The sequence below is a fragment of the Copadichromis virginalis genome, linkage group LG9, assembly GCF_057382275.1.
Source record: "Copadichromis virginalis isolate Kocher_CV1m ecotype Utaka linkage group LG9, C_Virginalis_male_GT1.1, whole genome shotgun sequence".
In the NCBI taxonomy this organism is placed as follows: domain Eukaryota; kingdom Metazoa; phylum Chordata; class Actinopteri; order Cichliformes; family Cichlidae; genus Copadichromis; species Copadichromis virginalis.
Genome location: NC_140626.1, coordinates 34862011 through 34933332, shown reverse-complemented (window position 1 = coordinate 34933332; position 71322 = coordinate 34862011). Strand labels below are relative to the sequence as shown.

The 71322-nt window shown below is 44.3% G+C and overlaps 3 protein-coding genes and 1 pseudogene across 7 annotated transcripts in view; 3 read left to right on the top strand and 1 right to left on the bottom strand.

Moving 5' to 3' along the window:
• dnah5l (dynein, axonemal, heavy chain 5 like) overlaps positions 1-3225 on the top strand; it is a 47600-nt gene extending 44375 nt beyond the window's left edge. The window contains exons 78-85 of the mRNA XM_085469158.1: positions 1-78; positions 196-346; positions 474-673; positions 756-944; positions 1534-1666; positions 1748-1956; positions 2032-2253; positions 2533-3225. The exon at positions 1-78 is cut by the window's left edge and continues 44 nt beyond it. Coding sequence (XP_085325284.1) covers positions 1-78; positions 196-346; positions 474-673; positions 756-944; positions 1534-1666; positions 1748-1956; positions 2032-2253; positions 2533-2766 — 1416 coding nt within the window. The 3' untranslated portion in view covers positions 2767-3225. The remainder of the gene's footprint in view (positions 79-195; positions 347-473; positions 674-755; positions 945-1533; positions 1667-1747; positions 1957-2031; positions 2254-2532) is intronic.
• A 9686-nt stretch (positions 3226-12911) lies between these two features.
• LOC146702396 (NACHT, LRR and PYD domains-containing protein 12-like) lies at positions 12912-51665 on the top strand. Of its 4 annotated transcripts, none has more exons than XM_085469045.1 (14): positions 12912-12972; positions 14283-14418; positions 14743-14844; positions 15541-15642; positions 17480-17581; positions 17907-18038; positions 18443-18678; positions 18782-20699; positions 31623-31796; positions 36820-36990; positions 46125-46298; positions 48223-48396; positions 50678-50724; positions 50873-51665. In XM_085469045.1, the coding sequence occupies exons 2-14, from the start codon at positions 14309-14311 to the stop codon at positions 51403-51405; spliced, it is 3975 nt and encodes a 1324-aa protein (XP_085325171.1). In that variant the 5' UTR covers positions 12912-12972; positions 14283-14308; the 3' UTR covers positions 51406-51665. The 4 variants fall into 4 exon arrangements, with proteins under 4 accessions (XP_085325171.1, XP_085325170.1, XP_085325172.1 ...); XM_085469044.1 differs by having other exon boundaries at positions 18779-20699; XM_085469046.1 differs by lacking the exon at positions 46125-46298 and having other exon boundaries at positions 18779-20699.
• An 8282-nt stretch (positions 51666-59947) lies between these two features.
• On the top strand, positions 59948-69701 carry LOC146702395 (dynein axonemal heavy chain 5-like; annotated as a pseudogene). The gene is made up of 22 exons (XR_014922335.1): positions 59948-60234; positions 60324-60428; positions 60915-61028; positions 61110-61286; positions 61512-61706; positions 61782-61937; positions 62013-62195; positions 62495-62665; positions 63983-64234; positions 64326-64452; positions 64532-64769; positions 64838-65002; positions 65305-65522; positions 65662-65717; positions 65812-65933; positions 66051-66201; positions 66329-66528; positions 66611-66799; positions 67389-67521; positions 67603-67811; positions 67887-68108; positions 68388-69701. The product of XR_014922335.1 is annotated as a dynein axonemal heavy chain 5-like (transcript).
• The window catches only part of cavin4b (caveolae associated protein 4b), an 8864-nt gene continuing 6797 nt past the window's right edge, over positions 69256-71322 (bottom strand). Inside the window, exon 2 of the mRNA XM_085469129.1 lies at positions 69256-71322. This exon is cut by the window's right edge and continues 2566 nt beyond it. The gene's annotated coding sequence lies outside the window, so the exon portion shown is untranslated.

Here is a 71322-nt window from a genome sequence, read left to right as displayed (position 1 = left end):
GACCAGCTAGAGATCAGCAACCTGCCTCAGTGGAAGCCTCTGCTGTACGCTGTGGCCTTCCTCCACACCACCGTGCAGGTATCTGCCAACACCCACACGATCAGATTCATAAATCCACCATTTCTTTGTGGAAAACAGCTCCTGTAAGATCATTCTGATGTTATCATTTCTCCTTCTTCTTCTTTATCCCATCAGGAGCGTCGTAAGTTCGGCCCGCTCGGCTGGAACATCCCCTACGAGTTCAACCAGGCAGATTTTACCTCCAGCATCCAGTTTGTGCAGAACCACCTGGACAACCTGGACGTGAAGAGAGGCGTGAACTGGAGCTGTCTGCGCTACATGCTCGGTCAGTCTCTTTAAACCTGCTCTGTTCTTTCCACTGTAACGTTTCATCCATCAGATTATGAGAGAAACCTCAAACCCTCCAGGTATCCAGAAATCTTCCTGACTCTTTCTTCACGTCTGCTCTCCAGGTGAAGTCCAGTATGGCGGTCGGGTGACGGATGACTTGGACAAACGGCTCCTCAACACGTTCACGAGTGTCTGGTTCAGTGAGAGCACCTTCAGTGAAGCTTTCTGCTTCTTTAAGGGCTACAGCATCCCTGCCAAGGTCAAGAGCATCCAGGAGGTCCTGCAGCACATCGAGGGGCTGCCGCTGGTCGACTCACCGGAGGTCCGAGCACGCTCAGAGACGGGACGCGTCCACACTGAGGCAGTACTAGCCCAGTCACATGTCACATTTCTCCTGTTTACAGGTGTTTGGACTCCACCCCAACGCTGACATCACCTACCAGACCAACCTGGCGAATGACACGCTGAGCACCATAATCAACATCCAACCGAAGGACACCGGAGGCGGGGCCGGGGAGACCAGGGAGGCCAGCGTGCAGAGACTAGCCAATGAGATGCTGGAGAAACTGCCACCCGACTACATCCCACATGAGGTGCTTGTTTAGCACCGAACGGCCGACCCAAAACTCGACGAAGAACACAATCCCACCAGCTAGCTTAGCTTAGCATGAATACTGGAAACAGCTGAGCTGCTGTGTAAGCAACAAGCTGCCAAGTTAAAAACAAAAATGTGCTCATGTTCAAAGCAGCTTTGTTAGGCTCAAGAAACACACGCAGCTCTGTGCAGCTCAAACAAACAGTGTACTAATACACGAGTGTCAGAGATGCAGGTGAGCAGCTTTGTGTACGTTTGGACCGAGCCAGGGTAGCTGTTTCCTGTTTCTAATGTTTATGCTAAGCTAATATTATTGAACTTTGACAGGAAGTGAAAAAGAATGCAGAGATAAATATGACAAAGCACAGTGTGGTTGTACTCTAGAGCCCGGCTGCTAACCCCGACCGTCGCCCAGTGAATGATGGAAACGAGTGAATAGATTTCAGACAGCAGATTTGTCAGCGTCTGATTCTTTTAGATGAATTCAGACTTTAAATCATCAGCAGAATCTGGCATCTCTGAACCATCAAACACGAACACGTTCATGAGTCCTCTGGAGAAACATGACGTCTCTGTGTGTTTTGAAGGTCAAAGGTCAACTCCAGAAGATGGGTCCTCTTCAGCCAATGAACATCTTCCTCCGACAGGAGTTGGACCGAATGCAGCGTGTCATCAGCAGCGTACGGAGCACGCTCACTGACCTCAGACTGGCCATCGATGGTCAGTCACACGCACACACACACACACACACACACACACGTTCACTGACGCTCGATGTGACTCGTGCTTCCGCCGTTGCAGGGACCATCATCATGTCTGAAGACCTGCGCGACGCCCTCGACAGCATGTTCGATGCTCGGATCCCGCGCCTGTGGCTGAGGCTCAGCTGGCCGTCGGCCACGCTCGGCTTCTGGTTCAGCGAGCTGCTGGAGAGGAACCAGCAGCTCAGCGCGTGGATCAGCGCCGGCCGGCCCAACCAGTTCTGGCTCACCGGCTTCTTCAACCCGCAGGTTGGTTCGTTGTTCCGGAAATCTGGAGTTTTGGAATTCTTCAGTTTTCTTTCCGAATGTTTTTTGTTTCTTTAGGGTTTCCTGACCGCCATGCGCCAGGAGACGACACGCTCCAACCTGTCCAGGGGCTGGGCCTTGGACACGGTCACCCTTAGCAACGATGTCACCAAGATGATGAGGGAGGACGTCTCAGCTCCGCCCCCTGAAGATGTGGGTGGAGTCTATATCTATGGCCTCTTTCTGGATGGAGCGGGATGGGACAGACGTGGCGCCAAACTCGTTGAGGCTCCGCCCAAAGTTTGTCTTTTTAAAATCAGTGTTTTTTTACTTAAATTAAAATAATAAACTGAAGCTTTAAAAAACTTCAGCGTTCAAAAGTCCAACGTTTTACTGTTTCTGTATTTTTTTGTAAATTAACATAAAAACATTTTAAGAGTTTTTAAAGATTCATCTAATGAAAAATTATGAATTATTAAATGATTCAGAAACTAAATCTAAACTAAAATTTAGGAACTAAATGAAATCAAAGTATTTTTGTTTTTGCTCAGTAATAATAAGTTTGTCTCTGCCCCTCAGGTCCTCTTCACCCCCCTCCCTGTGGTCCACGTCTTCGCCGTCAGCTCAGCCAACATGGCCGACAGTAAGCGTCCCCCTGGCGGCGGGGGGGCGGTCAGCCTGTACTCGTGTCCCGTCTACAAGAAGCCTCGACGCACCGACCTGAACTTCATCTTCTCCCTGCAGCTGAGGAGCCTGCAGCCGCCCGAGCACTGGACGCTGCGAGGCGCCGCGCTGCTCTGCGACTGCAAGTGATCCAAACGTTGTTGTTCCACAGACACGGACAGACACTGACCGTGGGGCTCTGCTGCGTCTCACTCAGACCTCCCCACAGTTTCAGTTTGAGCTTTTTTATTCTGATGTTCTGATAGTTTCCATTTTTCTTCAGCACCAAACATGTTTGTAGGTTTTCAGTCTGTTAAATTTATGAAAATCAAAATGTTTCCACCTCTTCTCTCTGCAAGTCTCTAATAATAATAATAATAATAATAATAATAATAATAATAATAATAATAATAATGATAATAATAATAATAATAGTAACATTAATGATTTTGTATGTGACCTCACACAGTAAAGCTGATGTGAGGATCATCACAGTTTTGGTGGTTGTCGAACTTAGTGCATAAAATAATAATTTTTTTAATTAAAAAACTTTCCATCTGTCATTTCCTGAGTGTTTCAAAATAAAAGTCCTGTCTTTCATGTTTTGAATGTGAGGCTGTTCCTGTGATGCCTTCAAATCTGGTTCAGTCTGCAGTTTTTTACAGTTCAGAGCCAAAGTGACTCAAACATTTACTTAAAAGAGGTTTTTGTTCGTCTGGGTTTTCCTGCTCAGCAGCGCTAAACAGGCAAAACGCACAAACAGAAAGAAACAGGAAAATATGTGTTTCTGTGAACAACGCAGCAGCAAAATGAAAGACCAGGATTTATTTTTTAATGATTGACAAAAACATTAAATGATCATTTTTATTTTCACATAAATGTTCCATCGGTCCTTCTTTTAGAAGAAGTTTAGAAATTAAAAATACTAATAACACAGCAGGAAAAAGCCGACAGCACGAGTCCTGAAAGGCTTAAAGAGAAAATAAACGCACAAAGAATGAAACGAAAAGGCACAAAACCTCAAAACAAGAGTGAATTAAATCTGACCGACACACAAAGATGCTAAAAGCCCCAAACATAAACCTGTGAGGTCACTAATGTCTATGTGTGTGTGGGTGTACACGTTTACATGTCTTTGTGGGGACCAAAATGCCCGTCCCCACAAGTTTGAAGACATTTTTGGGACTCAGGATGTGGTTTTAGTGTCAGGGACAGTCGGGTCAGGGTTAGGCATTCAGTCTTAATGGTTAGAGTAAAAGGCTGAGGAGAGCATGATGTCAAATAGATGTCCCCACAAGGATATGAAAACACAACCGTGTGTGTGTGTTACTGTGAATTTGTGAGACAAGTGAAGATTTCAGAATCAGTGAATCACCAATCACTTCCTGTTGGTGAAGAAGAGCAGACTCTTCTTCAGCCACAGAAATGAAGAAGCTTTTATTTTGACGAGCTCAGCCACGAGCAGAGGCGACCCTGCAGAGGTGAAGGTCACAGTCAGAATCAGCGCCAGAGAACCGCACGAGGACGGCCTCACTGGTCACGGCTGAGTTCACTATGTGATGGTAACAAGCTGATTATTACAGAACAGGAAACACACGTCTGCTCATCAAACACCAGCTGCTGCTGCTTTCATCAGTCTGCCAACAAAACCTCACAAGAAAGAAGTTTGTGTGAGTTTGCAGCGTTCCTCTAAACTGAGAACTAAAACAGACTGAAAATGGGAGCATGCAGCCGCACTCGAGAGTCAGGCAGCTTAAATGTGTTTGTCTTCATCTGTAGTTACTGTTGTGATATTTTGATACCATGGTAGCATTTACAGGATATTGTTTTGTAGTGATTTAATGATTTGAAAACTGTTACTCAATAAGGCCCATTTACTAGTTGTTTTTCTCTTTCTCTCTGACCCATGTATTGATGTGTAAGAATCACAGGCTGGTACCCCAAGGTCGAAAATACCACAGAGACGAGACCACTTCCTTACTCCCATCCTCCCTTCCTTATCTTTTAGAAAAGAGCTTGTTAAAAAGCCAGGTGGTTTGTTTCAGAATTCACTAATGAAAGAACTCTGTATTCTATGTCTAGGAGTGTATTTTGCTGGGATGACCATAAATTGTAGCTGAGCTGATAAACTACACAAAGGATACTTCTTTGCTCAGAAGGCAGGAAGACGCTTCCTTATTTGGTCTGTACCGGTTTGAACTGAGAACCTGCTGACACACGAACCTTTTTTCCTCTATATAAGCTGTTTTGTACTGAATAAACCTTTGAGTTGATTGTGGGAGAGCAATCTGAACAGTCTATGTGTCACTTTGTTCTCCTAACTGCTCCCGGCGCTGTAACTAACCCGCTGAACAGCATACTTGAGTGTTACTTTGAATAATTAGGGATCTTATAAGGAAAGGGAAAAACTCTGCTTATCGCTCACGCCACGGAGGAAACCCGGGACGGCAATTTCCTTCAATTTGGTGTCAGAAGTGGGATGCTGACGAAGGTAGGCACTCGTCTTTTATTTTATAAGACTGTGTTATGCCTTTCTCAGTGATCCATAAAAAAAACGGGATATGCTGATGCAAGTTTCACTTAGTGATCCAGAGAGATACACTGACGACTTCTTTAGTCCCCGAATAAGGTAAATTAAAAGCAGAAAGACACAGGAAGTTGCCTGTTGTATTGCGAGAAGTTGCTCGTTAAGTGAGAAGTTGCTCACCCAAACAAAAATTGCTAGCAATAAATTTAAAGTAACCTCAGCTGTGCCACAGCAAAATACTAACATAAATCCTTCAAAGCGTGTAAACCCCTCTGGAAATCACTGAACATGGTGCAGAATAATTCAAAGACCACAGACAGGTCCGATAAAAAAATCGAAATTATCTGTAAAACCAAAAAATAATAAAATAAAAAATATAAAGTTTCAAATAACGGCTCAGTACGCCTCCCACTTCCGGTCACGTGCAACGTGTCCGCGAATCGGTGAAGACTTCCATGATTACGTAACCAGAACATGCAGAAGTACTTACGTGACTGACTTTGTTTACAACTTAAAAACTGTAAGTTCAATGCATTCTAATTTATTTCCGGAGCCCTATCCCGAACGATTATCGCCAGAAAACAGGTCAGTAAAACCGAAGGCCAGTGCAGATACTACCACGAAAGCTAAAAGTGTTAAGATAATGTTGAATTTTGATGTTGAAGGCTCAGAGGAAAGTGAAAAATGATGTATGCAGGACCCGCTCCAGCACAGCAAGGAGATTTCAGAGGAAGGAAAGATAAGAGTAGAGATGTGTGTTTTTATTGTGGAAAAATAGGACACTGGTTTCGTGAGTATCGATTTGCAGTCTCCGACAAAGCACGCCCGCCTCGACCACAGAACGCAGTACAAGTTCCGGCCACTAGGCGTCAGCGGAGCTCTTCCAGTCAAGGTAACTGGCAACAACGGGAGCACGCAATAATGGCTCCACATCTAAGCAGCCTTACAATCCACAAGGTAGACAAGCTAGAGGTGCAAATTTAGCTCAGTTTTCCAGCAGCCGCAGACACCCAGAGCAAAAATGAATTTGTGTATTTAATTTAACACAAAGTGTGAAATGTTTGCTGACACTGATAACAGCTATGTTTTCTCTGCCCTATGCATCATGGAGAAGGAACAGCCTCTGTGTCAGCTGGACGCCTCAGCAGAGAATGAACTCAACACCTTTTTTCTGGTATTCCACGTCACACACTGTGCCAAAAAAACAAACAAACGTGTACAAATACAACAAGCCACACTTTTGTTTCTCTCACACTGTTCAACAACATGATAACTGCTCACACAAGTGAAGGTCAAACAGTGATTTTGTCACATAACTCAGACATAGGTTATGACATAACTACACCATGTCGACACATAGATCTACCTTATACCTTATATTGACTTTATGCCTTATATGCAACAAGCCAGTATATGTCAAGCAATATCCCATTTCCACCGAAAAAAACCTCAGCTCTAGATGTCATCATAGGAGATTTATTGACTACAGGAGTAACAAAGCCCACACTCCTGTCAATCCTGTGCCAAAGCCTAACAAACCTGGCGTATGGCGTTTTACACAAGACTTAAGGCAAATTAATGCAGTCATTATGCCTCTGTCACCTTTTGTTCCAGACGTTCGCAGCATATTGACATTTATTCCGTCAACAGCCACACATTTTACTGTGGTGGATTTATGCTCTGCCTTTTCTTAGTGCCTGTGCATGAAGACACACAGCCGTTATTTGCATTTACACATAGAAATAAGCAGTACACTTGGACTCGTTTGCCCCAAGGCATGGTAGACAGCTCTGCTGCTTTCTCAATGGTGGTCCGTGCTACCCTGGACAGCTTCACTCCTCCAGGACTGTACCCTGATCCACACGTGGATGACCTCCTCCTCTGTGCTTCAGTGAGGAACTATGTCAAACTGCTACACACATGCTTCTCCAGCACCTCCAACAGACTGGCCACAAAGCATCGGCAAAGAAAATGCAGTACTGTCAGACTTCTGTTCAATATTTGGGATTCACACTGTCTCACGGAAAACGTTCCATGACTCCAGACAGGGTCAAAGCTGTGACCTCCTTCCCTCGGCCCACTACACAGAAGGAAATGTTGTCCTTCCTAGGCATGGTGAACTATTGCAGACAATGGATACCAGACTGTTCTTTTCATGACCACATTCTGCATGACTGTTGTGAACCTGCACAGGTGTACTGGCCCAAGAGCATGGCAGTGGCTACCGTCCAGTAGCCTTCTATTCAAGGTGCTGTCCGTGGTTGTTCAGGAATGCCGACCTGCCTGAGGGCAGTAGCAGCTTGCTCTATCATGATAAGGGACTGCGAGAAGCTCACACTCTCACATGACACTATTCTACACACCAATCACCAGGTCATGACCATTCTAGCAAACATAACTACACAACATATGCAAATCTCACTATAAAAGCGAGCAGCACACCCAATTCGCCAGCACATTTATTGATCCTATGCTGTGTTCTTCTGACCGACAGGATGGCTCAGACAGGCTTGACGATCATGACTGCATGACACGTATACAGGAATCCACAGCTATTCAGTGGTGACATTGCCTGACATCATACTAGAGGCTCACTCATTACCATTTCACTCAGCACAAAAAGCAGAGCTCATGGCTTTAATACGCGCTTGTGAGTTACAGGTGGAGACAGCCGCTATGCGTTTGGCGTTGTAAATGACTTTGGCACATTGTGGAGACAAGGAGGATTTAGATCTGCTGATGGAAAACCGATTGCTAATTCTGATCTTGTGCAAAGACTTTTGCAGGCTATACAGTTACCATCGGCCGTTGCAGTTGTAAAAAACGAAAGGACACAGTACAGCTGACACAGACGAAGCAGCAGGTAATGCCCTAGCAGACGTGACAGCCAAGGCTACAGCTGCATCACAGCCACAGCACCTCCACAGGAAGTATTATCTGTGCCCCTACAGCTGTCACTTGTTAAACTCCCAGACTATTTAGGAACAAATGTTGATTTAAAATTCATACAAGAGCAAGCCTCTGCATAGAATAATGACTGTACCTTAGATGACAGGGATGGCCTATACAAAAATGTTGAGGGTTTGATTGCCCTCCCATGTTCCCTACTGCCAGTCCTTGTCCGACATTTTCACGTGTGAGTCATGTCGGACAAAGAGAGGGGTAATAGGGGCAATAAAATCAAGATTTGTAATTGAGAAAACATCACATGCAGTAAAAAGCATATTAGCAACTTGTTTAACATGTGCACGAACTAATGTAGGAAAATCAAAAGCAAAACATCAGCATTTACCACAACCAGATTTTCCATTTCATACATTACAAATTGATTTTACACACATGCCAGTACAAGGAAGCATCAAGTACTACCAGGATCAATTTAGTAAATGAGTAGAAGCTTATCCAACCTCAAAAGAAACTGCAGAAGTAGTCTGTCAAAAGTTGAGCAATGAAATAATACCCAGATTCGGAATACCTCACCAGATTAACAGTGATAGAGGATCTTCATTCACATTAGAAGTAATTCAAAAGTGTGCTAAAACTTTAATGACCTGGGTCAAATTACTTCCTCAAGTCCTCTGTGAGATTAGAATGACTCCATCTGCAGTAACCAAATTATTTCCATTTGAAATAAGATTATTTCCAACACCATGGTCAGCTTCCAGAGGGGCACCGCTATTAGAAGGTGATGTAGATATTGCATTGTCCGACTATGTCTACAATTTGGTAGAAACACTGAATAATAACTATCAGAAAGTTTGTCTCTCTCAGGCTCTCCCCTCCACAGTTCCACCAGTGGAGACCAGGAGATGCGTGTTGGTGAAGTCGCTAAAACCAAGGACACTCTGGGAGGCCGCGTTTTCCAGCCCCCAGGCTTTACTGGCAGTGACGAAGAACCAGCATCCTTACGGACGGACAACCTCAGTGGATTCATGCCAGCAGGGTTAAGACCAGCCCAATCGGACCATCTCAGGCGTCGGATCAAGCAGACGACATCTCAGGCGGGCCAGCGCCAGGAACAAGAACAAATAAACACACACGGGTAGATGACATCTCAGGCGAGCCAGCGCCCGGATCCAATTCACCTACACACACGCAACTACTGATTAACACACAACACCTGAAAGAGCCAAGGCTCAGAGCTCTTTGATCCTTCACGTGAACAAGAACAAGGTACTCAACATTCAGCAGGAACAGAAAGCTGAGAGTACCACATGATGTCTAATCTGATAAAGCCAGACTCATTCCATCCTGATAATGGAGAAAATGAAATGCCCATTGTCATCATACGACCCTTATTCAATGTCTCTCGAACCTGGGACCAGGCCAGGAGACGACTGAAGAACTGTTTTTCTTATATATTTTCTTATATATTTAGGTTATTTATCATATCTATCGCATTAACTTTAGGATTTTTCTTTGCTATTTTGTATTGTAGACTCCAACCATGTTCACATTTCTGCAGGTCATATTTTGCTGACGATACCTCATGCTCTATTTTACAAGACACCTACTTAATGCACTCCTCACGTTCCCTAAAATCAGTAAATGACAACATAGACGCCACTAATAAACCATTTTATGCACCCCCTAGAGCAGGAGTCAACTCCTGGTATGAAAATGCCAGAACAGCCGCTCGTGATTTAGGAAACAGTAACTGTTATGTCTGTTCAAAGGCTAATCCAGAACAGGTAATAGTAGGATACCCCATATCCGGTTTCCCCCTCACTGAGGGACTAGAGAAAATCGGCGGAGATAATGCTCTCTTTAAAGACACTTTACAGTTGACTCTGAGCCCCCTCGACTGCCTACTTAGACACACACACACACACACCAACTAACCCTGAGACTCCATTAGGCGAATTATTGAAGTTATCTAATGACACCGCAGGGACCTGCGCCCCAATGAAACGCCCCAAGAATAGGTTAAAGCCCTCACTACCCCTAGGACAGATCCCTTTCCATTTTAATACTAGTATGATATGTCTGCGCAGACTAAAGTTAACTGGCCCAGACACACACATAGATTATACAAAGGATAACTACACATTTTTCTCTGACTCCCCAGGTGCACGCTGTAATGAGACATGGCTAGCTGTCTCTGTGGCTGAAGTTGTATCATATCTGGAGGAACACACACACAGTTCAAGTTCGAGCGGAGAATCGATCATTGTTCCCCCAGAAGGTGTATTAAATGACACTGACTGGGGGGAGTTAGTTAAATCACACATGGTCACGCGCCTGACCAGACCAATCCCACATGCTTATTGGTTGTGCAATAATACCCTTAGATTAGCTTTACCTGTTAATTGGACCGGTACCTGTGGTCTAGTAACCGTTGATGTTTGCTGTACTTTCATTCCCAATAACACCGCCCCTAACGGTTCATTCACACAAGCTATGAATAGACTTGAAGCATTGAAGATAGAACTAATTGCCAATACAGGCCACGGTCAGTGGCTAGATAGGTGGCTACAGGACACGTTTGGAAAATGGAGGGAACTAATTGTAGCCTTTGTAACCGTTGCAGTATGTTTTCAATGATTATTGTCTGTTGTGTGATACCATGTATACGCTCTCAGAATTTTTGATATTAAGCTTGCTCAAAGGACCAGATTCATGATCTGTTTTACGTTTATGATTTGTCTTTAGATTATGTTATTACATTCTGTCTTTATACTATGTTATCATTTTATGATAAAAGGAGAGAACTGTTGTGATATTTTGATACCATGGTAGCATTTACAGGATATTGTTTTGTAGTGATTTAATGATTTGAAAACTGTTACTCAATAAGGCCCATTTACTAGTTGTTTTTCTCTTTCTCTCTGACCCATGTATTGATGTGTAAGAATCACAGGCTGGTACCCCAAGGTCGAAAATACCACAGAGACGAGACCACTTCTTTACTCCCATCCTCCCTTCCTTATCTTTTAGAAAAGAGCTTGTTAAAAGCCAGGTGGTTTGTTTCAGAATTCACTAATGAAAGAACTCTGTATTCTATGTCTAGGAGTGTATTTTGCTGGGATGACCATAAATTGTAGCTGAGCTGATAAACTACACAAAGGATACTTCTTTGCTCAGAAGGCAGGAAGACGCTTCCTTATTTGGTCTGTACCGGTTTGAACTGAGAACCTGCTGACACACGAACCTTTTTTCCTCTATATAAGCTGTTTTGTACTGAATAAACCTTTGAGTTGATTGTGGGAGAGCAATCTGAACAGTCTATGTGTCACTTTGTTCTCCTAACTGCTCCCGGCGCTGTAACTAACCCGCTGAACGGCATACTTGAGTGTTACTTTGAATAATTAGGAATCTTATAAGGAAAGGGAAAAACTCTGCTTATCGCTCACGCCACGGAGGAAACCCGGGACGGCAATTTCCTTCAGTTACGTTTCATTGGCTGGAAATGTGCTAACTGGAATCCTTCATGAGTCCAGATGAACAAAAACAAGTGTTTACTGCTCCACGCTGCACGAGTCAAAATCACTCGGACGCGCCCACGTAGGCATTCCGCTAAAACCATGTGACCACCTTTAAACCTGTCGTGAATATGATTTTAGACTCTTCACTTTATTTTGAAAGAACAGATTTGCAGGAAGTGCGGCTGCTGCAGAAACTCTTCACTTTTCACTGGCTTTAATCTTGAAGGTTTCTCCAGATGTGGAACATTCATGCTAAACATTCAACATCTGACGAGCGTCTCCGTGTAAAACACTGACAAACTCAAACTTTATACGGTAACTGACAGATTTATTCCTCCATTTTCAGGCTTTTCACAATGAACTTGGATTAGTTTGATGCTTTTCTTCACGTTGGTGAATAAAACCAGCCAAGAGGCTGATTCCTGCAGAGGAGGAGGCAGAGTGGAGGAATCTGCAGGTCTCTAACACACAACCAGAGCTTCAATCATAACGAGCACATAATAAAACCAGGATCCCCCCGATCGACTCTTTCAGCCTGTTTCCTCTGGATCCAACAGGATCTAACAAACCCCAGCTTCTGCTGGGACACTGGTCATCATGGGAGGAAAAAGATGGCTGCCGTGTTGCTGTTTCCTGTCTTACACCAGCATTATACTTCCTGTATCTGTTTTCAATCAGAGGATGAACTTAAAGCTTTCAGTCTGCTCTACAACCCACCACCTATCCACACGTCTGCTAAGTGACTGGAAATCAGTAAAACTTCTACCAGACTTTAGTAAATGTTGCATTAAGATGAGCAGACAGATTTTAATCTCAGCATCGCAGATTTTTCAGGACACTGGAAGAGTTCCTGCCGTGGATTTAGATGTTAGTGTTGTGTGGATGATCCCATTCTGTGATCTTTGTGTTACTAACACTGATGCTTTTACACTTTAGGACCCTCGAGACCTCTGCTGCTCAGCTGTCCTGATCGCTGCCTCCACTTTAACCAGAGGCTGTAACCTCTGATCATTTCACCTGCACCGACAGCAAAACTCTTCTCCAGAACCAAACGTGCCATAAACCCATCACAGCTTCATCATCAGCTCAGTGTCAGCAACATGCAGACGACCGAGCAGCAGAAACTCTGCAGGGAACGTCTGAAGTCTGTTCTTCAGTTTTCCCAGCTCACTGTTTATTGAACACGAGACAGAAAAATAACTTCACCTTTAATGTGAAACTTTTATCGCCTGTGACATGTTTGCAGGTAGTCTTCGTGCTGTGATTTAGTGTCACATCCATAAATATCACACAAGGTAAAAACTACAAGTCCCAGCATCCTCTGTGTTTAGGGAGCAGCAGTGAAAGTGAAAGTGTTGATCCTCCGTTCAGAGCAGCAGGAGGAGGAAGGTGGAGCTGAGGCAGGCGAGTGTCAACGTGAATATGTTTCTTCTTATGACATAAAATAATTCCACGCTGTTCGTGTCTGTGGGTGAAACGTGAGGCCGGTCGGCTCCTCTGAGCGCTGGTTTCCTGTAAGTAGAGAGGAAGTGAGTTTAGCTGAGAGAGCAGGAGGAGAGTGAGAGCTGTGCTGAGGCAGCTGAGTGTAAACACCGCTCTGACATTACTGTGTCTCTGTGGCGGGAACAACAGGCTCCGTCAGTGGAGGCAAAAATAATCAGACTTTGGTTTTTCAAAGGAAACAACTTTATGTCGGAAGAGGCCGCGCGCTCATTGGATAACGACTTTTCAATCTCAAGTTATTAGCCAATGAGCGCGCAGGTTCACAGTAAGACCCGCCCCTATGACGGCATTTTTAAAAACTAAAATGGCGACAGAAACTCCGTCAGAGGAGTTCAGGCTGATTTTATGAAAGTGCGACGTTTGAGCCACTTCCTGTTCTCAGTCCCGGCGTCCTGATCACCGAGGTTTCTGTTGCTCTGATGTCTGATATTGATTATATCGGTAAACAGGCTGTAGCAGAAACATCAGGGTCTGATCTGAAACAAACTTTAAGCGTTTTATGTCCGTGTGAGGCCGCACGCTGATTGGATAACCACCTGTCAGTCTCAGGGTATTAGCCAATGAGCGCTTAGATTCACAGTAAGACCTTATCACGTCATTCTTTTAAACTAACACATAGACAGTAAAACTGTAACGTGTCCTGTGATCTATAAACACCCTGTGATGAATAATCTGAAGTCATTTTGAGCCTGACAGTAGTTTCCTGTCACAGAGCAGAAGCTGCAGGCAGTTTTTGGCACATTTATATTTAATTTATTCCAAAATAAATCAATAAAGGTAGAAAAGAACTCAGTGACATTAAAATCTATTTTAAAGACAGATGTGACCAAGTGCAACAAATATAAGATGACATGTTTACAGATATTTGAAGTATTGATCACATGTAGAACACAGAGCAGGTCCAATAACAGAGTCATCCTGCTCACAAACAGCACTTTGGTTTCATGAGCTCACTTCCTGCAGTGATCCTCAGCTTCTCTCCAAAGGAGCCGTAACATGTGGGCTCCTCACCATGATGATGATCCAAACACACTGAGTTCCTTCATCATCATGTACTTATTACATAATGTGATGGTTTTGGTGTTTTTAAAGACTTTGAGCCTCTAAACTAACTGGTTTGGACTTTAGGGCCAAAGCTCCAACATTAGAAAGCCGTCAGTGTGATGCTTCCAGTACAACAGCACCTCTGAGTGTGTGTGTTTACCTCTCAGACTAACTCCACCCTGACATCAAGAAGATGGAGGAAGAGGACGGAGCAGCATCTGCAGCATCCAGCTGTGTGTCTGTGAGGAGTGACGGGGTTACACAAACACCTCCACCTTACAGTCATGGACCTGCAGCAACAATGTAAGAACACTCCTAACTTTATTAGTCATTTCAACACAACCATGGCAGAATCATTGATCTGTGATTGGTTCAAACTGATCTGAGTTTGATTTTTATTGACTTGTTTTCTTGCTGAGATCTGAACTCTGTAAGTTTAAGTGAAGTCAGTGCAGCAGAATCAGAGAGAAGAGCTGAGAACAAACTGAGTTCATTCAGAGACAGAAAGACTGGCTGATGATTGGCTGACCTGTCAGCCTTATGAAGCAGCCACAATATCACAGAGGGATCAGCTGATCATATGGCTGTCAGAGAGAACTGATCAGTTATTGATGTTTGTGTTTGCAGAGGTCAGAGGTCACAGTCTCCGGCATCCAGCTGTGTGTCTGTGAGGAGTGACTGGTCCAAAGACAGACCTCCACAATTTCATAATGAACCTGCACGGACAATGTAAGAAAACTGAACTTTAAAACTGTAAATTATTTCCCAGTTACATTAGAATTTGTGCGAATCTGTTTTATGTGTTAGAATTTAGGCTACAATGTATAGATCTTTTTAAAGTGACAAACGTTATTCATTTGCCCTACTTCACTCTGAATGCGTCTGCAGCTGCAGGCCGTTCTCACTCCTGAGGCATAATATAGTGATGATTTGTCAAGACCCGAACGTGATGCTTCATGCTGGGTTATGGATGAAATCCAGCAGAATGATGCTCCCGCGGCAATACACATTCCAGCCATGTATTCCAGCCCTAACCATAACCTTATCCCTAATTTTGACCAGCACTTTAATGACGTTAGATAGTGTTTTCCAAAGCGATTTTAGTGAAACGAACGTGCATGTGTAGGTTCATTCCACACGGTTCTCATGTTTCCTCATTTTTCTGATCTCGTAATATAGGGACGTGTTGGGCGCCTGGAAGCGTAATATACTGACAACTTGTCACTTAGTGTAGAATTTTACGAGAATGGGTTGGCCTTTGATCAGTCACCTAGAAAATCTGTAATCTAATCTAAGAGAACTAGGAAACTATCACGTTATCTGTAGCAGCTGCAATGAGTGTGTTGAGAACTGCTTAAAAGAATTTCATCAGAGAATTTATGAGAGACTGATGGGATATGATCAGAAATGTATTTGTGTTTGCAGAGGTCAGAGGTCACAGTCTCCAACATCCAGCTGTATATCTATGAAGAGTGACTGGTCCAAAGACAGACCTCCACAATTCAGTAATGAACCTGGACCAACAATGTAAGAAAACTCAGTGTCAGTGTTTAAATGTTGTTTATGAATAAGGTATTCTATAACTGACATAAATTATTTGTAAACAGTCATTGCTCTTAAAATTGGAATAATTGCTTCTTTTTTTGCATAACTTCTACTATTGCACAGTTGTTAGTGAATGTCCCTGAGGATGTGGGTTTCAACGTTCTGGTTCTTAGACAATATGTGTTTACCTTCTTCTGACAGAGATGCCTTACTCAGCCGACCCCAACTCCAAGCACACCATCTTCTTGGCATGAATCCAGTTTGTAAATAGAGTGTTTGTTCATGACAGTACATCTGTTTCCATGAAACACGGCTGTAGCCCAGTTTCAACTGCATCTTAACCTCGCACATCTAAATGTGAATCCAAAGTCTTCTTCTGTGCAGAAGCAACATTGCAGCTGCAAAGGCAGAAGCTACTGCTTGCAGTAGCTTGTATAGAAGTAGCTCCACCCACCCGTCAGTGCCTGGTAGCAGGGACAAGCTTGATGGGTCTGCCTAACACAAACCCGCCGCTGGAACGAGAGAATTCAAATACAACAGCAAAAAGCTTTGAACACCAAGTAGTCAAAGTTCTTTATGCATGAGGGAGACCCGACCGGAGCCGAGTGTCGTTCAGCCCACTTGACCTCCGTCAGACTCTCGTCCGCTCCCTCGTAACACTGCTCTTTTATTGAGGTTACATGAATATGCATAGGTTCATTAACATAGGTACACATGTGAACAAAGAGTACCGTCTGTGTGTGTGTGTGGGGGGGGGGTTTCAAGATGTGACCCCATAAACGACTTCCCTAATCCTGCTGGTCTGGAAGTCCAGCAGTCCATCTAAACAGAAGGCACTTATACTAATACAGATATACGTGTGTTTGCCATTCCATGTATCAGCAAGAGAAGATATAACCTCTCTCATGACCTTAAGCTGTGTGAATGCCAGAACACTCTGGAATGCACACACAGTCTTTGCAGACTACTAAGGATCAGACCTCTATCAATATGACATTGATTATAAACTCTAAGCATATATGAGTAAATATTTCTAAGCATAAATGACAATCAACCATATAAACCTGACAAAGCTTGGTTCTGTGCACCTGCCTCCTAAAACCATTTAATGCGAAGCTGGAAATCAGTTGCTCTGCCATCTGATGTTTTCTATTCCTCCTTTCACAAAGTGCACAAGTAAGTTTGCACTGGGATGCCAGGTTCTTCTCTATCTGTCATTCGCAAATGCAGCAGCAAATTTCCTGATACAAGGATGCCCGGTTCTCATTTGCTAATGCAGAAGCAAGTTCTTTTACCACTGGGATGCCAGTTTCTCCCCATCTAATCTCCATATCCTAAGCTGCAGCCATTCTTTACGGCAGTGAGACATCAGGGTTTCTGGCTCTATCCCTTATTTGCAAATGCAGCAGAAAGCCTTTTTGCATCTGCACCAAGTTGCCAGTTATCACCCTACTATCCTTCCAGTGCCAGGTTCTGTCCTTTATCGCTCTTTTTAAAACATCCAAACTCTGCCATGTGCATAATTTCTCAAGGCATCCTTTCACTTCTCACGTGCTTTTACTAGCATCGCCTAAACCCGGGGTGGGCAACTCCAGGCCTCGAGGGCCAGTGTCCTGCAGGATATAGATATCATTATCAGATATCTATATCCTTTAGATATAGATTATTTTTGTTTAGAAATTAGCTGCCCAAGTATCTAAGAGGACTATTATTGATGGGAAACTATCACATGATCTGCAGCACCTGCAAGCATGTGTGCTGCTTAAAAGAATTTCATCAGAGAATTTATCAGACTGATGCGATATGTTTGTGTTTGCAGAGGTCAGAGGTCACAGTCTCCAGTATTAGGCTGTCTGTCTATGAGGAGTGACTGGTCCAAAGACAGACCTCCACAATTCAGTAATGAACCTGGACCAACAACGTAAGAAAAAGTGAATGTATTGAATATAAACTGTAAATAATTCTGTCAAATTTTAATTTGTGAAAATCAGTTTTGTGTATCAGAATTTTAACTACAATTTATTTCCTGGCATTGAAAATCTTTTTATGACACATTTATTTGCCCCGTTTTCCTCTGATCATCTCTGCAGTTGTCTGATACCTAGAAAAGCTGTAATATAATCTAAGAGCACTGTTACTGACAACAAAACATTTTCTGCAGTAGCTGCAGTTTGTGTGTTTAGAGCTAGACATTCATCAGAAAAGAGACTGATAGCCTACGATCACAAATATGTTTGTGTTAGCAGAAGTCAGAAGTTGCAGTCTACATTATCCAGCTGTCTATCTGTGAGCAGTGACTGGTCGAAAGACAGACCTCCACAATTCAGTCTTGGGCCTGGACCAGCAATGCTCTTCAATTATGGACCTGAACTGGCCTCGTAAGAGAACTGCTATTAACTCATTTATTGTGGTTTGGGATAGTTTGTGACTACTCTGCAATTTCAATGATTTTGGATGAATATGGTGTAAAACATGAGCTTTAAACCAAAATCAGATAAAAGGTTTTTAACTGTGATGTCTCTACAGGAAATGTTCTATTTTCTCTCATAGCAAACTGCAGACAGATCAGTTGCAGTTTAATAAGACAAGCAGACAAGAAAAAAGTTCATGGTGTTAATGAAATGAAAGGAATTATTTTTTTGATTCCAGAATTTAAACAGATAAGTAGCTAGACGTTTACTTTGTTCTGTGACCTTTAACGATTCTCCAATGTCATGAAATCTGGATCTTTTTTTACCAACAGTTTTCAAATGATTTTAGTGATAAAGAAATGTGTTCACAGAGGGAGGAAGAGGAGCGGTGTTCGTGTGGAGGAGCAGCTGTCCTGCTGTGCTTTGTGTCAGGACGTCCTGAAGGATCCAGTCTCTACCAGCTGTGGACACTGGTTCTGCAGACAGTGCATCTCCTCATACTGGGACCAGTCTGCTTCATCGGGAGACTCGTCCTGTCCCCAGTGTGGAAAAAGATCCAGAAGCAGAGCTGGACTGCAGACAGCCAGTCAGAGCAGCTGTGTACAAAGTAAGACTGAACATCTGTCTGCTGATGGACTCATTTCTGAAAACTGGACTTCTGGTTGTTGTTCAGACATTGAAGAGTTTTCTTTCTGTTTTTCTTTCAGCAGATGTTGGTCTGCAGGAGGTTTTAGATGAACATAAGATCAGTCTGAGGAGGAGATGTGAACGTGTGACTGAAGGAAGTGATGAAACAGGAAGTAGAACTCTCCTCAACACCATCTACACTGAGCTCTACATCACAGAGGGACAGAGTGAAGAGGTTCATACCCAACATGAGGTGAGGCAGCTGGAGACTGCTTCCAAGATGGACGCCCTCCATGACGCTCCAATCAGGTGCCAGGACATCTTTAAAGCCTTACCTGACCAACAGAGACCCATCAGAGTGGTTCTGACCAACGGCGTGGCTGGTGTTGGAAAAACCTTCTCAGTGCAGAAGTTCACTCTGGACTGGGCAGAGGGCTTGGAGAACCAACATGTCAGTGTGGTGGTTCTGCTTTCATTCAGGGAGCTGAACCTGATCAGAGATGAGCAGTACAGTCTTCTGGAGCTGCTCCATGTTTTCCATCCAACATTACAGAAGGTCTCAGCAGAGAAGCTGGCTGTCTCTCAGCTTCTGTTCATCTTTGACGGCCTGGATGAAAGCAGACTTTCATTGGATTTCACCAACAGGAAGCTGCTGTCTGATGTCACACAGAAGTCATCAGTCAGCCAGCTGCTGACAAACCTCATCCAGGGGAATCTGCTTCCCTCGGCTCTCGTCTGGATAACTTCCCGACCCGCAGCAGCCAATCAGATCCCTCCTACATGTGTTGACAGGCTAACAGAAGTACGAGGCTTCACCGACGCCCAGAAGGAGGAGTACTTCAGGAGGAGATTCAGTGATGAAGAGCTGTCCAGCAGAATCATCTCCCACATGAAGACATCCAGGAGCCTCCACATCATGTGTAGAATCCCAGTCTTCTGCTGGATCACTGCTACAGTTCTGGAGCACATGTTGACTACAGAGAAGAGAGGAGAGCTGCCCAAGACCCTGACTGACATGTACTCACACTTCCTGCTGGTTCAGACAAAGAGGAAGAAGAACAAGTACCACGAGGGACGTGAGACGAGTCCACAGGAGCTGACGGAGGTTGACAGGGAAGTTCTTCTGAAGCTGGGGAGGCTGGCGTTTGAACATCTGGAGAAAGGAAACATCATGTTCTACCAAGAAGACCTGGAGCAGTGTGGTCTGGATGTGACAGAGGCCTCGGTGTACTCAGGAGTTTGTACAGAGATCTTCAAAAGAGAGTGTGTGATCTTCCAGAAACCAGTCTACTGCTTTGTTCATCTGAGCATTCAGGAGTTTCTGGCTGCAGTCTACATGTTCCACTGTCACATCAACAAGAAGACAGATGTGCTGAAGTATTTTCTTGGTGAAACCTGGGAGGATGATCATCATAATGATTATGATTATGATCTGTTTGATGATCCAGAAATGATTCTCCAGAGGAAATTATCTCTGAATGATTTGTGGGTGTCTCAGAAGCCTTATTCTACTCAGGCGCTTGCACAGAGATCTTCATCTCTGGATGATTTCCTGTGGAAAGTCATGGAGAAATCCTTCCAAAGTAGTAGTGGTCAGCTGGACCTGTTTGTCCGCTTCCTTCATGGCCTCTGTCTGGAGTCTAACCAGACACTCTTAGGAGGTCTGCTGGGTCAGACAGAGAACAGTCCAGAAAACCTCCAAAGTGTTATTGACAACCTGAAGTGGAAGAACGATAATGAAATCTCTCCTGAAAGAAGCATCAACATCTTCCACTGTCTGATGGAGATGAACGACCTCACAGTACATCAGGAGATCCAAGAGTTCCTGAAGTCAGAGAACAGATCAGAGAAGGAACTCTCTGAGATCCACTGCTCAGCTCTGGCCTACATGTTGCAGATGTCCGAGTTGGTTCTGGATGAGTTGGACCTGCAGAAGTACAACACATCATACCAGGGAAGACTGAGACTGATTCCAGCTGTGAAGAACTGCAGAAAGGCTCGGTGAGTGCAGATTAACATCAATAATCTGTGTAAATTATTACTTTTGTTCTTCAGATATATCCATCCATCTATTCATTCATTCAGCCATTCATTCTCTTCCAATTATCCGAGTCCAGCAGCAGTGAAGCCCATACCTCTTTCTCCCTAAGCACCTCCTCTAGCTTGTCTAGGGGAACACCAAGGCATTATCTCAAGGCAGATTGTATCGATACCAATTTGGCATCAGTATCGGATCGATACTAGCCTGGTGAGAGAGATTCTTTACTTTAAGTTCGGCTCTTGTTTGCAATACTGTGCTTTCGGCAAAGACAAAACGGCCAGGTTGCTGGACTCGCTGCTCCCGTGTCAGTGCAGAGCAGACACATTTTACTGCCCCTCCCCCCTCTTGTGCTTAGGTGTTGCGCTGTCATGTGACCTGACTTAGATGCTTTGGGGGTTGTTACATTCTTTACATATTAATTATATTTTCACCAGTTGTTTTTGTTGTTGAGAATTTTAATTGTAATTTTTTTTGTTATAGTTTCTCAACAGTACTTGTTTGTTTTAATTTGTTCATTGGTTTGCGTGCACTTTAAGATTTTTCTAAAATAACAAAAACAAAAAACAACTTGATAACTAAATCACCACCGCAGACCCAAAGACATATTCATGCTTCGCAGCATCATTTATTTTTCTAATAATCTCACAGTTGCTGTAACACTACATTCAACGGCTGCAGCTCTCCCGCTGCCAGCTGTACACATCACCACCAAAAACAACAACAACACAAGCAGAGCACAAGCCAGCAAGGCGTGATTGCAGATGCCGTGCGGGTGAGTCCATCTCACCTGAAGCAGCATCGCAGACCACACCCCACCACAATCATAAAGCATTTTGTATTTAATTATAAACTTTGTCCTAATTATGTCCTGGGTTTTAACTATTTAATAATAAAAAATGAAACATCACAAAAAACACTTAAGATCATGACGCATCCACCTTATTTATTGAAAGGTATTGGTATTGGCCATACTGGCCCGTATTTACTTGGTATTGGATCATACCAAATAAGCAGTATTACACACCACTAATATCGAAGAGAGAGCCCAGCCACCCTTTAGAGAAAGCTCATTTGTGCCACTTGTTTCTATGATCTTGCTCAGGTTTCTTTTCACCACGATGGACCGGTGCAGCATCTGCATCACTCCAGCCGCAACATCAACCCGTCATGACAGTGGGAACGAAAAACTCCCTTTTAACAGGAAGCAATCCCCAGTAAAACCAAGCTCAAGGAGCGACAGCCATTTGCTGCAACTGGTTGGGGTGAGAGGAGGAAGACACAAAAGGGAGTCTCGTGCTCCCCTCTCTCCTCACTCATGAAAATGACCCTGAGATAATTAAACCGCTCTACACAGGGTCAGGGACAAGTTGCTGTCCTAAGTGGGCATTCCACCTTTTTCCATCTGAGGACCATGGCCTCAGACTTGGAGGTATTCATTCTCATTCCCACCACATGACACGCGGCTGCAAACTGCTCCAGTGTAAGCTGGAGTCCACCTGTCATGTATTTATGGAGCAGATCCAAAAGCAGACACGGGATAAATGAACTAAGGTATAACAAAAAGCAAGCCTTTATTGTAGCTGATTACATAAACAGAAAACACAGCAAAATGAGGGAAAAACTGAACTAAACCTACACTGGGAGCAGCTAAGCAAATAGGATAATTAGAACATGAAACTGAACAGGAATATGTGAAACGTGAACGTGAAGAAAACTAAACCTGACCTGCACATGAACATGAACTTGAACAGTAGAAAACAAGACTCTGTGACCTGACCTGGCTTGGCATGACATAAACAGATGACCCGACAAAGAACAGAAGGAGACAGAGGACTTAAATACACAGGAGGCTAATGGGGAGACACACTTGACACAAATGAACATGATGCCACGGGGGAAGTAAAACAAAACACACTGAACATGGAAACACCAGACTCTTCAAAATAAAACAGAAAAAATGGAGAGATGTAGAATTGACACACAAGCTTGACAATGTGGACACAACAAATGTCATGGTCCTGGGTCATTTTGACCCAGTGTTCTTAGTTTTCCTGTGGTTTTGTATTTTGTTCTTTATGTTCATAGGATTGTTTGGTTTGGTATTTGGATTCCCCCTGTGTCCGTGCTTATATTGTGGTGTTTGTTCTGTTACCGTGTTCTGTGTTCTCCTCATCCCCTCGTGTATTCCTTCTTGTTCTCTGCTTCTCTCTCTCTGCCTCTCTCTGTGCTCCTCTCTGTGTACTCTGTGTTGTGTTTAAGGTCCACATCTTGGTGTCAGTATTTTCAATTTCGTGTCCTCCCCGCTCTGTCATGAGTAATTGTCCTCAGCTGTGCTCCCCATGTGTTCCCACTTCCCTCATTACCTTCTGTGTATTTATGTCACAGTATCCCTTTGTTCCATGTTTCGTCGTCCCTCTAGGTTGTGTGCATTCCCTCGTGTCTTCCCAGCCTCCCCCAGCCTCAGCTTTAGTTTCTCCCAGTATAGTTTTGTATGACTTCTTATGTTCCTATTAATAAAGACCTGCCTTTCGAGTTTATCCCCGCATGTCTTGAGCCGTGCGTTTGGGTCCTCTCTTGCCTTCACAAGGCCGCCGCATGACAGAACGACGCAACCACGAAATGGACCCAGCAGGCTCTACCCGTGAGGAAGAAATTCTCCGTGTACAGAGTCTGGTTAGGCAAATAACCCACACCTCGGACTCATGGACAATTTCTGTCGGACTTAATGCCATGAGGGCAATAGTCGAGGGGAAACCCTTTCCTTCGCCAGCTCAGCTGGTATGAGGGCTTTATTGATGAACTGAGCCGAGCCAAGGAGGCGTCACAAGCTCGTGAGCTGGCAGACCGCGTCTTTTCCCGGGATTCCACGCCACAGTGATAGCAGACGGAGATCTCCGCCAGGCAGCCGCCGCAGCAGCAGCGAACAAAGCTCGCCGCGACAGTATTGCAGCAGCAGACGGGGCTTTCAGTAGCGCAACAGCAGCTGCTCCAACGAGAGAGTTTTTCGACGCCGCTGCCGCGGAGCCCTTCTCCATTCCCTCTCACTCTGTGACTCTTGCCTCAGGCCCTAAAGGCTCACAATCTGTAAATGTTGAATCTGAAGCTGAACTTCTTATGAACTGTTGTACTGCCCAGAGGGTCAACTCAGAGACCGTTTCTCCTACGTTTGGACTCATATTTGAGAAACATTATCCTTCGCTTGTGTTTCCTAAGTCTGAAAACTTGAAGTCAGCATTTTCTGAGTTAGAGATACCTCTTTCTGTGCCTTTTACCTGTGTGTCTGCTGAGGATGATTGTTTTGCAGTTAAGCTCACAACTGCGGCTTTAAAACCTGCCTCCTTAGATGTTAAAGCAGTAAAGTTAGAGACTATAAATGTTCCTGTGATAGCTCGACCCCAGCTTGTTACTTCTGAGCCATCACCCCAGGGGAAAGTCCATTCTGACGTGTCTATAATTCGAATGTTCTTAAGTCAGGGGACTCTATACCCACCACTGTTTTCCCTGGGTTTACTATTTCCAGCGATCCGGAGGCAAAAGACTTTGTTTCATCTGCCTTTCCAGTGCACGGGACTATGTTTACATCGGCTATTAACCCCTCCTCTGACAGTATAAGCATGGTTAGTTCCGAAGAAGGCAAGGCAAGGCATATTTATTTATAAAGAAAGAAGCTCAAAGACTGTTGGTGCATCAGCTGATCACACTTCTCTAGAGTTTGTAAACCCTGAAGGTGGTGCTCTAGTGCCTGTAAGCTACAGCTTTAGCACACTTAAATCTGCGAGGTCAGAGCACTGTTTCTCATCCGCTCACTCAGGGCAGGGAATTAATCTCTTGCAGACTGTTCTTTCTAGGGCCGCCTCCCAGGCCCCTTGTGCTCTAGGGATAGCTGCGGCCCAGCACTCCCCTGCACCTGCCTCAGTTCCCCAGGTGAGGAGGGCTGACACGCAGCTGGTCCCTGTTCCGGTTTCCGGGTCGGCTGAGGCTCTGTTGGTCCCTGCACTCGTATCAGCTCCTCGGGCGGGGACAGCAGCCGCCCAGTCCCTGCCGAAACCTGTGCCAACCCCTGAGGTGAGGCCTGCCAGGACCCAGCCGATATCTGCACCTGTACCTACTCCTCAGGTGGGAGCGACTGGTGTCCAGCAGGTGCCTGCACCCTTCATCCGCATTGCAGGCTCAGAGGAACCTACACCACCACCTGTCCTACATCCGGTCCCACAACCATCACTACACTCAGCTGCTCAGGATGCTCCTCAGTCAGTCATTCAGCCTTCTCCCCAGTGCACAGTCCAGCCTTCTCCCCAACCGCCATTACTACCACTAGTTCAGTTTGCTACCCAGTCTCCCTCAGTTCAATCTGTAGTTCCGTCTCCTGTGTCCCCCGCACCTCAGTCATCTACCCCACCACAAGCTCCATTTTCACCTCCACCATCACTTCAGTCATCAGTTCAAGTTCAAGTTCAAATTTTATTCGCCACAAGCAGGTTGCCCTGCAGTGGAATGAACCCGCCCCCGACCTTACACACACAACACAGACATCACATGGGGATACAAGTCAGAGAACGGTTGCATTACAGAAAAACCACTGAAATGTACACTACAATGGGAAAAGTACAAGAGGAAAAAAAGAGACCTCTACTCATGCTGGGCTACAGGAGGACAGCATAAGAACAGGAAACAAAGTCAAAGGAGCTTGCAAAGAAAAGCGTCTGGACTTCTTTAAGTTACTTGAAGACGTTTCACCTCTCATCCGAGAAGCTTCTTCAGTTCTAAGGTCAAATGGTGGAGAGTCCCAGATATAAACCTAGTGGGAGTAACCCCCCACAGAGGGACAAAAGGACCCCCTGATGATCCTCTAATCGCCTGAGCCAAGGTGTGAAACTGGGTGTGGGCCCCAATCAGCCAGAGTTTCGGGTTTGTGATTGGGACCCACACCCAGTTTCACACCTTGGCTCAGAATAGGTTCGGTCTGTCACTCAGTTGCCCTTAGCTCCATCATCCACACTACCACCTGCTTCTCTTCCACCACAACCATCACTACACTCAGCCATTCAGGCTGCTGCTCAGTCAGGCATTCAACCTGTAGTCCTGCCATTAATGCACTCTTTAGCTGACCCATTAGCTCAGTCACCATTAACTCAGTCGTCCACTCCACCACCTACTCCACTGTCACCACAACCGTTACTACAGCCATCAGTTCAGTCCCGTGTGCCAGTTCAGACTTTAGTGCAGTCCCCTGTAGCACTTCAGTTCCCTGGTCAGCTACACACTCACCCACCTAGTCAGCCTAATGTTCAGTCAGGGGTCCCCACACCCTCTAGCCCTACATCAGCTCCTGCTGGAAGCTCGGGTGAGCCCATCCAGGACTCTGCGGCTCCCACGCCGCCACCTTCCTCATCTGCTGGGCGTTCTGGAGAGCCAGGCCAGCCCTTCCTCCTGTCCGCTGGGGGTTCTGGAGAGCCCGGCCAGCACTTCCTCAACTCCACTGGGGGTTCTGGAGAGCCTGGCCAACACTTCCTTGTCTCCGCTGGGGGTTCTGGTGAGCCCGGCCAGCAACCTGTCTCCGCTGGAGGGTCCGTGGTCCAGCCTCTGCTTCTGCCTCGCCTGGTCCTGCGGTTGTTACACCGCCGTGCAAGGTACATCCAGCACCTCAGCGTTGCTGGCCACTTTCTGGGCCCCTAGCCGGATGTCATCGTTGTCGTGGGCGGCCTATGGATCAGCACTGTCGTCTCCTTCTCCTGCGTCGCCGCCGCTGCCTTCCCCACGGCCGACCTTCAGCTCTGTCGTCAGCTGTTTCCCCGCCACCGCCGTTGGCGTCCGCACGGTTGGCCCCCTGAACTGTTTTCACGTCGCCGCCGTTGGCGTCCGCACGGTTGGCCCCCTGAACTGTTTTCATGTCGCCGCCGTTGCCGTCCACACGGTCGGCCTCCTGAACTGAACTGTTTCACACTATTGTGATGCCATCCTCCGGGTCGGCCTCCCGAACTGATTTTGATTTGCTGCCTGTGCTCCAGTTTTTGTGGTTATTTTGTTTTCGGACTCGAAAAACAAAATCACAAAATCAGAATATCCCTTTGTTCCATGTTGCGTCATCCCTCTAGGGCAGGGGTCGGCAGCCTGCGGCTCCGCGTGGTTTGGGAAAATAAATTAGAAGTATTTAGCTGAAGTGTATTTTATTTATATTAGTTCTTTTTTAACTTGTAGTTCTAAATTGGAAGATTAGTGTGATATTGAAATATAAAATAAAATTATATTCTATTATTTTTTCATCGCTCAAAATAAGTATCACACTCGCGGAAGCCCGTGTACCCGCCGAAATGCCATGCATTTATCGAGACTTTCAACCCCAGGTAGGCCAATTATGGATCTTCGGATCCACATTATGTCAGCAGCTGTTCTCCACCGTGAACTATGTTAAAAACAAACACCGCTCATGCCTCACAGACGACAGCTTACAGTCCTGCGTAAAGATGCAAGTGACTTCGTACAGCCCCGATTTGCAGACGCTGTGCGCAGAGGTTCAGGAGCAAAAGTCCCATTGTAAACATATCACGGCAGATCCAATGATGTTTCCATGATGATGTTTCTTTATAGGCCACTTTTCACACACGGTTGCTGTACACATACAGCCAGCTGTAGCTTTTCAGCTCACAGCCCGACACATACCAACACAACAGCACAGATAGCACAGACTTTAAGGCGGCATTTGGGTCCTCTCTTGCCTTCACACAGCCGCTGAATGACAACAAAGACATGAAACACATGTCTGGACAGGAAACATGACACCTAAACTAAGGAAGCAAAGATGAAACAAAATCTAGAATAATCCACAATTAAATCCTAACTAATACAAGAACTTATTATCACAAACTTAACATGAGAAACTCAAAATCACAAAATAAACTCAAAACACTAGGTCACAGACCTATCCCTGATAGCCACCACCTAAGGAAGACAACAGAACCACATCATCTGTCAATAGCAGAATTCTTCTGCTACAGTTCAGCCACTCTCCAGGAGACTGATTCCAGAGCCCATGCTCTGCATTGAGGTAGCCAACTGTATCTAGCCAGTACCTCTCAGTCTCACACACTAGCTCAGGCTCCCTCCACACCAGAGGTGATTTTCAAGGTTCAATCACCAGACTTGGTAGCTGGGGATTGTCTTCCAGGGTCTCTGCCCTTGACCACTACCCAAGACACACTGCACTTGACCCCTACAGCGACTCCTGTCGGTGGTGGGCTTACAGGGGCTGGGCTAATGCCCCTTTTTCAGGCTGTGACCAACCGGGCCACATTTGCTTCTTGAGGTAGTCACCTGAAATTGTTTTCCAATAGTCTTGAAGGAGTTCCCAGAGATGCTGATCACTTGTTGGTCATTTTGCCTTCACTCTGGGGTCCATCCCATCCTAAACCATCTCCATTGGATTTAGGTCAAGTCACTGTAGAGGCCAGGCCATCTTCAGGTGACTACATCATGAACCTCATTGAACCTCATTGAGAGAAGTGCTGTCAACAAAGCAAAGGGTGGCTAATAAATCTTAAATATAAAATATATTTAGCATTATTTATCAATTTCTTTTTTTTTTTGCTAAGTAATTCCATATATCTTGCTTCATATATTTGATGCCTTCTGTATGTATCTACAATGCTGAAAGTAGTAAAAATAAAGAAAAACATTAAATGAGAAGGTGTGTCCACACTTTTGACTTTAAGGGGCAATCATGGCTCAAGAGTTGGCAGTTCGTCTTGTAATCAGAAGGTTACCGGTTCGAGCCCGGCTCCCACAGTCTTGGTCGTTGTGTCCTTGGGCAAGACACTTCACCTGCACTTCGCCTTCTACTGGTGGTGGTGGTCAGAGGCAGCCTTGCCTCTGTCAGTGCGCCCCAGGGCAGCTGTGGCTACAATGTAGCTTGCCATCACCAGTGTGTGAATGTGTGTGTGGGTGACTGAATGTAGTGTTAAGCGCTTTGGGGTCCATAGGGACTAAGTAAGGCGCTATACAAATACAGGCCATTTACCATTTATTAGTGTAGGTGTTATGAAATCACGCTTTGTCTGGTCCCTCACACAAGACCTTGCTATGAGAAACCCTACCAGAGGGCAAAAGCCCACTGGTATGCAAATCCCTCCACCACAATAAGGTAGCAATTCACTGAGGAGTTCTTCAAATATACATAATACTAAACGCAAATTTGTGTGTTCTCCCCCACTTTAAAAAGGCATGCTTGTGTGAATAACTAGTGATTGTAGAATTTCTTTTGTTAGTGATGTGAGAGTGAATACTTGTGTATCGCTGTGTGATGAACTGATTACCTGCTCAGATGTACCTGCCTTTGTCTACAGCCAAGGCAGGATTCAGGACATAACTCCTAATTGAATAAGTGGTTAAGAAAAGAAAGACAGATGGTGCATGGAATATTATCCGTCTGGTTGAGATCTGTATCATGCTAATCACATACAGAAATTTTATTTTTATTGTCAACTGACCTTGATTGATTCTAAATAGCCTACTGTTACTTATATTTAAAACAGCTAAATAAAACACTTGACATGGTTAAAAAAAAAAAACAACAACTGAAGAAAAATCAGTCTACTGTCTCAGAGAGGGCCTTAGATCAGTGACTATAGTTAACAGTGTGCGTGTGTGTACGAAACATTAATCTTTACATTACCTGTTATTTGTGATTTTTACTAGATATATGGCACATAATTCTTACGTGATAGAGTATTGTGATATCTGGCTTTTTTTCAGATTTTTACAATAATTGTTACTGTATGTGTACTTTAAATGAGTCATGGGTTTAAAATGGTGGTTAAAGGTGTTGGATTACTTTTTTGTTACAAAACCTTTAACAGTGAAGAGAAGCAGACTAGGAAATGGTTTGAAAGTGAAAGCTGGTGTACATTAGTCTGACTCAGTCATCATCAATTTTTTTCAGGCAATATAATGCATTTGCATATGTGTGTAGAGATGTGTTTGTTTGCATTTATATGATCATAGTCAATGTTTTTTACTTTACAATCTACTCATAATTACAGGACATGGATGTAAATACCTTTTATGGAAGGAAACTGTTACGGCCGAGAGGGCCCGGCTGTGGGTGTGGACTCAAATGCAGACACAGAGGGAGGCAAACGGGCGTGAACACAGTGCTTTATTTACAAGTGTCTAGTGAAATTACACAACAGGAGACTATGAATGCTATGAATTATGAAATGCTATGAACTGTGAACTGTGAGGCCAAACTGTGAACATGAAACTGAGTGCTATGGCTAGGTGCTGGATTTCACGGATGGAAAAAAGGGGCAGCGGCTTGGATGGAGGTACGCAGTCAGCGTTGCAGGTTTAAAGTGTCATGCGAGGAAGGGGTGTCCAGGGGGTTCCGGGTGAGGAGTGTCCAGAGAGGATCCAGAATATGCGTGGAGTGAGGGACTTGGCAGGGAGGCAGGCAGGTGTAGTCCGATGGTGGAGAGGAAGAAACCAGATGACAGAACCAGCGTCCAGGCGGAGATGAGAGTAGTTCGGGAAACGTGACTGCCAGGTGGGTCCTATGACAAAGAAAACACGGTGAGGGAAAAAGCAGTAGTTGAGGGTTCTCACAAGGGGTTCGCAGCCTAGCACTGACATGGGTTAGCAGAAGATCTGGCAGAGGTCTGTTGTGAATGCTGGTCTTATATGCAGGTGACTTGATTGGAACCAGGTGTGGAAGCTGATTGGAGTCTCTGCCTGAAGGTAGAACCCAGCGGAGTGGAAAAACCCCGTGCTCACCCGGACCATGACAGAAACCAAGGGAATGTGCACTTTCTGTCCTCAGAAAGTGAGGACAGTGAGCTTTCAGGGAGTGACAGTCAAATTTTATGATTGATATATTATCAGGGACCCTAAAGCTCCCCCAAAATAGGGAGAAATATTTTTTCCCCCAAAATTAAAAAGCCATGTAGTAGAGGGTTTTAAGGGCTTGTCCCAGGATGTTATCTGGTTCTGCTACCTTGCGGGGGTTGATCCTCCTCAGGGCTAAAACCCTGAAAATGTGAAAAAGAGTTGATGTAAGTTTAGATGAAACCTGGGGACTTATGTCTGCTAATTAATTTCAGCAGGTTGAATCATACATTGTTGTAAATATATTTACCTGTGACTCATAGCGCTATGGCTGAAAATGTTTTCCTTTATTCTGAAAGCAGTAAATGTACTTAATGCTAATGCTTTCCTGCATTTAACATCACACATTAATAAGAAGATTACTACCCTCACCCTCACAGACATAAACCTCAGTCAGAAACCCTCAGTCAGGAATGCCGAATCAGAATAATTAATTCTTTCAATTCTCAACATCAAGCAGTGTAAGCTGCTCTTATGTTTACGCTTGTTTACGCCTACAATGCTGCTACAGTGGAGTCTTTGTTTGGAAGGTGGTACTGGCAGAGAAAAGAGTGATGTTTCAAGTGCTTCAGCCATTGTCTGATTCACTTTTCTTCAACTTCTGCCTCACCATCAACATTTCTTATTTTGGTGCAGACTCTGACTCGTAAAATGGGATGGGTTTTCCTGGAAGCGTATTATACCGACGATTTGTCACCTAGCATAGAATGTTACGCTTTGGGAGTGAGAACGTGTTGCTGTAGTAGATGTCATGTTGCCTGGAAATCCTGCTGCAGTTCTGAACCAAGGTTTCTGAGTCATGATGGTTGTTTCTTTTGGTTCCTTTTTAGTCTGAAATCAGATATGATATCAGCACTTCTGAGTTCATCCATCATTATTGTCCAGTGATGAGATTACTGCTCCATTTGGTAACAGTCAGCAGATTTTTCCTGCATGTCGACATGAAGAGTCGTATCTGACAGCAGCAGGCTTTATAATAACGCACATTATATTTTCTATAATCACAGACTGACCAATTGTCGACTCTCAGCGACTCACTGTAAAGTTGTGGCCTCAGCTCTGAAGTCCAACCCCTCCCATCTGACAGAGCTGGATATGAGTTACAACGACCTGCAGGATTCAGGAGCGAATCTTCTGTGTGCTGGACTGGAGAGTCCAAACTGTCGACTGGAGACTCTGAGGTGAGTTCACTGACTGCAGCTGTTGTTTTTCTATATTTCAAATCTTTGATTAATGTTTGAAACTGTCTTTAGTTCCTAATTGTTCAGAATGTCTCTAAAGACAAATGTGAAGAAGTTTGAGTGCTTTCAGAAATGTGGTGTCTTTATGAATGACTGAACAACAGTCTTCCCTTTTGGCTCCAAATAAAAGTGACAGACTTGAGCAGGGTTCACTTGAAGGCTGACAGAAGTGTAGTGGGGATGGGGAGATTTGGGAGGACAGTTTTTCAGCCTTCACAGGTTCATATTGTGCTCCATGAGTCAGTGAAGATGAAGTCAGTACTGATGAGGCTGTAGAGTGTATGAGGGATGTGAATAAGGCTGGTGAACGCTGGCGCGACTTGCTGCCTCTACTCACCGCTAACCCTCTCGCTACTTTTCTTCGCTATTCCTGCTTTCTACCCATGCTACTTGCTTCTTGTTATTTCCTACTTGCCCCCTTGCTCTTGATACCCCTTGCTCCTGCTGATGTTATTGCTACTCACTGATATCCTCTACCGGCGTCCCGGCTTCTTCCATCCCCATCCTCCCCTCTTCCTGTCTGTACGGCCCACCAGTGTCTGCTCCTGTCCGCGATGTGGCCTCCCAGGATCTACACACAGTCTGTGTGAGTCTTTATCCTTGTGTCATCGATCTGTCGACCTGGTAATGGACTTCAATACACAGCCAATGAGCTCCTCCTACTCTGATTTTCCCTGGCTGCTCCACCGACGGCTGTTCTTCATCTCCACACGGATATCGTTTTCCTCCCTCGCCAAAAGTACATTTATCAGCTCTCCCGCCAGAATTTTCATCAGGATAATTCTAAGCCAATCCAATCCTTCTGGTCCACCTCTCGTCGCTCTCTGTGGAACCCTGGCAGGACTGTTAACCACAATGTTTTGGCTAACCTGACTTTGTTGGCTAACACTCTCATTCAGTCTGACAGTACCTGCATCAAATTGTAAATTGAGAGCTTCGCTTTTACACTCAGCTCTCTCTTCACCACAACAGACCAGTACAGCGTCCGCATCACTGCAGCCGCTGCACCAATCCATCTGTCGATCTCCCACTCCCTTCTCCCATCACTCGTGAACAAGACCCCGAGATACTAAACTCCATTCGGATCAGGGTCTCGTCCCTGACCCAGAGTGGGCACTCCACCCTTTTCCGGCTGAGGACCATGGCCTCAGATTTGGAGGTGATGATTCTCATTTCCACCGCTTCACACTCGGCTGCGAACCTTTCCAAGGCGAGCTGGAGGCTATCACCTGATGAAGCCAACAGAACCACATCATCTGAAAAAAGTAGAGATGAGATCCTGAGACCACTGGAGTGAAAGCCTTCCGCCACTTGGCTACGCCTATCGTAGCCAAGTGGCGGAATTCTGAACAGAATCGGTGGCAAAGGGCAGTCCTGGCGGAATCCATCACGCACCAAGAACGAGTCCGTCTTATTGCCGGCAATGCGGACCAAGCTCTTGCAACGTATAATGACTGAGTGGCTCTTAGCAATGGGCCAGACACCCCATACTCTCGGAGCACCCCCCAAAGGACCCCCCGAGGGACACATTCAAATGCCTTCTCCAAGTCCACAAAACACATGTAGACTGGTTTGGCAAACTCCCATGCGCCCTTGAGTGTCCTTGAGAGGATAAAGAGCTCGTCCAGGGTTCCATGACCAGGACAAAAACCACATTGTTCCTCCTGTATCAGAGGTTCGACTAACGGACAAACTCTCCTCTCCAGCACCCTGGCATAGACTTTCCCAGGGAGACTGAGGAGTGTGATTCCCCTGTAGTTGGAACACACCCTCTGGTCCCCTTTCTTAAAGATGGGGACCACCACCCCGGTCTGCCAGTCCAGGGGTACTGGCCCCTGATCTCCACGCAACATTATCCGCAAATCACTGTCTTATCATGGTGGAGGGGTTTGTGTGTCCAAGGGATCCCAGGGGCTATGTTGGTAGGGTCTCCCATGGCAAATTGGTCCTGGGTGAGGGACCAGAAAAAAAGCGATTCAGAAGACCAGGCCTAGGATAGGGTTACCCTTTGAGAGAAACCAATTGAGTCTAATAACAGATTAAATGCTGTGTTGAGGCTGTCAGTGGATGAAGTATATCCTTAACTAACTCAGGCAGTTTGGTTGATTTAAACAAAAACAATCATCCTACTGTAGGTTTCTGCAACAAAGAAGTTACAGTTTCAACTCCTGGATTAAACCATGAAATTCTCCCTGCTTTTGCTTTCTGTGAGATTTGGATGAACCCACAGTCACTATTTTTTCCTTTCTTGTTTAGAAACATCAGGACTAAGTCATTGTCTCTTGGTGTTGATTTTTTTCAAGTGGGTTATTTTGAGAAGGAATTTTCTGAAAAAAGAAAATATGTTTGTTGTGTATGTACACACAGCACACAACAAGTTCAGATCTAAAATGTGTACAATTTTATGTGCCTTTTTTCAATGTCGTCGGTATGCAATGGTATTTAATTTGTAAAAATTAAATCCTCCAAACTATCAACGTGTCTTTTAGACCCCATTCCTACAAAACTGCTCAAAGAAGTCCTGCCATTAATTAATTCTTCGATCTTAAATATGATCAACCTATCTCTAATAATCGGCTATGTACCGCAGGCCTTCAAGCTGGCTGTAGTTAAACCTTTACTCAAAAAGCCATCTCTAGACCCAGCAGTCTTAGCTAAGTATAGGCCAATCTCCAACCTTTCATATCAAAAATCCTTGAAAGAGTAGTTGTCAAACAGCTAACAGATCATCTGCAGAGGTTTATTTGAAGAGTTTCAGTCAGGTTTCAGAGCTCAGCACAGCACAGAAACAGCTTTAGTGAAGGTTACAAATGATCTTCTTATGGCCTCTGACAGTGGACTCATCTCTGTGCTTGTCCTGCTAGACCTCAGTGCAGCGTTCGATACTGTTGACCATAATATCCTATTAGAGCGATTAGAACATGCTGTAGGTATTACAGGTACTGCGCTGCAGTGGTTTGTATCATATCTATCTAATAGACTCCAATTTGTGCATGTAAATGGAGAGTCCTCTTCACACACTGAGGTTAATTATGGAGTTCCACAGGGTTCAGTGCTAGGACCAATTCTGTTTACATTATACATGCTTCCCTTAGGCAGCATCATTAGAAGACATAGCATACATTTTCACTGCTATGCAGATGACACCCAGCTCTATCTGTCCATGAAGCCAGATAACACACACCAATTAGTTAAACTGCAGGAATGTCTTAAAGACATAAAGACCTGGATGGCCGCTAACTTTCTGCTTCTTAATTCAGATCAAACTGAGGTTATTGTACTCGACCCTGAAAATCGTAGAAATATGGTATCTAACCAGATTCTTACTCTGGATGGCATTACCTTGGCCTCCAGTAACGCTGTGAGGAACCTTGGAGTCATTTTTGACCAGGACATGTCCTTCAACGCTCATATTAAACAAATATGTAAGACTGCTTTCTTCCATTTGCGCAACATCTCTAAAATTAGAAATATCCTGTCTCAGAGTGACGCTGAAAAACTAGTTCATGCATTTATTACTTCCAGGCTGGACGACTGTAATTCATTATTATCAGGATGTCCTAAAAAACTCGCTGAAAAGCCTTCAGCTGATCCAAAATGCTGCAGCAAGAGTCCTGACAGGGACTAGAAAGAGAGCAGATTTCTCCTATATTGGCTTCCCTTCACTGGCTTCCTGTTAAATCCAGAATTCAAAATCCTGCTCCTCACATACAAGGTCTTAAATAATCAGGCCCCATCTTATCTTAATGACCTTGTAGTACCATATCACCCTATTAGAGCACTTCGCTCTCGCTCTGCAGGCCTACTTGTTGTTCCTAGAGTATTTAAAAGTAGAATGGGAGGCAGAGCCTTCAGTTTTCAGGCCCCTCTTCTGTGGAACCAGCTTCCAGTTTGGATTCAGGAGACAGACACTATCTCTACTTTTAAGATTAGGCTTCAAACTTTCCTTTTTGCTAAAGCATATAGTTAGGGCTGGACCAGGTGACCCTGAATCCTCCCTTAGTTATGCTGCAATAGATGTAGGCTGCCGGGGGATTCCCATGATGCATTGAGTTTTTCCTTTCCAGTCACCTTTCTCACTCACTATGTATTAACAGACCTCTCTGCATTGAATCATATCTGTTATTAACCTCTGTCTCTCTTCCACAGCATGTCTTTCATCCTGTCTTCCTTCTCTCACCCCAACCGGTCGCAGCAGATGGCCCCGCCCCTCCCTGAGCCTGGTTCTGCTGGAGGTTTCTTCCTGTTAAAAGGGAGTTTTTCCTTCCCACTGTCGCCAAAGTGCTTGCTCATAGGGGGTCATATGATTGTTGGGTTTTTCTCTGTATCTATGAAGCGCCTTGAGGCGACTTTTGTTGTGATTTGGCGCTATATAAATAAAATTGAATTGAATTGAATTGAAAATGGAAAATGCTTCAATAACTTGCTGCTAATACATAACATTCCATCATATTTCCTCATAACCCTCTTTTTTCTGACCATTTGAATTTGCAATAAAGGATCCACAGAGTTTGGTGACAATAATGACGGTAGATGTTTGTGTGAAAGTGCTGGAAGCAAACGAGTGTGTGATGTTCTTTCAGTGTTGCCCTTTGTAGACGCTCCCTGAGCACTGGTCTCACAGCCAGCTGCACATAGAGACCAGTGTTGTTAGTCCAGGTCAGAAGATGACTTGTTGGAATGAAAATGAGCTTGTAGTTTGTCTGCTTTAATAATGTGACTGGAAAAAGGTGTTGGACTTCAAATATGTCCGTTTCTGTCACACTTCACCTTTAAAAGTGAAGCCATGTGGTTCCTGGAAGGAAAAACACGACTTCTTCAAGTCTTTGTCCTGTTTTTATGAGAGTTTCCATTTTCTAAACTTCTACATTCTGAACCTTCTTCAGCTCTGAACAGATGATGAAACACTGAATGATTTCAAGCACTTTGTCTAATAAACTTACATCTTTCATTCTTCATACAGATTGAAGCGCTGTGGTTTGTCAGATATCAGCTTTCTGGGGTTAGCATTGAAGTCCAACCCCTCCCATTTGAAACAATTCGACTTGAGCTCCAATAACAACCTGCAGGATCCAGGAGTGAAGCATCTGTGTGGTTTCCTGGAGAGTCCAGGATGTGGACTTGAAACTCTGAGGTCAGTCAGCATGTTTTAGTTGTGCTGAGATGAATATGATGTGAAAGTTGTGCTGACACTAAACTGCAGACATCAGGCTGATATTATACTGATCCACACTGAGGATGTTCATGGTAAAGTCTGTTTTCTTCTTCTCTGGTTTGACTGTAGCAGAACAATGTTCACATTCAAACCTTCAAACAGTGATACTTAACCATTTCCCACATGTGCCCCTTCACAGCGTGCCTTCCGGCTTACCTTTTCTAATTCAGCAAAAGGATACCCTGATTAACTGTGTACCATTCAAAAATTTAAAATTCATATCTGACTCTCGTTTGAAGTTCAATACTCAAACAGCAGTCTGTGAAACACAAAAAGTTTGTAACAGGAATGACTGCACATTAATGGCTTTTAGTGGCTCCTAAACAAAAGAGAGATGGAGGATAAAGAAACGAGCCAGAGATAAAGCAGAAGAACTTTTTCTCCAGATAGGAGCTGTGTTTGCTGTTTATGTAGTGACCAAAAATACAAAATAAACAGAGGCCTTGATCCTACTCACACAAACTTCCAGTCAAAAGATCTTGCAGGAATGAAAAACAAACAAACAAAAATAAAATAAATCCATGCCAGATAATTACAATACCTCCAGGACATGCATGCAACTGTTTCCCTAAACGCTTCCTACCACTGCAACTAAATTGTCTTAGACAAAGCAAATCACGTCATCATAGGTGCTCAAGCTAGTCCTTGTTTAGGTGTTTTTTACCCTTTTGATCCCCTAGGTTCTAAAGACCTTCCTTTTACATTAAGAAGTTTGTCACTTGGATGTGGGCTAGATGGCGGCGCACACAGTTGCAGCAGCTCGATGTACCACTGGTCAGTGTGGTGTTTGGTTATCTTTGTACGTTTTGTGTTTTGTTTTGTGCGCGATCAGTCAAGCGAATAACATCTTCAGCAGACATGATCTTCTTAAGATCGGAGTGAGTTACCGTGTGAGCGTGACCATGGAATTTATCCACTCACACAAAATACCAGAGGAAGTAGCGAGGAGACCGGGCGCTCCTTGGATTACTATTCCGGCGGGAGGGAGACGCAGACGGCGACGAGAGAGAAGGAGGAAGCGAGGCTGCCGGGCTGGCGTGCTAACCAGGCTAAGGAGGAAGCCTTTCAAACCACCGCTCCCGAGTTTATATCTCTCGAATGTCAGATCCTTGGCGAACAAGATGGACGAACTAAGGTTACAAATAACAACGGACAATCACATCAAAAACTCATGTATTCTTCTGATCACTGAGTCCTGGCTGCATCAGTCCATCCCGGACTCTGCTATTGAGCTAGCAGGCTACACCGCACAGCGCCAGGATAGAACAATCAATTCCGGTAAGAGAAAAGGAGGGGGAATCTGCATATACGTGAATAACAGCTGGTGTACAAACACAGTGATCATAGACCGTCACTGTTCTCCGGACATAGAATATCTGACTGTCAAATGCAGGCCCATCTATCTTCCACGGGAGTTCACTGTTGTGGTAATAACAACTGTTTACATACCGCCAGATGCAAATACTAACGTGGCACTAGCGCTTTTGCACACGAACATCAACAATAAACTCAATAAATATCCTGACGCAGTGCACATTATAGCGGGTGATTTTAATCAGGTGGATTTAAAAACAGCTATCCCTAATTTCCACCAGCATGTGAAGTGTGCCACGAGAGGGGCTAACACCTTAGATAAAGTCTATTCCAACATCAAGAAGGGCTACAGGGCAAGACCCTTACCACATCTGGGCCAATCTGACCATTTATCCCTGCTCCTAATTCCTGCATATGCCCCAATCAGGAAAACTGCGTCGACCATCACTAAAACTATAACAACATGGCCAGAGGGCGCTTCTCAACAGCTACAGGACTGCTTTGACAGAACCAACTGGAATATCTTCCAACATCAAGACCTGGAAATGTTCACAAACAGTGTCCTCTGTTACATCAAACACTGTATAGACACTGTCACAGTAGACAAGCAGATCCGGGTTTACACCAACCAAAAGCCATGGATGACCCGGGAAGTCCAGCAGCTGTTAAACGAGAGGAACAGCGCCTTCAGGTCCGGAAGCAGGGAGAGCTACAGCAGGGCTAGAGCCAACCTGAAAAAAGGCATTAAGAAGGCCAAGGCGGACTATAGGAAGAAGATCGAGAACCACCTGGAGAGTAAGAACAGCCGGCTGGTGTGGCAGGGTGTCCAGCAGCTGACAAACTACAAGTCCAAATCAGGTATGGCTGAAGGTGACCCAGCATTGGCAGAGGAGCTGAACATCTTCTTCACACGCTTTGAGGTCACTGCACCCTATGCCTCAGAGGAACAGCTACACCATACAGCCCACAGCAGCAGTACCATCATCACTCTGGAGGAGCATGAAGTGAGGCGCACCCTGCGGGCTGTTAACCCGAGGAAGGCAGCCGGCCCAGATGGCGTACCAGGACGTGTGCTGAGAGACTGCGCAGACCAGCTTGCCTATATTTTCACCAGGATTTTTAACCAATCCCTTGAACAGTCAAATGTCCCACCCTGCCTCAAGACCTCCACCATAATACCCTTGCCCAAGAAATCTCATATCTCTAGCCTAAATGACTATAGACCAGTGGCACTAACCCCGGTGGTGATGAAGTGCTTTGAGAAACTTGTGCGTTACCACATTACAGCAGCCCTACCCAGCAGCCTTGACCCACACCAGTTTGCCTACAGAGCAAACCGATCGACAGAGGACGCCATAGCAACAGCACTCAATGTAGCATTAACACATCTGGAGAGGCAAGGAAGCTATGTGCGTATGCTCTTTGTGGATTATAGCTCGGCATTTAACACCATTCTTCCATACAAACTGGACGCCAAGCTAAAAGACCTAGGGCTTCCTCACAGCACCTGTAAGTGGATCAATAGCTTCCTCACCGACCGCAGACAGAGAGTGAGAGTGGGATGTTACACATCTCCAGCCCTAAATCTAAGCACTGGGTCGCCACAGGGCTGCGTGCTTAGTCCACTGCTCTACTCGCTTTATACACACGACTGCACCCCCGCCCACCAGAGCAACGCCATTGTAAAGTTCGCAGATGACACTACTGTGGTGGGGCTCATATCTGGGGGAGATGAGTCTGCCTACAGAGATGAGGTGGAGCGGCTGTCTTCATGGTGCAAGGATAACAACCTTCTCCTAAACACGAAAAAGACCAAAGAACTCATAATTGACTACAGAAGACACAAGACAGAAATCCAACCACTAATCATCAGCGGCGACTGTGTGGAGAGGGTGGCAGACTTCCGCTTCTTGGGAGTCAGCATAGAGGGAAACCTATCCTGGAGTGTGAATACCTCTGAGCTACTGAAAAAGACACAACAGAGACTGTACTTTCTGAGAGTGCTTAGGAAGAACAACATCACACAGAGACTGCTGGTGTCTTTCTACAGAGCCTCCATCGAAAGCATACTAACGTACTGCATAGGCATATGGTACGCTAGCTGCACAGTGGCTCAGAGGAAAGCACTCCAGGGAGTAATCAACGCTGCCCAAAGGACAATCGGCTGCCCTCTCCTCAAACTGAAAGACCTACACAGTTCCCGCTGCCTCAAAAGAGCCCATAACATCATAAAGGACACCTCACACCCTGGACACTCCATGTTCGAACTGCTGCCTTCAGGTAAACGGTATAGAACAACATACACAAGGACTAACAGACTCAAACACAGTTTCTACCCAATTGCAATATCATGTCTCAATGCTACTAAAAGTAGATGACTTTCATTGCCCCTGTTGTCATTTGTGCCCTTGATGTTGGAATGCTTTCAGACATGTTTTGTTGGATGCGCTAACAAATTGATTGAGTGATTGATTGTTTGAGTGATATATCAACTAGGTCGTATGTTGAGTGTCTGTATGGGGCCTTAGGCCTGGATTGCTTGGGTGTATCTACGGTATGAGAATACTGTATTTTATATGTATTTCTATCTTTTATATCCTATCATTATAGTTTTTAAGTATTTAATTATAGTTTTTAAGTATTTATCTTTTGTGATGTTGCACTGACCAGAGACATCTTTCAATTTCATTGTACCTGTGACAATGACAATAAAGAATATTCATTCATTCATTCATTCATTGTTTTTCACTCATTTCTGCTCACAGTGCTTCTGTTTGGGCGGGTCTTCTTCCTGATGTTGCTGTCAGTCGAAACCGCTACACCTATCTCTACATCCGTCTTCTTCTGTTTGTCTACCACCACGATGTCCGGTTGGTTAGCCACCACCATTTTGTCCGTCTGTATTTGTAAGTCTCACAGGATCATGGCCCTGTCATTCTACACCACCCTTGGGGGCGTCTTCCCCTTTTGACCTCGGGACTTCCAGGCTGTATTCGGCACAAATGTTTCTGTACACTATGCCGGCCACTTGGTTATGGTGCTCCATGTATGCCCTGCCTTAAAGCATCTTGCACCTTGCTGTTATGTGCTGGATTGTCTCAGGGGCATCTTTACACAGCCTGCACCTGGGGTCTTACCTGTTGTAATAGACCTTCCTAGCAGCCTCTTCATTGTTCCCATTTGCCAGTGGGATTTCCAGGCATTTGTAGCTGTCCTCTACGTCTGCAATGTTGCTTTTGGTAATTCAATCCCCTCAGTTCTAACTACCTTCCTTCTTTTTCTTATCATCCGACTAAATTTCTCCAGTCTGAATGACATTCTGATGTCATTGCTGGATATCCTGGTGGTGTGGATCAGTGAATCGATGTCTCATTCACTCTTGGCATACAGCTTGATGTCATCCATGTACAGGAGGTTGCTGACAAGTGCTCCCTTACGTAGTCGGTATTTGTAGCCAGTCTTGTTGGTGAGCTCACTCAAGTGGTTCATGCCTATGCAGAACAGCAGTGGGGACAAGGTCAAGGTAACTTTATTTATACCTAAAGGCAAGGTAAATTCGCTTTACAGAAAAATGACAGCATTTGGCATCCCTTCAAAAACACACATACCTAAAGATATAAACCTCACTGTGGCACATATATAGTAATTTAATATTTCAAATCAAAAAAACAGTTCTTATTTAATTCAGTGACAGCAACAGGGACAAAGCTATTTTTATAACGCTTTGTCCTGCATCTTGGAAATAGAAACCTCCGTCCTGAGGAAAGACGCTGAAATTCATCCCTTAGAGGATGGGAACCATTTTTAAGGATTGATAAAGCCATCCTCTGTACCTGCTTGGAGCACAGGGAGGCTAAACAAGACTGTAGCTCACCTATTAGACAACTGGACCATCTCACTATCTGATTTAGAGTTTTTCTCTGTGACAGAGGTCTGACCGAACCATGCCACCAAACAAAAGGATAAAACAGACTCAACAAAAGAACGATAAAACAAAGTTAACATTTTTTGGTCAATGTGGAAATGAGCAAGTTTCCTAAGACAATAAAGGTGCTGGTGACCCTTTTTACAAACTGATTTGCAATTTTGATCAAAGTTCAGTTTTTCATTGATTATGGTCCCAAGATATTTATATGATTGTACTTGCTCTATTTTCGGACCTTTAATTAAAGTGACTCCGTGCCCATTTTGTTGTTTCCTAAAGTCAACAACCATATCTTTTGTTTTAGATATGTTCAGCTGGAGATAAGACTCCTCCCACCACTGAACAAAGTCATCAATGACTGGACCGTGGTTAGTTTCACCCTCTTTCAGAAAGCTGACAATAACAGAGTCATCTGCATATTTAATAATGGCCCTGTTTTCATGTCTGCCCTGACGCATGTTTGTATAGAGAGTGAATAATAAGGGCGATTTATTCTTTTTGTGACCTGTCAGTTAAAAAATCTCAAATCCAGCCCAGCAGGTTTTTCCTAATTTCAAACTGTTCTAAAAGTCTTTTAATTAAAATATGGGGCTGTATTGTATTAAAAGCCGAAGAAAAATCAATGAAAAGAAGTCTTGCAAAACTCTCTTTACTCTCTACATGTTTAAGAATCAGATTTAGTAAAGTCAAAAATGCGTCCTCCACTCCTCTATTGGGCCTGTATATAAACTGCATTGGATCGAGCTGATGTTCAGCCTCTTTCATAATCACATTTCTGATGATTTTTTTCAGACACTTTCATTACAACTGAGGTGAGGGCAACAGGCCTGAAGTCGTTTAGAATTTTTGGACGACTAGATTTAGGGACAGGAACCACGACTGCTTCTTTGCAAAGAGAGGGCACATGTTGTGTTTGCAAGGATTTATTAAAAATAACCTGAAATATAGGACTGAGTTCATCAGCACAAGATTTAATTAGGCGGCCACTAATATTATCAGGACCCTGGCTCTTGTTCACATTGACTGTATGAAAGGCCTTTTTGACATCACTGAGTTCAATGATAAAGTGCTGAGTATCTCTCAGTTTCTGTTTCAGTTCAGAAATATCCTCGCTAAAATCAGAAGAACTAAAACGAGCATAAAACACATTTAAAGCATTTAAATCTCTGTCTGAATTAAAACCATCTAAAATGATCTGACTGCTGCTCTGGGGATTTTGAAACCCTGCTACTGTTTTCATACAAGTCCAGGCAGACCCAAAACTTTTTGCAGAAAATTTTCTTTCAAGAAGGTTTTTGTAGCTCTGTTTTGCTTTCAAGATCTTGATTTTCAGTTCCTTGGTGGCTGTCTGAAAATCGGTAACAGCCCCCTCTTTAAAGGCCTGTCTCTTTTTCCTTAAACAGGATTTGGCACTTTTAGTGACCCACGGCTTATTGTTAGCGTAATCTTTAACGCGCTTACGGGGTGTAATCATGTCTTTACAAAATACTGCATAAGAGCTAGTAACATCCACCAAAGTGTCGAGATCATCTCCACAAGACTGAATAAAAACTTCCCAATCTGTACACTTAAAACATTCCTGCAAGGTAAGCACAGATTCTTCTGACCATATGTCAACATCCTTAGTCTTTGTCTTCTCTCGTTTTAAGACAGTTTTATAGATGGGCAGAAGATGCACACAGTTATGGTCAGAAGATCCCAGAGGAGGAAGCGGGAGCGATTTATAAGCATTCTTCACCGATCCGTAACAAAGGTCCAACATTTTATCCCGTCTGGTAGGACAGGATACATATTGATACAGATTGCCCAAAGTTGATTTAAGGGAGACATGGTTAAAGTCCCCCATTATGAAGTTTGGGGCATCAGGAGAGAGCGCCTGCAGCTTCTGCACTATGTCTGAAATGATGCTGCAAGTGGAGGCGGGGTGAGCACTCAGGTGAATGTAAACTACGGTAACAAAAAGTTGTGGAAACTCACGAGGGAGATAAAAAGGGCACAGTGACACAGATAGAAGTTCAACATCTGGTGTACAAATACATTCTCTAACAGTCACAGCGCTACAGTAACATTTGTTCACATACAAGCATACTCCCCCTCCTTGAGATTTCCCTGTTACCCGTGCATCCCGATCTCGGCGAAAGGGAGCTCAAAAACCGTCAATTGAAAAATCGGCATCCTGATCCAGCTCTGTCAGCCATGTCTCGGAAAAAGCCATTGCACAGCTGTCCCTGAAGTCTTTCTGGAACCTGACCTTTCCCTGGAGTTCATCCAGCTTGTTCCTAAGAGACTGAACATTTCCAAGGATAACAGACCGCAGGGGAAACCGACTGACCTTACCATCATACAGTAAGTTAAGTTGGAACAGTTCGTTGCGGGAGTAAACAATCCTCAGATGACTCACGGCCTCGCCCACATCATCGGAAACAAGCCAGCACAGTAGAAATCCAACCACAATGAAGAAAAAAGAATCCACGACGTTCTTACTGTTGTGGAGCCTGTGTCACTTTGTAAGAAAACTGTCACTTCCTTCAACCAAAACACATGCCATTGATAGAAACGAAAAGAAATGATAAGAACTTAAAAACTTAGGATACCAAGCTCTCACTCACTGCTGGTCGATGCGTGTGCATGCGCCTTGTCCTGACAGAGCATCTCCTTGATACATCCCACAATTGATGGGGACTTGCTCCTGGTGAAGGCATTCCAGGACCCAGGCATGGGACATTGAGTCATAGGCCTTCTTGTGATCAATTCAGGCAGTGCACGGGTTGATCAACCTGGTCTTGCAGTCTCAGCTGACTGTTCGATCTACTAGTAGCTGGTGTTTTGCGCCTCTGGTATTCTTCCCAATTCCTTTCTGTGCTCCACTCATGTTTTGACCTATGGTTCTGTTCATCTGTGTCTGTGGTTTAAAGTGACAGTGTTTAGAATCCAGTATTTGTAGTGAGTGTGTAATGGTGTGTGTAAAATGTCAACAGTTCAAAAGCCTGATAGCTTGTGGGTAGAAACTGTCTCTGTGTCTGCTAGTGCAGGTCTGAATGTTCCTAATCTGCCTGCCGGATGGCAGGAGCATGAAACGTCTGTGGCTGGGATCAGAGAGGATCTGCTGCGTCTTGCTCATGCAGCGGTGTCTACAGAGATCCTGCATAGCTGGCAATTCAGTCCTGGTGATGCACTGTGCTCTCACCACCCTCTGCAGAGCTATGTGGCCCGGAACATTACAGCTGCCATACCAGGTGGTGAAGCAGCCAGTCAGAAAAGTTTCAATGGTGCATCGATAGAAGTTTGTAAGTGTTCTGGGATTCATGCCGAATCTTCTCAGGTGCAGAAAGAAGAGCACCTGTCTTGCTGCTTTTGTGATCACACCAACATGGTGTGACCAACTCAGATCCTGACTGATGTTGATGCCCAGGAAGCTGAACCATCTGACTCTCTCCACCTCTGCTCCGTTGATTTGGATGGGGGTGTGGTCTCCTCTCTGCAGTCTCCTGTAATCCACAATGAGCTCCTTGGTTTTGCTGCCATTAAGCAGCAGGTTGTTGTCGCGGGACCATGATGTCAGGGCTCTCACCTCTGCCCTGTATGCTGTCCTGTCATGTGACGCATACAGGGCAAACCACAGTCACTACCCATTCCTTGACCATGAGGGCACAAAAAAGCAAAACACTGAAGATACATTTTAATATGGATTTGAACTTTTCTAAATTTAATTTTATATGAAGTGACTTCTAACATTACATCATTACATTTTTAACAAATTGAGTTTTGAACCTGGTTAAAGTAAGGACACATTTTATATTTTCTCCAATCACAGACTGGCTGATTGTCGTCTGTCAGAAACTCACTGTGAAGTTGTGGTCTCAGCACTGAAGTCCAAGTCCTCCCATCTGAAAGAGCTGGACATGAGTTACAATGATCTGCAGGATTCGGGAGTGAAGCTTCTGTGTGCTGTACTGGAGAGTCCAAACTGTCGACTGGAGACTCTGAGGTGTGTTCACTGACTGCAGCTGTTGTTGTGTCTTTCCAAATGACAACAAACTATTGTTGAATTCAAAATCCTGCTCCTCACATACAAGGTCTTAAATAATCAGGCCCCATCTTATCTTAATGACCTTGTAGTACCATATCACCCCATTAGAGCACTTCGCTCTCGCTCTGCAGGCCTACTTGTTGTTCCTAGAGTATTTAAAAGTAGAATGGGAGGCAGAGCCTTCAGTTTTCAGGCCCCTCTTCTGTGGAACCAGCTTCCAGTTTGGATTTGGGAGACAAACACTTATCCTATTTTTAAGATGAGGCTTAAAAGTTTCCTTTTTGCTAAAGCATATAGTTAGGGCTGGATCAGGTGACCCTGAATCCTCCCTTAGTTATACTGGAATAGGTGACCACTGGGGGATTCCCATGATGCACTGGGTGTTTCTTCTACACTCAATCTCTGCACTGAATCATACTTGTTAATAATCTCTGACTCTATTCCACAGCATGTCTTTCATCCTGTTTTTCTTCTCTCATCCCAGCCGGTCGCGGCAGATGGCCACCTCTCTGAGCTCCCTGAGCTCCCTGAGCCTGGTACTGCCAGAGGTTTCTTCCTGTTAAAAGGGAGTTTTTCCTTCCCGCTAAAGTGCTTGCTCATAGATAAAATTGAATTGAATTGAGTTCTACAGGGTTTGGCACTGGAACCAATAAATCAAATGCATCCCAACAGCATTTTCAGGACTTCATTTGTTCCACATTTTGGGCTTTTTTGAGGTGAAAAATGAATTGTATAAATTTTGGAATAAGGCTATAACAAGACAAAACTGGAACAAGTGAGTACTGGGAATACTTTCTCGATGCACCATTCCTCCATTAGCTAGTAGTATTAGAAAATACACATATAGTTTTTATTTGAATCATTTATGATTTGAAATCCATCTACTCTAGGATTGATGCTAAAAAAGAGAGTTCAGGCATTCCTTCTTTATTATAGCCTTAGCGAGATGTCTTCAGATAATCCAAAATGCCGCTGTGAAAGTATTAACAGGGACCAGAGAGAGGGACCATATTTCCCTAATATTCACTTCACTGGCTCCCTGTTAAATCCAGAATTAAACTAAACTAAATTCGTAATGTCACATATAAATTTATCAGGTCCATCATAAAGACCTCTTTATATCATTGTACCATATTATCCTAACAGAGCATTTCATTCTCAGACTGCTTGCTTAAGGCTATTGGGGAAAAAAATCATGAATTCACAAAGTGTTTAGGTGCAAATTTGCTATGTAAAGTATATACAGACCAAAACTGTTTGTCTACTCGTCCTCAAAAACACAGTGCAAAAAAAAAAAATGTTATTCTGGATTCATCCAATCTTAACAAGAAGGCAACAGCATGGAGAATTCTGTGCTCATGCTTATTGTTCTTATTTAAAAGTAGAATAGGAGGCAGAGCTTTAGGAGCTTGGAAAGAAAGCACCTGGACTGCTGTGAGTCTGCACTGAAAATTTCTTTCTTGTCACTCAATTTTTAAAATTTTTTTATTTAAATACCACTACTGCATGTCATTAACTTTTGCTTACTTTCTCTTGTGGTTAGTTTTTCTCCTTGTCTCCTTTTCCCTCACTCATCGCCCTAAACCAATTGCAGTAGATTGCTAACCCTTCCTGACCTTTGTCTTTTTAGAGGTCTCTTCCTGTTAAAACTGCTTTTCTTTCTTTCTTGCTCATAGGGGATTTTCTGTAATATTGCAATGTCTTATCTTAACTAACTTGAGTTGAGTGGTGTCACCTGTTGATAATTGCCACTTTATAAATATAAATGCAGATTAACTGAATGGAAATATGGCATAGTCTTTGGAAAAAAAAGAAGAAGAAGAAATCATCATATTAAAACAGACCTTCAGTAAAGTGTTAACAGATGGATTTTCTTTTGTAGTCTGTCAGGCTGTCTAATCACAGAGGAAGGCTGTACTTCTCTGGCTGCAGCTCTGAACTCCAACCCCTCCCATCTGAGAGAGCTGGACCTAAGCTACAATCATCCAGGAGACTCAGGAATGAAGCTGCTGTTGGCTGGACAGAAGGATTCGCACTGGAGACTGGACACTCTCAGGTATGGAGAGAATGTCTGATAAAAGAGGAAACATGTTCTGTGTCTATCACTCAGTTGAATAATCTATTATTCAGTAATCCTTGTTTCTTCTTCTTGTTATAATAATAATAATAATAATAATAATAATAATAATAATAATAATACATTTTATTCGAAAGTGCCTTTCAGAACACTCAAGGACACTGTACACAGCAGAATAATAAAAGCAACATAAAAGCAAGCAGTTTACATAATCATAAAAGGATAAGACATAAAACAAATTTAAAATAGCAGAGTGGAGAGGTTATGTGGGATAAGCTATTTTGAACAAGTGAGATTTGAGTTATAAAGAGAGAGAAGGAAATGATATTTCTTGAATCAGAAGGTCGGGAATTCCAGAGTCGGGGAGCAGAGCAGCTGAAAGCCCTGCTCCCCATGGTGGCAAGACTGGGGGAGGGGACGGAGAGAGAAAGAGAAGAAGAAGATCTAAGACACTGAGATGGGGCAGTGATCTGAGCCAGATCAGAGAGATATGGAGGAGAGAGAAGATGAATAGCCTTAAATGTGTAGAAGAGTATTTTGAAATTGATAAGATATTTGACAGGGAGCCAATGAAGCTGCTGCAGGACAGGAGTGATGTGATGGATAGAAGGGGTCCTGGTGATAGTACGGGCAGCAGAGTTCTGGACGGGTTGTGGATGGATTTTTGAGTAATGAATTAAAGTAATGGAGTCGGGAAGTAACAAGGCTGTGAACAAAGATGGCATGGTATGTGGGGTGAGAAAAGGACAGAGATGATTAATGTTGCACAATTGAAAATATGCAGACCGAGAGACATTATTAATGCGGGAATTAAAAGATAGAGTACTGTCGAAGATGACGCCCAAACTTTTTACAGCGGAAGAAACGGAGACCGGCAAGTTATTGATAGTAATAGAGAAACTGTTGGCTCTGGATAATGTTGATTTAGTGCCTACCAAGAGGAGCTCGGATTTGTTACTATTGAGTTTGAGAAAATTGGAAGAGAACCATGAATTTAGTTCGGCTAAGTAGAGGGTAAGGGAGGATGGGGGGAGAGCAGAATCAGGTTTAGTGGACAGATACAGCTGCGTGTCACCAGCATAACAGTGAAACTGTATATTATATTTACGAAAAATGTGTCCAAGCAGAAGAAGTTAGATAATGAAAAGAGGGGCCCCAGGACAGATCCCTGGGGCACGCCAGTGACCAGAGGAAAGGACTGAGAAGTAAAAGATTTGAGTCGAATAAACTGAGTGTGATCAGAAGGGAATGAGAAATAGTGTCGAAAGCAGCAGTCAGATCGAGGAGAATATGAATGGAAAGTAAAGTCAGTTGCCATAAGAAGTTCATAAAAGTTCACTTTTATGAACTTTAAAGACCATTACGAATGTTTGCCCAGTTAGATCAATGATAGACTTAGTTACATGTGACAATATTAAACTTGTTTGGCAGCCCTTAGATAATCCTGCTCATATTTCTTATTATTCACTTACATTGATAAATTCAAGTGTTCCTAAACCTGCTTCCTGTAACACATTCAAATATTTGTATTTGTGTTTTTGTTAATCCCAGAGCCCCGTAAGTGAAGGTTCAGAATGTCGTATCATCACATGATTTGTGTAGATTTCAGATAGTTCCTAAAGTGCTTAGCTTTAGTTAAGATTCAGTCTGAGGATTTAGGTCTTACCGCAAAATCTTCAGGCTCGTCAATCCTCCTATGGCCTCTCCTTTGGAAAAAACTGCTGATCTTAAACTGGACACAAAACACTACACACATGAAGGCTAATTTAAATCATGCTCTCAAAAACTGACATACTGTATTTGTAACTCTGTCTGTGAAAGTGGATTGGAGAAATATGTGCTTAAAGTTATGTTTTGAGAACATGGGATCTTTTGCAAGTACATAACGTTGAATCACTGGGATAGTTGGTTGTGGTGGCCAATAGACTTACATTCGTTTATGTTAGCACATTAGTGACAGAATAAGTAACTCAGTGGAATGCAAGGGGCCTAAAACTAAAAAAATCAGTGTATCAGTGTTTTGTGCTGCCCCTGGCTGTAACATTGACTTATATGTTAAAACCAAGGATATACTGTCCACATATAAAATATGAAAACTACAGATCAAAATCATCAGCAGTTTGATCCATTTATCGATTGAAGTGTATTTGTAAAGATGTTGGACTGCTTCTTTATCAGTGTGTAACAGTGTGTGTGAGAGCCATGTAATGTCCATGTGTGCATGCTGACTGTGCTGCTCTGACCCCCCTCCTCCTTTCAGGGTGGAGCCTGCTGGAGTCCGATGGTTGAGACCAGGTCTGAGGAAGTGTAAGTGTGTTTTTAATGGGATTCATGAAAACAAAGCAGCACACATTCAACCATCTTCATCATGTCAGGAGTCATCATCAAAGTGTCAATCAATGAACAGATGATGGATCAATAACTGCAGCTGGATTGTGTTTGTTCTCTCCATCAGATTCCTGTCAACTCACAATCGACACAAACACAGTGAACACAAAGCTCCAACTGTCTGACAACAACAGGAAGGTGACACATGTGGAGGAGGTTCAGTCATATCCTGATCATCCAGACAGATTTGATGTTCGTCCTCAGCTGCTGTGTAGCAATAGTTTGACTGATCGCTGTTACTGGGAGGTTGAGTGGAGAGGAGAAGTTGAGATATCGGTGAGTTACAGAGGAATCAGAAGGAAAGGAGACGGTGATGACTGTTGGCTTGGACTGAATGATCAGTCCTGGAATCTGTACTGCTCTGATCGTGGTCCGGATTCTGTCTGGCACAATAACAAAGAAACAACCATATCCTCCTCCTCCTCCTCCTCTGTCTCTAACAGAGTAGCAGTGTATGTGGACTGTCCTGCTGGCACTCTGTCCTTCTACAGAGTCTCCTCTGACACTCTGATCCACCTCCACACCTTCAACACCACATTCACTCAAACTCTTTATCCTGGGTTTGGGTTTAGATCAGGTTCCTCAGTGTCCCTGTGCTGAGTTGAGTGTAAAGTGTGTTAGAGAAACACTCTGACTGTTGAACAGATAGTTAAGTCTGTACATGTCTGTCTCTTGTTTTCAGATTCATGGAATGATTCAGTTGATCTTTTAAACTGTTCTAAATGATTCCTTGTAATCATCTTAGCTTTTTCAACCCTTTAAAAATGAAGAAGCTATTATTATTCCAGGATCCACATATTGTTTTTCTGGCTTTGTCATAAAATATAATCTAAAATATTAAAGATATTCATTATTGCTCATGTTTTTGTAATTTTATTTATTCATTTATTTATTTATTTAGGACAGTGCATGTTAATGAACATAAATGTAAAAAAAAAACAAATTACATGAATGTAAACATGCCAGATTATAGCCAAAGGCTAATTTCCATCTGTTGTCCTTAAACATAAAAAAATTGACATAATAATTCATAAAAATTCATCATTCATTCATAATAAAAACTCCATCACCAAACTTACACATACACACCATTCTGTTCCCAAATAAAACATTAAAACTATACAACTCATACATGATCACACACTTGATTTGTCCATAACTGTCATGGTCCGGGTGTGTGCCAGTGTGTCTCCCTCCGAGCCGGCGTCTCCACCCCTGGGAGGGGCCTCAGTGTTTTTGCTGATCGCTTACATCTGTGGGTAATTAGCCGGGGACTCATAAGGCCAGCATTCTCAATCTCTCTTCGCCAGATTCTCTGCTAAACATCAGTCAGTGCAGGCCACCACCATAAATTCCCTACGTGTTTTTTTGAATCACCTTGCCTCACTGTATGTTTGTTTTTTGTGCGCCTCCTTTTTCAGCTACACCTAACTGTCAACCCCTGGCGAAGAGCTTCTACTTGGATGCTGGACCTTCTGGCAGTCCCTCAGGCTATTACCAAAATTACCTACCTGCCTCTCTGCCTCCACGCCAGGAGTTTTTGGATTTACACACCCGGACTACTCACCCCTCTATGTCATCCCCGACCTCCGTTGGCAAGTACGCAGTACGAAGGAGGATTCTGAGCCAAACAACATATTCATATGCCTCCTTATCTATGTTTGAACATCTGCATTCTGTTACAGTGACCCCGACCTTTTTTCCTGGACCCTTTGTGACTTGCTTTCCAGTCCAATCCCCGGAATAGCTGTCCTTTCTGACCCGGACCAGATCGTTATTTAGTTTAACGTCTACACTCACCTTTTGTTTATGAATATTTTGTGTAAACATTAAACATTATTCTTAAAATATACTTACGAGCTGTTCGGCGTCTTGCGTTTGAGTCCTGTCACTCGTCTGAAACGGTCTCGGCCGTAACAATAACCAGTTTTTAACCTTTGCCTTAAACAAGTTGAATGCCGAGCTTTCTCTAATGGGTTGAGGAAGACTGTTCCACAGATGGCCTCCCTTGACAGAGAGGACGTTCTGCCCAAATGCTGTCCGTCTGTGGGGTATAAACAAGTCTCCTCGGATTGTAGCTCAAGTGGTCCTGTCTGAGCTTTCTTCATGCCTAATGAACTGCTTTAGTGGTGGTGGAGCAAGGGAGTGTAAGACTTTATATATTAAACACACTCTTTTAAGTTTCACTAAGTTATTGAAGTTCAGTAATTTATGTTTTTTTAACACATGACAGTGGTGGTGGGAAGTCGGTTTTTTGTCAAGTAGTTTTAAACTTCTTTTATAAATGTTTTCAATAGTTTTACAGTGGGGCAAAAAAGTATTTGGTCAGCCACCGATTGTGCAAGTTCCCCCACTTAAAATGATGACAGAGGTCAGTAATTTGCACCAGAGGTACACTTCAACTGTGAGAGACAGAATGTGAAAAAAAAATCCATGAATTCACATGGTAGGATTTGTAAAGAATTTATTCATAAATCAGGGTGGAAAATAAGTATTTGGTCACCTCAAACAAGGAAAATCTCTGGCTCTCACAGACCTGTAACGTCTTCTGTAAGAAGCTTTTCTGTCCCCCACTCGTTACCTGTATGAATGGCACCTGTTTGAACTCATCATCTGTATAAAAGACACCTGTCCACAGCCTCAAACAGTCAGACTCCAAACGCCGCCATGGCCAAGACCAAAGAGCTTTCGAAGGACACCAGGAAAAGTATTGTAGACCTGCACCAGACTGGGAAGAGTGAATCTACAATAGGCAAGCAGCTTGGTGTGAAAACATCAACTGTGGGAGCAATCATCAGAAAATGGAAGACATACAAGACCACTGATAATCTCCCTCGATCTGGGGCTCCACGCAAGATCTCATCCCGTGGGGTCAAAATGATCATGAGAACGGTGAGCAAAGATCCCAGAACCACACGGGGGGACCTGGTGAATGACCTGCAGAGAGCTGGGACCAAAGTAACAAAGGTCACCATCAGTAACACACTACAACGGCAGGGAATCAAATCCCGCAGTGCCAGACGTGTTCCGCTGCTGAAGCCAGTGCATGTCCAGGGCCGTCTGAAGTTTGCCAGAGAGCACATGGATGATACAGCAGAGGATTGGGAGAATGTCATGTGGTCAGATGAAACCAAAGTAGAACTTTTTGCTATAAACTCAACTCGTCGTGTTTGGAGGAAGAAGAATACTGAGTTGCGTCCCAAGAACACCATACCTACTGTGAAGCATGGGGGTGGAAACATCATGCTATGGGGCTGTTTTTCTGCCAAGGGGACAGGACGACTGATCCGTGTTAAGGACAGAATGAATGGGGCCATGTATCGTGAGATTTTGAGCCAAAACCTCCTTCCATCAGTGAGAACTTTGAAGATGAAACGAGGCTGGGTCTTCCAACATGACAATGATCCAAAACACACCGCCCGGGCAACAAAGGAGTGGCTCCGTAAGAAGCATTTGAAAGTCCTGGAGTGGCCTAGCCAGTCTCCAGACCTCAACCCCATAGAAAATCTGTGGCGGGAGTTGAAAGTCCGTGTTGCTCGGCGACAGCCCCAAAACATCACTGCTCTCGAGAAGATCTGCATGGAGGAATGGGCCAAAATACCAGCTACTGTGTGTGCAAACCTGGTAAAGACCTATAGTAAACGTTTGACCTCTGTTATTGCCAACAAAGGTTATGCTACAAAGTACTGAGTTGTATTTTTGTTATTGACCAAATACTTATTTTCCACCCTGATTTACCAATAAATTCTTTACAAATCCTACCATGTGGATTCATGGATTTTTTTTTCACATTCTGTCTCTCACAGTTGAAGTGTACCTCTGGTGCAAATTACTGACCTCTGTCATCATTTTAGGTGGGGGAACTTGCACAATCGGTGGCTGACTAAATACTTTTTTGCCCCACTGTAAGTGTTGTTGGACAAGCAAGTGACCAGGACGTCAAACAATAGTCCATATGAGAGATGATCATTGAGTAAAAATAAGTTTTTGTAACATTCATATTTAAATTATTACGTATATGATTAAAATTTCGATTATTAAATTTAAGTACCTGGGACACTTTATTTATGTGACTCTTGAAGGATAATGTTGGGTCTAAAATGACCCCAAGATATTTAAATTCTGGAGCTAATTCAAGCTCTGCTCCATCCAGGAATATGTTTGACTGCTTCAAGTTTAAGGGGCGTTTTGAAAAATACATACCGACAGTTTTTGAGGTGTTCAACATTAGGCATGAGTCCTCCAGCCAGCTATGCATTAATGCTAAAGCAGCTGTAAGATCTTTTGCCACCTGCTAGACACTATTTGCTTGCGTATATATAACTGCATCATCCGCATACATTTGAGCAAATATATTTGGACAGACTTCAGGTAAGTTATTGATAAAAAGAGAGAACAATAAGGGCCCAAGAACAGATCCTTGAGGAACCCCTGTATCACAGTCTAAATATGGAGATTTAACCCCATCCAACACCACACACTGTTTCCTGTGTGAGAGATATGAGGCAAACCACTGAAGAGCCTGACTGGAGATATTAAACTGAGTCAATCTGGACAACAATATATGATGGTTTACAGAGTCGAAAGCCTTCTTCAGATCTAAAAATACAGCTCCAACACAGGGACTCTTGTCCAGCAAGCTCTTCAAGTTCTCCACTAACATACACAGGGCAGTATCTGTGGAGTGATGTGCCCGAAAGTCTAACTGCAATGGATGTAATGAGGGTTGGGTGTTTTCTAGGTGAGCAGTGAGGAGTTTAACCACCCACTTCTCAGCTATTTTAGATACGACCGGGAGTATGCTTATGGGGCGACAATTAGCCATGTCAGTCTTCACACCTGCTTTGAAAATTGGTGTAACTGCAGCAATTTTCCAATCTGTTGGAACAATGGAGTGTTCGAATGACATATTCAAAACATGAGTTGTTGGACGTACAAGAAAATCCATATGTTCCTTTAGGAAGTTTGTGTTAATACCATATACATCAAGTGCTTTTGATTGTTTTAAACCTGTAATTAGTTTAGCAACTTCAGTGTCTGAAATATGAGTGATGGTGAACAAATTTTGACCAGCATCATTTACATTATCAGAGCATACGACTGAGTCAAAGCTCTGACTGATCTCCTTAACAGATGAAATAAAGAAAGTGTTTAAGTTACTGGCAATAGATAGAGGCTCTCTAACAATAGAGTTATTTACATAAAGTTCAATTGTATTTTTACTTTTGTTTGAATGACGGCTTAGTAATTTATTTAAGTGTTGCCAGATAGTTTTACCATTACCTTTGGCTCTTTCAATTATATTTATAAAGAATTTTGCTTTGGCCTGTCTCAAACTTCTTGTTACTTTATTCCGCATTGAAGTAAATCTCTGTCTATCCAGAGTTAGACCTGTTTTCAGGAACTGCTTTAGTAATTGATCTCTTGTTTTCATTAAATTCTTGCACTCTTTGTTTAACCAGGGCAAATTAGATGTTGTCTTTATTTTTTGTCGACCTCTAATGGAGTATGAAGTGACTGCTGCAGAATTGTGGATCGATCATCACTACTCAATAAAGGCTCCCAGTTAGCTGATGCTAATGCTTCTTCTACATTTTGTCGCTGACTTCTTGGTATGAATTCATAAAAGGATCTCCTATTAGATGAACTTTGAAAGTCATTCTTAACCCGTGATTTTAAAAGTTTTCTAGAAAATAATATAAAATTGTGGTCTGAAATACCAGTGATAAAATTATAAGATTTAATAATTCGCTCGGGCTTATTACAGAAAACCAGATCTATTTTAGTTTTAGAGTGTCTTGTTATTCTTGTGGGTTGTTCAATGTGTTGAGTAAAGTTCAAAGTCTCCATTATGTCCTTGAGTGTTTTTCTGTCCTTTTCACAGTCCCAGTTGACATTAAAATCTCCCATTACAATTATTTCATTAGACTTATTATTTATAGCATGATATTTAAGTAATATCTGTAGTTGTTCATAAAAAATATTCTTTGCGGAAGGAGGGCAATATAAACAGATCAACGTAAATGACATTTCTGGGGAAAGAGTGATTTTAACAGAAATATGTTCTATTTCGACATCTATTGGTGAACTAAGTAAAGAGCAATCCAGGTGTTTCTTTACATGCACAAGTATTCCTCCTCCTCTTGTTTCAATTCTATCCCTTCTGAATACTGTGTACTCTGGAAAGACAACTGCAGACTCAGGAGAAGAACTTGTGAGCCAAGATTCAGAGATACCCAAAATAGAAATATTGGAATTGCTTAGAATATGTTCCAGTTGCTCATGCTTTGGTAACATACTGCGAATGTTAATGTGTCCACATAGAAGCCCCTTTGGTTTATTTTTAGTGTCCCAGATTACTTTAGCCTGATTAAATGTCTTGCAGATCTTTGTTCCTGTCATGGTCCTGCGTCCATGACTCAGTGATTTTGTGTTTGTGTTCTTTATTGTTATTATTCTCATTATTATTCGTGGGCTGTTTTGGGATGGTTTGTGTTTGGGATTTTAGATACTGGGTTCTGGGTTTGTGCTCCCTCTATTGGTCCCTGGTGTTAGTGTTCCCCTGTCTCGTCAGGTTAATCAGGTCCAGCTGTGTCTCCCACCTGTGTGTGATTTCCCAGTGTCTCTCTGTGTACTTATGGTGTGTGCTTGCCTCTGTTCCTCGTCGCGTCGTCTGTGTTCATACTCTGTGAAATCCCCTGCGTGCTCTCCCTTCAATGTTCCGGTTTGCTACTCCTTGGTGTAGTTTCTCCCAGTTTAGTTCATCCTTAGTTCTGTTTTGCCATCTCCACTTTATGTTTGGTATTGTTGATAAATCGCCGTCACGTCTGAGTAAGTGCTGCATTTGAGTCCTCCTTTCCACTCTTCACACGGCCACTGACCCGAGCCGTGACAGTTCCTCTGTAAATTTTAATAGCAGGATTTCTTGTCCTTTTGTTGACAATACTATGAGAATTTAATGATGAGCCAACCATCCCTTTAACGTTAACTAGTAATGACTTCATGAACTTCTTCACAAATAACATTTTTATCATTAGAGAAAAAATTACCAATAATCATCCCACAGATGTAATATTATCTACAGCTACTCTTAGTACCATTGATGTTAAGTTAGACTCTTTTTCTCTAATTGATCTTTCTGAGTTAACTTCAATAATTACTTCCTCCAAACCATCAACGTGTCTTTTAGACCCCATTCCTACAAAACTGCTCAAAGAAGTCCTGCCATTAATTAATTCTTCGATCTTAAATATGATCAACCTATCTCTAATAATCGGCTATGTACCACAGGCCTTCAAGCTGGCTGTAGTTAAACCTTTACTCAAAAAGCATCTCTAGACCCAGCAGTCTTAGCTAATTATAGGCCAATCTCCAACCTTCCTTTCATATCAAACATCCTTGAAAGAGTAGTTGTCAAACAGCTAACAGATCATCTGCAGAGGTTTATTTGAAGAGTTTCAGTCAGGTTTCAGAGCTCAGCACAGAAACAGCTTTAGTGAAGGTTACAAATGATCTTCTTATGGCCTCTGACAGTGGACTCATCTCTGTGCTTGTCCTGCTAGACCTCAGTGCAGCGTTCGATACTGTTGACCATAATATCCTATTAGAGCGATTAGAACATGCTGTAGGTATTACAGGTACTGCGCTGCAGTGGTTTGTATCATATCTATCTAATAGACTCCAGTTTGTGCATGTAAATGGAGAGTCCTCTTCACACACTGAGGTTAATTATGGAGTTCCACAGGGTTCAGTGCTAGGACCAATTCTGTTTACATTATACATGCATCATTAGAAGACATAGCATACATTTACACTGCTATGCAGATGACACCCAGCTCTATCTGTCCATGAAGCCAGATAACACACACCAATTAGTTAAACTGCAGGAATGTCTTAAAGACATAAAGACCTGGATGGCCGCTAACTTTCTGCTTCTTAATTCAGATCAAACTGAGGTTATTGTACTCGGCCCTGAAAAGCTTAGAAATATGGTATCTAACCAGATTCTTACTCTGGATGGCATTACCTTGGCCTCCAGTAACACTGTGAGGAACCTTGGAGTCATTTTTGACCAGGACATGTCCTTCAACGCACATATTAAACAAATATGTAAGACTGCTTTCTTCCATTTGTGCAACATCTCTAAAATTAGAAATATCCTGTCTCAGAGTGACGCTGAAAAACTAGTTCATGCATTTATTACTTCCAGGCTGGACGACTGTAATTCATTATTATCAGGATGTCCTAAAAAACTCACTGAAAAGCCTTCAGCTAATCCAAAATGCTGCAGCAAGAGTCCTGACAGGGACTAGAAAGACAGAGCAGATTTCTCCTGTTTTGGCTTCCCTTCACTGGCTTCCTGTTAAATCCAGAATTGAATTCAAAATCCTGCTCCTCACATACAAGGTCTTAAATAATCAGGCCCCATCTTATCTTAATGACCTTGTAGTACCATATCACCCTATTAGAGCGCTCCGCTCTCGCTCTGCAGGCCTACTTGTTGTTCCTAGAGTATTTAAAAGTAGAATGGGAGGCAGAGCCTTCAGTTTTCAGGCCCCTCTTCTGTGGAACCAGCTTCCAGTTTGGATTCAGGAGACAGACACTATCTCTACTTTTAAGATTAGGCTTCAAACTTTCCTTTTTGCTAAAGCATATAGTTAAGGCTGGACCAGGTGACCCTGAATCCTCCCTTAGTTATGCTGCAATAGACGTAAGCTGCCGGGGGATTCCCATGATGCATTGAGTTTTTCCTTTCCAGTCACCTTTCTCACTCACTATGTATTAACAGACCTCTCTGCATTGAATCATATCTGTTATTAACCTCTGTCTCTCTTCCACAGCATGTCTTTATCCTGTCTTCCTTCTCTCACCCCAACCAATCACAGCAGATGGCCCCGCCCCTCCCTGAGCCTGGTTCTGCTGGAGGTTTCTTCCTGTTAAAAGGGAGTTTTTCCTTCCCACTGTTGCCAAAGTGCTTGCTCATAGGAGGTCATATGATTGTTGGATTTTTCTCTGTATGTATGAAGCGCCTTCAGGAGACTTATGTTGTGATTTGGCGCTATATAAATAAAATTGAATTGAATTTAATTGAATTCTGTTTACTTTGACATGATTGTGATAAAACATAAAGACAGGAAATGCAGCAAGAAGCCAAACAGACATCCCGCTGCAGTAAAATGATTCTAAGTTGGTAGATCTGCACTGAGAGCAGATTTCATGAACACATGAACTGAGGTGATGTTTGACGTCTCGGTGCTGCAGGACTCCATCACAGAGGAGGTGGTGGAGCTGCTCGCTCCTTACCTCCACATGGACGACTACAACATGGAGACGGCCAAGAGGATCTGTGGGAACGTGGCGGGGCTCTGCTCCTGGACTCAGGCCATGGTCGACTTCTTCAGCATCAACAAGGAGGTTCTTCCTCTGAAGGTGAACGCAGAGCTGTCAGTATCCATGAGAGCAGGAGCCAGCCTGACACAGGCGCTCATTATAGTGTGTGTGTGTGTGTGTGCGCGCAGGCTAACCTGGCCATGCAGGAGGCCCGTCTGCTGGTGGCTCAGGCTGAACTCACTAAGGCTCAGGAACAGCTGGATGCTAAACAGCTGGAGCTGGACGCGGTGCAGGTAAAGTGTGTTTGTGTTCCCGCTCTCAGACTGTCGTCTTTAATAAAGACTGAACTGAAGTCAGTCAAATCTCTAATCATGAGGCAGTTTCCTGTTTCACTGTCACTGCAGGTTTTCGACTCTCTTCAGTTTTATTTGGGTTCAAAGTCTTGTAGAGTTTCTGTGCACAGCAGCATTTCAGCCTTCCTCTGTTTTGGTGGTTAAACAGCAGCCGTAACAAGAAATGAGGGAAAATACAAACTTCGTGGTCACTGGTTTGTTGTTTTTATGGTTTATTGAGTATTGAACCTTCTGAGAATCATGACCATCTGTAGTTCAGCAGTTTGCTATCAGTTAAATCTGTCTTTGTGAAACTCGCTGACTCGTTTGGACACTTTAGTTTTTCGTCTCCACTCATTTGGTACTCTCTCTTCTTTTTGCACTGATAACATTTTAATCGATTATTATGTTTAAAGTTTGGTAAATGTGTCTGATCTGGACCTTCAGGCGCTTTACGACGCTGCCATGAAGGAGAAGCAGGACCTGGAGGATGACGCCCAGGCCTGCCGCCGGAAGATGGCCAACGCTCGCGCTCTGATCGACGGCCTGGGAGGAGAAAAGGTCAGCTTCTACCTTTCATCCATCTAACGGTTCATTGGTCCGTCGTTCCTTCATCTCACACCTCGTCTTGTTGTGCCTCAGGTCCGTTGGACCGACAGCAGCGCGGGGTTTCAGACTCAGATCAAACACCTGGTGGGGGACGTCCTTCTGGCCACAGGCTTCCTGTCCTACGCCGGCCCCTTTAACCAGGAGTACCGCAGCCTGCTGCTGACGCTGTGGAGGAAAGAGATGGAGGAGAAGCTCCTCCCCTTCAGTCCCGTAAGATGTCACAGCTGAACGTTTATACAGAGAATCCACAGACAGTAGGAGTGTGTCCCAGAGACACAGATACCTGCAGCTCAGACAAAGCAGCCATATTATTGGTCAGATGATGAAACACATCACAGCCGCCTTGTTTCTGTTGGTTCTTAAACACGAGGAACCAAACCCTGCTGAACGAGCTCGTTCTGACCTGCTGATGATGTAACTCCGTTTCTCCTGCAGGAGCTGAACGTGATTGGTCTGCTGGTGGACAACGCCACAGTGAGCGAGTGGAACCTGCAGGGTTTACCCAGCGACGACCTGTCCATCCAGAACGGCATCGTGGTGACGAAGGCGTCCCGCTACCCGCTGCTGATAGACCCCCAGGGCCAGGGCAAGACCTGGATCCAGAACAGAGAGCGAGACCAGCAGCTGCAGGTGAGAGTGTCAGCACGTGACTCAAAGTCCGAGCGCTTCGCTGACTGTTCGTGATTTTCTTCTTCTGTGGCTCAGGTGACGTCTTTGAACCACAAATACTTTCGTTCCCACCTGGAGGACAGCCTGTCTCTTGGGCGCCCCCTGCTACTGGAGGACGTTGGTGAGGAACTGGACCCTGTCCTGGACAACATACTGGACAAAAACTACATCAAGTCTGGCTCCACTTACAAGGTAAAACAGCTGATCTGGACCGGAGGCTAAACGAGGAAGAAGACACAGTAACGGATGTTTGTCCTCCTCCTGCAGGTGAAGGTTGGAGACAAGGAGGTGGATGTAATGAAGGGCTTCACGCTCTACATCACCACCAAGATGGCCAACCCAGCATACAGCCCTGAGGTCAGCGCCAGGACAGCTGTGGTGGACTTCACCGTCACTCAGAGAGGCCTGGAGGACCAGCTGCTGGGACGGGTCATCCTGCTGGAGAAGCAGGTCACTCCACCCGCCAGTTATCCAATCAGTGACGTAGTTAATGAGTTAGCTAGTTACATTTCCTACGGTATGTTTGAAGGCCATTGTAGCGCTCGGCACGTCCACATTAAGATGTTTTACACCACACACTCATGCTGTCTGCTTTATGTTGGTGGGAACGTCTGAACCCACGTGTCCGTCCAACATCTCAGCGGAGGCCAAACAGGCCACGAACAAAGATAACGTTTCTGTGCACTGAACTGAAGGTGGATTAAATATGCCTGCCCTCATTTTGAAACGATTCCCGTGTTCTGATGAAGGAGATGGAGGCAGAGTGAGTGAAGCTCCTGGAGGAGGTGACGTCCAACAAGAGGAAGATGCAGGAGCTGGAGGACAGCCTGCTGTTCAGGCTCACCAGCACACAGGGCTCGCTGGTGGAGGACCAGTCTCTGATCGAGGTGCTGAGCGTCACCAAGATCACCGCTCAGGAGGTACCAGCTGCTCCTTCACTGCGTCTCCTTATTGTCTGATGCATGTTTGTAATGTTCATGGAGGAAAACATTTAAAAACCATCAGCTGCACTCTATTAACGTCCGAGAATAAAAGTCTGCAGCTGGAATGTGAAGAATAAATCCGCTGTAAGGTTCACAAAATGGGGGGGCGCCCCCTAGGGGAGGCGCAGAGCCCTTGCGGGGGGGCACAGTATGAATAAAATAAATAACTAATTTAAAAAAAGAACGCTTGGACACTGCTAGCATCATTGACAGGTTCTTCACGGGGCTCCCACACAAACGCAAAGCAGGAGATGAAGCATCGAATATGTTTCCAAACCAACTTCACTCTAAGCCGAAGACTAGAAAATATGGTGAAGCAAATCTGCCCTTTGGCTTCACCTGCACAAGTGCAGAGGATTAGTTTCCCTGCGTCGGGAGCAGCGCTGGGCTGTTCAAATCACGGACAAACAGGATCCCACATTCTTGATCTTTAGTTCACAAACACTTGTTGTAATGACTAACTGCTCCTGACATGTTGGAGATGTTTGCTCTTTATACAGTAAAGTTACAGCAGGATACAAATAACGATGATCCTGCCACGATTTGTTCCCCCGGTTCAAATTACAGACAAACAGGATCCCACAGCTGTTTATGTTTTTGAACCCATTTTGCACAGAGAGAAAAATGTATTCACAGCAATGTTGAACATTATTACACAGGAAGAAAACAACTACACGTAAAATAATCACAGCGTGACGCCTCTGCCTTTGTAAACGGAGGGACAGTAACTGCGTGTATGTAAGCGTGTAAAACCTGCAGACAGTCAGATTAACAGTATTTTGTCTCTATCTGCCATTCTGCAGTTCATCTCATGTAAACAATAACGTGACGCACAGCGTGATGTGAAAAAAAAGCACATACTTTTGACGTTGCGTGACGAACTCCTCGTCCACACGTAAACGCAAAAACTGAGTTTTCAAAAATCTCCATCCTGACAGGATTTTTAAAAATCTCAGTTTTCGGTGATTCGAAACGCCGTTTACGTGTGGACGAAAGCCCCAAACACATAGAAACAGCTGCGTTTTCAAAATTACCCGTGTAAGTGTGGCGTAAAAGAGTTAGTACTTATATTATTGTTGTTGTTATTACAGTTTACTGTTATTTGTTTAATTATTTACTAAATGTTTGTGGTGTGAAATAAACTGCGATGGAGTTTGAAAACTAAATATGTGTGTGTGGTTGGAGGATGTGTTTGGGGGTGGTGGTAAAAAAAGTTTGGGAGCCGCTAAGTCAGCGAGACCTTTTATCTTCCAGGTAAGTGAGAAGCTGACGGTTGCCGCGGAGACAGAGGTGAAGATTAACCAGGCCAGGGAGGAGTACCGGCCAGTGGCCACCAGGGGGAGCATCCTCTACTTCCTGATTGTGGAGATGTCGCTGGTGAACGTCATGTACCAGACGTCGCTGTGGCAGTTCCTCGGGCTTTTTGATTCGTCCATGCAGAACTCGGCCAGGTCGCAGGTCACCTCCAAACGCATTAGCAACATCATCAGCTTCCTCACTTACCAGGTGCTCCTCATCAGCGCACACCTCAGGGCTGTCCTTTCTTTCCTGTAACGTGGATTCGAGTGGAGGTTCAGGATGTTTGTCTGTCCCTCAGGTGTACCGTTACACAGCCAGAGGTCTGTACGAGGAACACAAGCTGCTCTTCACTCTGCTGTTGGCTCTAAAGATCGACCTGCAGGCCCGAATCATCTCGCACGTGGAGGTGCTCACCTTCATCAAAGGTTACCTTCTCCTCCTCCTTTCTTCTCCTGCATCCTCCAGAGTCCTTTGAGAGTGAAAGTGGTTTCTCTCTCGGTGTAGGTGGAGCCTCTCTGGACCTGAACTCTGTAGAATCGAAGCCACGGCGCTGGATCCTGGACCAGACCTGGCTGAACCTGGTGCAGCTGTCCAGCCTGCCTGCGTTCTTCCAGATTCTGAACCAGGTGAACCAGAACGAGCGCGCCTGGAAAGCGTGGTTCGACCATCCAGCGCCCCGATGGCTACGGGGAGAAGCTCGACACCTTCCGGAAGCTTCTGCCCCGACCGGACCATCGCTCAGGTCTGACTGCTGATTTGATCTGACAGAGCAGACTGGTTAATGTGGAGGCTAACAGCTGATGGTTGCAGGCGCGGCGCTACATCTCAGATTCTCTGGGCCAACAGTACGCCGAAGGCTCGGTCCTGGACTTGGACACCATGTTGGCAGAGAGCAACAACCAAACGCCGATGGTGTGTCTGCTGTCGATGGGCTCCGACCCGACTGAGAACATCGAGAGATTAGCCAAGAATAAGGTGAGGGCGAGCAGTGAAAGGGCGGAGGTGAACGATGATGTAATAAAAAGGAAAAACATCGGAAACTACCGAAATAATTAATACTAAGTACGAATAATATAGTCATAAATCCTATTGAAGCAAACGATCGGATATTTACTTTAAACCTAAAGAGTGCAGATGACCGGGGTACACAAGAAAATACAGAAATAATTTTTGTGTATTTATAGAAAAATTGCTGAAAGTACAGGAGCAAAAGCAAATTAAAGAAAAATACTGATTTATTTTGTTAAAGCCTAGATTTGATTTTTTTTTTGCTGCAGGGGGCGCCGTGCCGTCCCATCTCCATGGGTCAGGGCCAAGAGGTTCACGCTCGCAGGCTATTGGCCAACAGCATGCTGGACGGCGGCTGGCTCCTCCTCCAGAACTGCCACCTGGGACTGGACTTCCTGGATGAGCTGCTGGAGACGGTCACATCAGCCGTGCCGGAGAGCGTGCACAAAGATTTCCGAGTGTGGCTGACGACCGACGTGCACCCCAGGTAACAATGACGAGGTCTGAGGTCCTGCTTTAAGTCCTGGCGGCTCCTCTGCAGGTTCACTTTACGGCACATTTAGTCTCAGCTTAAACCAGCAGCTGTGTCTGCAGAGCTGCTTGACTGTGTTTGTGTTTGTGAGCAGGTTCCCCATCACCTTCCTTCAGTCCTCCATCAAGTTCACCAATGAACCTCCTCTTGGTAGGAGACGTGATCCTGATGAGCTCGTGAATTTTTATTGATCCTTCGCTGTCTTTCACTTTCCCACTTATTTTATTTTATCTGTCGGCATCAGGCATGAAAGCCGGTCTGAAGAGGACTTTTAATGGTGTCACTCAGGACCAGCTAGAGATCAGCAACCTGCCTCAGTGGAAGCCTCTGCTGTACGCTGTGGCCTTCCTCCACACCACCGTGCAGGTATCTGCCAACACCCACACGATCAGATTCATAAATCCACCGTTTCTTTGTGGAAAACAGCTCCTGTAAGATCATTCTGATGTTATCATTTCTCCTTCTTCTTCTTTATCCCATCAGGAGCGTCGTAAGTTCGGTCCGCTCGGCTGGAACATCCCCTACGAGTTCAACCAGGCAGATTTTACCTCCAGCATCCAGTTTGTGCAGAACCACCTGGACAACCTGGACGTGAAGAGAGGCGTGAACTGGAGCTGTCTGCGCTACATGCTCGGTCAGTCTCTTTAAACCTGCTCTGTTCTTTCCACCGTAACGTTTCATCCATCAGATTATGAGAGAAACCTCAAACCCTCCAGGTATCCAGAAATCTTCCTGACTCTTTCTTCACGTCTGCTCTCCAGGTGAAGTCCAGTATGGCGGTCGGGTGACGGATGACTTGGACAAACGGCTCCTCAACACGTTCACGCGTGTCTGGTTCAGTGAGAGCACCTTCAGTGAAGCTTTCTGCTTCTTTAAGGGCTACAGCATCCCTGCCAAGGCCAAGAGCATCCAGGAGGTCCTGCAGCACATCGAGGGGCTGCCGCTGATCGACTCACCGGAGGTCCGAGCACGCTCAGAGACGGGACGCGTCCACACTGAGGCAGTACTAGCCCAGTCACATGTCACATTTCTCCTGTTTACAGGTGTTTGGACTCCACCCCAACGCTGACATCACCTACCAGACCAACCTGGCGAATGACACGCTGAGCACCATAATCAACATCCAACCGAAGGACACCGGAGGCGGGGCCGGGGAGACCAGGGAGGCCAGCGTGCAGAGACTAGCCAATGAGATGCTGGAGAAACTGCCACCTGACTACATCCCACATGAGGTGCTTGTTTAGCACCGAACGGCCGACCCAAAACTCGACGAAGAACACAATCCCACCAGCTAGCTTAGCTTAGCATGAATACTGGAAACAGCTGAGCTGCTGTGTAAGCAACAAGCTGCCAAGTTAAAAACAAAAATGTGCTCATGTTCAAAGCAGCTTTGTTAGGCTCAAGAAACACACGCAGCTCTGTGCAGCTCGAACAAACAGTGTGCTAATACACGAGTGTCAGAGATGCAGGTGAGCAGCTTTGGGTACGTTTGGACCGAGCCAGGGTAGCTGTTTCCTGTTTCTAATGTTTATGCTAAGCTAATATTATTGATCTTTGACAGGAAGTGAAAAAGAATGCAGAGATAAATATGACAAAGCACAGTGTGGTTGTACTCTAGAGCCCGGCTGCTAACCCCGACCGTCGCCCAGTGAATGATGGAAACGAGTGAATAGATTTCAGACAGCAGATTTGTCAGCGTCTGATTCTTTTAGATGAATTCAGACTTCAAATCATCAGCAGAATCTGGCATCTCTGAACCATCAAACACGAACACGTTCATGAGTCCTCTGGAGAAACATGACGTCTCTGTGTGTTTTGAAGGTCAAAGGTCAACTCCAGAAGATGGGTCCTCTTCAGCCAATGAACATCTTCCTCCGACAGGAGTTGGACCGAATGCAGCGTGTCATCAGCAGCGTACGGAGCACGCTCACTGACCTCAGACTGGCCATCGATGGTCAGTCACACGCACACACACACACACACACACACACGTGTTCACTGACGCTCGATCTGACTCGTGTTTCCGCCGTTGCAGGGACCATCATCATGTCTGAAGACCTGCGCGACGCCCTCGACAGCATGTTCGATGCTCGGATCCCGCGCCTGTGGCTGAGGCTCAGCTGGCCGTCGGCCACGCTCGGCTTCTGGTTCAGCGAGCTGCTGGAGAGGAACCAGCAGCTCAGCGCGTGGATCAGCGCCGGCCGGCCCAACCAGTTCTGGCTCACCGGCTTCTTCAACCCGCAGGTTGGTTCGTTGTTCCGGAAATCTGGAGTTTTGGAATTCTTCAGTTTTCTTTCCGAATGTTTTTTGTTTCTTTAGGGTTTCCTGACCGCCATGCGCCAGGAGACGACACGCTCCAACCTGTCCAGGGGCTGGGCCTTGGACACGGTCACCCTTAGCAACGATGTCACCAAGATGATGAGGGAGGACGTCTCAGCTCCGCCCCCTGAAGATGTGGGTGGAGTCTATATCTATGGCCTCTTTCTGGATGGAGCGGGATGGGACAGACGTGGCGCCAAACTCGCTGAGGCTCCGCCCAAAGTTTGTCTTTTTAAAATCAGTGTTTTTTTACTTAAATTAAAATAATAAACTGAAGCTTTAAAAAACTTCAGCGTTCAAAAGTCCATGTTTTACTGTTTCTGTATTTTTTTGTAAATTAACATAAAAACATTTTAAGAGTTTTTAAAAGATTCATCTAATGAAAAATTATGAATTATTAATTGATTCAGAAACTAAATCTAAACTAAAATTTAGGAACTAAATGAAATCAAAGTATTTTTGTTTTTGCTCAGTAATAATAAGTTTGTCTCGGCCCCTCAGGTCCTCTTCACCCCCCTCCCTGTGGTCCACGTCTTCGCCGTCAGCTCAGCCAACATGGCCGACAGTAAGCGTCCCCCTGGCGGCGGGGGGGGCGGTCAACCTGTACTCGTGTCCCGTCTACAAGAAGCCTCAACGCACCGACCTGAACTTCATCTTCTCCCTGCAGCTGAGGAGCGTGCAGCCGCCCGAGCGCTGGACGCTGCGAGGCGCCGCGCTGCTCTGCGACTGCAAGTGATCCAAACGTTGTTGTTCCACAGACACGGACAGACACTCACCGTGGGGCTCTGCTGCGTCTCACTCAGACCTCCCCACAGTTTCAGTTTGAGCTTTTTTATTCTGATGTTCTGATAGTTTCCATTTTTCTTCAGCACCAAACATGTTTGTAGGTTTTCAGTCTGTTAAATTTATGAAAATCAAAATGTTTCCACCTCTTCTCTCCGCAAGTCTCTAATAATAATAATAATAATAATAATAATAATAATAATAATAATAATAATAGTAACATTAATGATTTTGTATGTGACCTCACACAGTAAAGCTGATGTGAGGATCATCTCAGTTTTGGTGATTGTCGAACTTAATGCATAAAATAATAATTTTCTTTAATTAAAAAACTTTCCCTCTGTCATTTCCTGAGTGTTTCAAAATAAAAGTCCTGTCTTTCATGTTTTGAATGTGAGGCTGTTCCTGTGATGCCTTCAAATCTGTTTCAGTCTGCAGTTTTTTACAGTTCAGACCCAAAGTGTCTCAAACATTTACTTAAAAGAGGTTTTTGTTCGTCTGGGTTTTCCTGCTCAGCAGCGCTAAACAGGCAAAACGCACAAACAGAAAGAAACAGGAAAATATGTGTTTCTTTGAACAACGCAGCAGCAAAATGAAAGACCAGGATTTATTTTTTAATGATTGACAAAAACATTAAATGATCATGTTTATTTTCACATAAATGTTCCATCGGTCCTTCTTTTAGAAGAAGTTTAGAAATTAAAAATACTAATAACACAGCAGGAAAAAGCCGACAGCACGAGTCCTGAAAGGCTTAAAGAGAAAATAAACGCACAAAGAATGAAACAAAAAGGCACAAAACCTCAAAACAAGAGTGAATTAAATCTGACCGACACACAAAGATGCTAAAAGCCCCAAACATGAACCTGTGAGGTCATTAATGCCTGTGTGTGTGTGTGTGTGTGTACACGTTTACATGTCTTTGTGGGGACCAACATGCCCGTCCCCACAAGTTTGAAGACATTTTTGGGACTCAGGATGTGGTTTTAGTGTCAGGGACAGTCGGGTCAGGGTTAGGCATTCAGTCTTAATGGTTAGAGTAAAAGGCTGAGGAGAGCATGATGTCAAATAGATGTCCCCACAAGAATATGAAAACACAACCGTGTGTGTGTGTTACTGTGAATTTGTGAGACAAGTGAAGATTTCAGAATCAGTGAGAAATGTTTCACTTCCTGTTGGTGAAGAAGAGCAGACTCCTCTTCAGCCACAGAAATGAAGAAGCTCTTATTTTGACGAGCTCAGCCACGAGCAGAGGCGACCCTGCAGAGGTGAAGGTCACAGTCAGAATCAGCGCCAGAGAACCGCACGAGGACGGCCTCACTGGTCACGGCTGAGTTCATTATGTGATGGTAACAAGCTGATTATTACAGAACAGGAAACACACGTCTGCTCATCAAACACCAGCTGCTGCTGCTTTCATCAGTCTGACAACAAAACCTCACAAGAAAGAAGTTTGTGTGAGTTTGCAGCGTTCCTCTAAACTGAAAACTGAAACAGACTGAAAATGGGAGCATGCAGCCGCACTCGAGAGTCAGGCAGCTTAAATGTGTTTGTCTTCATCTGTAGTTAAGTTTCATTGGCTGGAAATGTGCTAACTGGAATCCTTCATGAGTCCAGATGAACAAAAACAAGTGTTTACTGCTCCACGCTGCACGAATCTGAGTCAAAATCACTCGGACGCGCCCACGTAGGCATTCCACTAAAACCATGTGACCACCTTTAAACCTGTCGTGAATATAATTTTAGACTCTTCACTTTATTTTGAAAGAACACGTTTGCAGGAAGTGCGGCTGCTGCAGAAACTCTTCACTTTTCACTGGCTTTAATCTTGAAGGTTTCTCCAGATGTGGAACATTCATGCTAAACATTCAACATCTGACGACCGTCTCCGTGTAAAACACTGACAAACTCAAACTTTATACAGTAACTGACAGATTTATTCCTCCATTTTCAGGCTTTTCACAATGAACTTGGATTAGTTTGATGCTTTTATTCACGTTGGTGAATAAAACCAGCCAAGAGGCTGATTCCTGCAGAGGAGGAGGCAGAGTGGAGGAATCTGCAGGTCTCTAACACACAACCAGAGCTTCAATCATAACGAGCACATAATAAAACCAGGATCCCCCCGATCGACTCTTTCAGCCTGTTTCCTCTGGATCCAACAGGATCTAACAAACCCCAGCTTCTGCTGGGACACTGGTCATCATGGGAGGAAAAAGATGGCTGCCGTGTTGCTGTTTCCTGTCTTACACCAGCATTATACTTCCTGTATCTGTTTTTAATCAGAGGATGAACTTAAAGCTTTCAGTCTGCTCTACAACCCACCACCTATCCACACGTCTGCTAAGTGGACTGGAAATCAGTAAAACTTCTACCAGACTTTAGTAAATGTTGCATTAAGATGAGCAGACAGATTTTAATCTCAGCATCGCAGATTTTTCAGGACACTGGAAGAGTTCCTGCCGTGGATTTAGATGTTAGTGTTGTGTGGATGATCCCATTCTGTGATCTTTGTGTTACTGATGCTTTTACACTTTAGGACCCTCGAGACCTCTGCTGCTCAGCCGTCCTGATCGCTGCCTCCACTTTAACCAGAGGCTGTAACCTCTGATCATTTCACCTGCACCGACAGCAAAACTCTTCTCCACAACCA

Excerpts from the sequence above, each read along its gene's own strand:
- LOC146702396 (XM_085469044.1), top strand. The coding sequence starts at position 14,309 with ATGGAGGAAGAGGACGGAGCAGCATCTGCAGCATCCAGCTGTGTGTCT. Across the intron at positions 17,582-17,906 it reads AATGAACCTGGACCAACAAC|AAGTCAGAAGTTGCAGTCTA; the intron begins GTAAGAAAAAGT and ends TTGTGTTAGCAG. Across the intron at positions 20,700-31,622 it reads AAGAACTGCAGAAAGGCTCG|ACTGACCAATTGTCGACTCT; the intron begins GTGAGTGCAGAT and ends CTATAATCACAG.